This window comes from Phalaenopsis equestris, unplaced genomic scaffold (assembly GCF_001263595.1).
Source record: "Phalaenopsis equestris unplaced genomic scaffold, ASM126359v1 Scaffold000002, whole genome shotgun sequence".
NCBI lineage: Eukaryota > Viridiplantae > Streptophyta > Magnoliopsida > Asparagales > Orchidaceae > Phalaenopsis > Phalaenopsis equestris.
Window position 1 is genome coordinate 57,675,507 of NW_018164444.1, and position 65,557 is coordinate 57,741,063.

At 33.6% G+C, this 65,557-nt stretch overlaps 2 protein-coding genes across 2 annotated transcripts; both read right to left on the minus strand.

The window, feature by feature from the left end:
• Positions 1-3,590: 3,590 nt before the first annotated feature.
• Positions 3,591-9,981, minus strand: LOC110038291 (pollen-specific protein C13-like). Its single transcript, XM_020743083.1, has 2 exons — positions 9,747-9,981; positions 3,591-4,203 (listed from the first exon to the last, which is right to left on the minus strand). The coding sequence occupies exons 1-2, from the start codon at positions 9,928-9,930 to the stop codon at positions 3,890-3,892; spliced, it is 498 nt and encodes a 165-aa protein (XP_020598742.1). The 5' UTR covers positions 9,931-9,981; the 3' UTR covers positions 3,591-3,889.
• Positions 9,982-17,655: 7,674 nt separating this feature from the next.
• On the minus strand, positions 17,656-60,132 carry LOC110022692 (inositol-3-phosphate synthase-like). The gene is given in 11 exon segments (XM_020721770.1): positions 17,656-18,056; positions 18,730-18,792; positions 18,906-19,094; positions 19,172-19,348; positions 19,445-19,560; positions 19,662-19,888; positions 24,801-25,048; positions 57,547-57,616; positions 57,618-57,665; positions 59,657-59,725; positions 59,808-60,132. Coding segments are annotated over 11 exon segments (1,515 nt in total). The 5' UTR covers positions 59,996-60,132; the 3' UTR covers positions 17,656-17,936.
• Positions 60,133-65,557: the final 5,425 nt, after the last annotated feature.

Here is a 65,557-nt window from a genome sequence, read left to right on the forward strand (position 1 = left end):
ACATTATACATTTGAATTTTTGAGTGTCGAAAGTATTATATTTGTGAAAATTATGATCTCTTACGACAGGTAGGGTGGCAGCTTATCATAGATCAAAAGACCCTTGTGGACTATTGGACAATTGATATTACAATTCAACACATTAGATTGGCAAAACAATTAGAGGTTTTGAAATATTAAATGAAATATAGCACTCCAGAGTGTATATATATATATATAGTATGAAAATTCCTATAAGGATGTTGCTTTTAGTTTTCATTCTGGCATATATATATATATATATATATCAATAAAGAGTAATACGAAAAAAACAAATTAATACAATTAGCTTTCAAAAACTAATACGTCAATATGAAGAGAGCACTCCAGGGAAGCGATTAGCAAACCCTCAAGCTCGTATGTGAGACAAGAAATCGACGAACGAGTATGTGTTTAACCTTTAAATAAAAAAATAGACCTCTTATAATTAAGCAGAATAAACACTAAGTCTCATACAATTTGATTTTTTTATTATTATTATTTTTTTTTTGCATTCAACATTTCAAGAATCATTTATAAAAACTAATCAACTTTTTAATGTTAATCTCAAATTTTAGTACTAAACAAATACAAACTTATACGATTCTCGTAACTACACTAAAGATGTGTTTGGGCCTGCGGTGCAGGTTTTTTTTAGTTTCGCAAAATTACATTTTATATGTTTTTTTTCAAAAAGCCGCATTTTGTCATCAGACCTGACTGAGTGTAGTGGCTGATAGAAAGCTGCAATTTGAAGTTTCAAAAAAAAAATTATAATAACCGCTACAGCCTTTTTATTAGCAACTTATTTTGCAACAGCCTCACAGCTATTTTTTCAAACACTTGCATTTGCTCAAAACGACCCTAAGTAATGAAATTAAAGAGGAGCTAAAGGCTAATCTCACTTTGTAATTTTAAGAAAAACAATTATGCAATTATATGTATCAAGAAAATTTTATCTTCTAATTACTCGGCAATAGAAATTGTGTCTCATCTAAATTTAAATTAAACCTTTTGCTACTACTTGCGTTGGTGGCTAAACTTCAAAGTTGCTTCTAAAGTAGAATAATTGGGTGATGTATATTCAAAGGACTCAAAGACCATGATATATAATAACACTAGGATCGCCTAGACCAAAGGATCACTTGTTGATTAATAGATAGAGTTGGTTTTGTGTCCCAAAAAAAGAGAGTTGGTTTTGAGTCCCAACAAGAGTGGACAATTGAATACTATTGACCACGCTGTGAGAGAAAATGATGAGGCTTCTGTGTGAAGGTTGGAAAATAAATCAAAAGGTAAATGAAGATGTTAAGAGTCATTTTCAAAAGGGTAAATTAGATGCCATGGAGCTTTGTTGATGAAAGTAGAGGAATTGGTTATTATTAGAAGAATGATTCGTAAATGAGATATGAAAGAGCAGTTCTATTACAAATATTGACTAGAGTGGAAGAAGACCAAAAGAGAGCAAATAATATTGATAGGACCCATCTAATGAATTTTTAACAAAAATGTTTATTGGCTAATATGTATAAAATAGTTTATATAATTAAAGAGTATAAAAGCTTTAAAGGTAACAATCTTGTGGAAGGCACAAATAAGTTTAGCCTAATGAGACCCTTGGATGAAAGAGAGAAAAATATATAATATTTTGTTAACCTAACCATGAGAATGTTTGTAATGACTTTATAGAATTAAAAAAATAAAATAAATTTATATTTCTTGATGGAATCAAGGGCTCTAGGTTTGAAAACACAAGAATTTGGCAATAGAGAAAAATATAAAGAATAAATATGATGAAATCTTTATCATTGATGTCCTCAGTAGTTTGAAAAAATTCAATTATATAATCGTCGACACAAAAGTTTGCCAATAATGTGATATTATAGATTAATGAACAAAAAACTTTTAAATCAGCAATAAGATACACATATTATAAAACTTCCAAATATTCAATCAGCACCCCAAAGAGAACAGTGACTAGGGAAGGTCTCAAACTGCATATCAAGTCATTTTTCTACCACCTATGATTATAAGAAAAACAATCCGCCTAATAAAAAGCTGATAAACCTCAAGTCAACTAAATAAAAATTTAAATTACCAAATTATATAAAATGGCAATCAAATAAATGACCCATACTAATAAGTTTAGAATGTTGCATCATTAAATTATTAAGAATATGAATTTAATCCACAAAATTATTAGAATGCCGCAAATGCTTATTAGTTCTTTGCAAAGCCCAAAAAATCACCATGAAACTAAAATCACAATCTAACACAATGTGTTTATTGCTTAATGAATTTCGCTAATGTCGCTAACCCTACGGTAAGACGTCAACATGTGAGGACAACAAGATGGTAATTAGTCATGTACGGGTCCCTTCTCCATGTATGACTAATAAGGGTATAGACTCACTCAAAATATTTTCCAACATTTGGCTCTCTTCGACTAATCACTAAAGTATTATTGTTGTATCTATAAGTTTGATAAGCTTGTCGAGCTTCCCAAGCTAAAATATTCTCCGACCTTTCCACTTATACATATTTTTACACTTACTTTATATATATAAATATATTATTATATGCATTTTATACTACATTTTACTCTTGAAATATCTAATTGCTTTAAACTTTGAACCCTAGATTTATAATAAGTATCAATGTAGAGACATTTCATTAGGATAAAATGTTGAAACATAGCATCTATGAAGACACATAACTTCATATTATAAAATGTTGCAAAGTTCATCGGCAAGTTTGTCGGTAATAGGATTAAACTCAATTAAGTTGAGAATGGCCACCACCTCAAACATAATTATCCATGCAAGAATAAACTTAAGAAGTTTCTATGATAAAATTCAAAGCCTTTTTTAATATTAACATTCACTCTAAAAATAAAATTCAATTGAAACACAACCTCAATCCCTACTGTCGGCTTCTCAGCTAAAATGTTAACATTCACTCAAGCAAAAATTAACTTTCCTAACAAGAACGCTTGTAACGTTCAGATCCTAAGAAGACATTATACTAGCCCATCCATTCAAGATCTTTACTTTCTATTACTCTAATGAAGCCATTCATAGAACTTCACCTCATCTTCTCTTCAAAGGATCACCGGCAATAGCATTTCCTTTGCATTGCCGCACTAGCTAGACTGACTCAGTCTGCAACAATGGAGCGCTAGCCCCATGAGTTAGAAAGCTCGGGCGCTTGATCCATGAGTTAGAAAAGATGGATCCCTCTTAAAATTAAATATGACATTCCCAAAAAAGCCACGTCATAATCCATCATACTCGAATGATTTCTCAAAAATAACACAAGTTATTAAAATTAAGGCTTAGGCAATGCCTCTTTCATGCTGATAAATGAAAATACGTTGATCATAATCAGATAAAACAAATATCCACCATCAAATAACACACTTATTTCCCAATAATTACTCCTGAAACTCTTATTTTTCAATGATCATCTGACATAAACTCGGCAACAAACTTTATAACACAGGGTTCATAACAAGCAATGCTGAAATTAAAGTGTAACAATATGGTAATATACAACAAAAGTTTAGCTCATCGTGCCATTAAAAGAATAATTATCAAAGCATCACATGACTCAAATGTCTGAAGTAACATGAGCTTGCATATAATATATGCAGGAAGAAATCATGGCCCAACAATAGCATTACATTATTTGAAAACCTCGTAAAACCATCATGTCCTTTCAAGTTGAAAGTACTACATGAGCTACTAATGTCATAATATAGAAGTATTAGCCACCAAAGATGGCCAAGAGACCAAACAATGTTAACACCACCAACACAAGAAGAGAGAAAACATAGCACATGCTCAGAAAATTATAATCCAACTACTGCAATTTAATCATCTTGGCTATAAATCTTCATAAGCTCAGAACAGAATGCAAGGGGAGTGTCCTTCTGGAAACCCAAGGCATTGGCGAACCTGGTGTCGGATGAAATACCGTTGTTGTGGGAGAGGACGATGCGAGACTTCTCCCGGCCAGGGACCTCTGTTTTGCATTCCGTGTCGGGGCTGCTTACTAACATGGCTTCGCAGATCTCGTGTTCATGCTCATCTTCGACGAGGATGTTGAAAGTGCCGCTATTGTCGGTGACGCCATCATAGCTGCATATTTTATCACCGGCTTTGCATTCAACTTTAACCTTAGCACCTAAAAGGACAGACAAAATTGGAGAAGGTTAAACAAGTAATATTCAGAATTATAGATCGATTCAGGAAAAAATAAATCAATTTTAAGAGACGAAACAATACTGAAATTTGCCTGAGAAGTAGAAAAATCTTAAACGGGCCTTGCTAGAAGTTACAAGAGGGGATATAAAATCTAAAACCCTAACAACAATTGCCTAGAAGAGTAAAAATACAAATTGTATGCCGATTTTGGAGTATATCGAAGAAAGTATTCAGTATTGGCAAACAACGACGAAGCTTAAATGATGGATGTAAATACAAATATTTCAAAATATTAAAGAAATTTACTAAGATTAATTCCAAAAATGCTGAATGATAGTCAAGTTTACAGATTATAATAAAAAAGATTTCACAAAATAGTGGGGAATTGCACGTCAAGCTTATTATAACATTGTACAACAAAGGGATTAGAATACGGGAGAGAATATATCCCATAATTAGATATAAAAACGAAGTTCCAGAATAGGGATCAGAATCAACAATAACATCAAGCTGAGTTCATAGCTGGTTTAATGATTGGCGGACGAATGAGGTTAGATGCACTTTCAATTCTTCAATCAGCATACAAGAAAACTTGAAATATATCTCATTTCAAAGAGCATTATCAAATTTTTAAGCCATTTTGGGTTTGATTTAAACCGTTTGATTTTAAGCATGGCACCTCGGTATCAGCACAAATAATGGAGTTACAACAGGAATGGAACAATTCTAGTTCAAATCAGCAGAGAAATTGACATATAATATTAAAGAGAACGCCCAAGAGTAAGCAACCATGCATGGGCTAACCAGTGCAGTATGAATGGTTAGTTTAACTCCAGTAAAATATGGTGAGTTTCAAACAATAAGAAAAGAAAATACTTGCTCGAACCCATTTCATGTTAATCTAATATATCTTAAGAATACACATTTTCAAATGCATCATCTACGCCTATTATCTAAAGAAAGAGAGTTGATTCAGTAGTAACAGAAATTTTGAGCAATAGGTTCAAAACCCTTCTAGCCAACAATCTAAGTTTAATATCATACAGATCAAGTGATATTGAAGTATGATCGCTTTAAATATTTTGGATTCATTATAATAAAATAGAAGATGTAAAGACAAATAAAAACACTATGGTAAAGAAGAAGTGAATGAAGGCGTTTTGCACTAATAATATACGATAGAGATAGATATTTTAAAAGTTTACTATTACACAATATTTTATATGAACCCAAGGGTTTGACAGTACAAAAAAATCATAATGGCTAGTTCTAGAAGCCAAAATTTTAGAACGAATGTATGGTAAAATTTCAAAGAATATTTAGATAAGAATATAGCACATTCAAGATAAAATAATAAAAAAGTGAATTCAATTTGCTGGCAATTACAATAGAAAGAAAAAGATGCATAAAAAAGATGGGTGCACAAAACTAATGTGGAAGGATACAAAAATAAAAGTAGAATAATGATAATATGGTTAGATATTATGAAAATGTATTGCACAAAAAAACATAACACCTAGCATAATAATGATAATATGGTTAGATATTATGAAAATGTATTGCAGAAAAAAAAACATAACACCTAGCATAGCACTCAACAAAAATTAATGGATTGGCAATTCATAAAGGGGCTTACCAAGTGCATAAAATTTCTAACAACTGATACTTGAACTCCACTTTGTACTTCAAAAATTTATTTTAATGCGTCGAACAAGTGGGAGAATAATTGGAAATACAAAATATTCAAAATGCAATATAAAGTGAAAAGATTTATTTGAAATACATTTTGGTGTTTGGTTGCACATAGATGAATTTTTTTTTCTCTTTCTTGCAAAATAAAACCAATATCTGAAATATGATGGCAACAACTACAAAGATAGCCAACGAAATTGACGTCACCGGGAGGTGGCTGACAATAATCAGCGACAGCGATAGGGATTCAATGAAGACAAGTGGTGGCTGGCAATTTCCAATAGCTATGGGCAAAGGCTCACGCATACGGTGTATTTGGAATTTGTCCAAATCACAAGAATTATAAATACATTGAAGCTAAAGTAGACTTCCCAATAGCTCTCAGCAGATTACTTTGCATTTGCCTTTCTGCTAACACAACCTAAAATTTCAAATTCATATGATTTGATTTGATCTACAACAAAAAAAAAATTGCCACCAAATAGCCAACTAGTTAGGATAAAATTGTTGAAATGCTAATAGTAAAACTAAAATTTATATTGAGGCACCTCATAATTAAATTGCTTTTAAATTAAAGTTCTATCGATACAAAGACAGCAAATAAAAGTAACGTTTTAGTTAAGCTAAAATCATTGATTTCATGTTCAAGCAATGGGCAGCTAGTTCTATCGATACAAAGCAAATAAAAGAAAAGTTCTAGTTAAGCTTCATTGATTTCATGTTCAAGCAATGGGCAGCTTGTTCCCTTTAACTCAACATGCAAACTTCAAGCAACAAATATGAACATGAATGATTCAAGCAAGTGAAAAAGTACATTGTAAATTCATAATGAGTTGACATTAGCTAGTTTTTTTAAAATATACCATTAAGTAGATTTAAAATCATAAATTAAAAGAAATTAACATATATGCAACACAGATTTCCATGTATTTATATACCAAACAACCAAACTTTGATATTTTCATTTATAACACTATGGTGTCATTAATTTATGCATGAAAAGGTGTGTGATTAGCTTTTAAATAGTTAATAATAGTAATAGTTTTTATGAATTATTAAAAATTTTAGTGTTAGGCATATAAATATGAAATTTGAAGTGTTAAACATATAAATATATAAATATATAAGAATTGTGTGGTACTATGTAAATGCAGCAAAATTTAACATCTTCATATGAATATCAGACAAATTTCAGCATTAATATAAGCTTCAATCTTTTCAACGAGTTCCATGTACCATGGTGACAACATGTTCAATCTTTGTTTGTTGCATGGTCAAAGATTTCTAAAAATGACCAAAAGTAACCAAGGTTGAACGAAGAAAAAAAAATCAATTTTAAATAGCCCTCAAGTAAAATTTGACTAAATCAATCTAAATAGGTCAATTTCAACAACAATATATTCCATATTTATCATTATTCCTTCTAGCATTTTCATTGTTAGATTTATAACTCTCATATTCATCTATTTATCCATCTCCTTATGTGCATCTTCATTATTCTTTCTATCATTTTCATTATCAGAAGATGCAACGAACTATCTTTATTACAATGTTTACAATATCATAGCATCTCTTCAGTAGATTTCTACTTTTTGAACAATCATTAAAGTCTATGTAGTAATGAAAAATACCCAACAACCTTAACTGATTTCCTACTAGCTCTTTTTTCCTTTAGGACTTTCCTGTTCTGAGCTTTAACACATCATAATGTGCCACAAATATGACTTACATCTTCAGAATTATCTTGCCAAAATGATATACAATCATTTGGATCATGCTTCTATTTTTGTGTGCTTGAGATTAAATGCTTTCATAATTCTTTTTTCACTCATATATTATTAAGCAGGAAAACTCCTTCCGATAAGGCACTTAACAATAATTCTAAATTGATATCAAAATTTTTTTGCGGTAGAATCTTAAATGATATAAGAATAGTATGAAATATAACTTCGAGGATGACTTACACCAAGGATATAAATTTAGGCTGAATCTTCTTCTCCATTTAAAAATTTCATACTCTAAGAGTTGAATTTCATTAAATATAACATGCATCTAGAACATAACCTTATTTCCCAAAATACTATTGCTCTTCCCATATCACCCCATATCAAATTACAATTTAACATCTCTCCAATCAAGTATGCCAGTCTCACTATTCAATAACTTAAGGCAATGCACTAGGCTTAGCACAACATACCGGTAAAACCAAGCTAAGAGTTATGCCATGAACCATAACCATGCCTCATCTCACTCAGGAGCCTAGATGAATTCCTAACTCATCTTTAACAGTGATGCTAAATATTATATCACCAATTAAAATATACACTAAACAAGAGTGAAATTGTAAATAATTGACTAGTTCTTTTAAAATTTTGATGTTATAATAAATAAAATAAAAAATTGAAAACTATTTAAAAAACCAATTATATTGAAAAAAAAAAAGATATTGAAACAAACAAAGGTATAGATGACAAATCTTAAAAAGGAGTCCAAATCCCAATATGAACATGTCAACTTTGGTTTGGAGTTAATTCATGTAATGCACTTTAACCATACTAGCAACAGGGCTTTCAGAATTCTAGATGTTAATTTAATAATTTGATGGGTTTCCAATTACCAGAAAAGCAACTGAAACATGAATAACCTAAGGATAAATTTATTAAAAAAAAAAAGAAAAAAAACCAAGAAAAAAATTTAAACATCATGCCTGAGGTATGAATGAAATCAATTTTGAAATAAAACAATAGTATGAAATTAGTGAGAAAAGAATAGAGTGAAAAAGCAATGTCTTTCTCTGAATTTATAAGGGGTTCAGTACTTAGTAAACATTGAAGCTCTCTAACTTTCTTGGAATTTTTTAGGGTAGATCACAACGAAATGACTACGCCAGTTCATTCTTAAAAATTTGTATATATTTCTCCCTGCCAAAAAAAGGTGACCGCAAATACTTACTAACCAAAATAAGTTGAAAAACTTTCACTAAATGCATTTCCAGGTTAAAACATAAGGGCCTAGACGTTTCCATAAGAAAACACTCTTTATCAGCTCTACAAATCCATACCTGACCCTAGACCAAAAAGTCTTTTTTTTTTTCCTGTGGGCAAAGATCAGAGAACAAGTTGTGGCATTTAGGATCTCCATGTTGCAATGACATCTGTAATTTAATATGTTTTGTTTATCAATTGGGCATACATCTAACGTTATGACATGAAAAATCATGTTGTTGTATTTTAATGTAAGTAATATTGACATCACAATATAATAAACATAATATTTGACTGATAGCATCATAACGCTCACATCTACTAATAATCAGATATTATTAACAGCATTTCAATAAAATTAATCCAAAGAACCCCTTAAACTATTTGAAAAATTGCATCCGCCCATACAAGATTCCCATCTAACCTTCGGAACACAGAAGTGAAATTCAGAAATTTTATTAACCAACGTCTTGATCGCTTACACTATCGTCAGTCTTGACTAACCCTTAGAGAAACTAACTCAGATCCAAGAACTTTCAAAGAACACTAGTCAAGATCAGTATAAAAAAAGATAATCACTAGCCTAAATACTGAAAAAAACAGCAATAAAAATTTCACCTAGTCTCTAACGCACACCATCCATCCAGATCAGGAACCACAACCCAAAAACACAAAATGCCATATCCATCGGCCTGAAATGGATCCCCATCCTTCCATATGAAAGCCCTCGACCGCAAAAAGTAAAATGCACAAGCCATCAGTCCAGATCAAGAAGATTCCATGATCTGATGGCCCCGATAGCAAAGAAAACAAAACAACAAGACAAAAGTAGGGCATCATCCGTTACCTTCGATGTAGGTGGTAGCGGGGGTCTCAAACCCGGCACGACAGGTATCACAGAATACTCGCCCTTGTACCGTGAACCGGACCGCCGGTGCAGCGCGACCACCGAACACCGATGCCGGTAAGAAGCATAAAACTAAGAAGAAGATGACGAAGAAGAAGGCCAATGAGAACTTGCTACTAGCCATTGTTGCCGATCAAAATCAAAGTGCAGCAACTGTGATTGAAGAGAAGCAGAAGGCGACGCGGTTGCTTTTTAAAGATGGCAGTAATGCGCAGTGGTTGCAATATTCTCCCGGTGAGAATAAGTTTAGGCAGCGATACTTTTTGAGAGATTGAAGTGATGACATGCCTAAATTTAATTTTTGAATTATTTATAAATTTAATAATATTTTTAAATTTTTATTAATTAAATTAATTATCACCCACGAGAAGATAAAAACAAAAGGTAAGTTTCATTTATTAAAAACAGCATAAGAAATTAGGAGAAATATGTTAAAAAATAAAAGATAGGACTTTATTTGGTAAACCATGAATGATGGCACATTTATGATATGAATGTGTTGAGTTAAGATGCCATGGCATAAATTAATTTCCATAATAACTTGAGTAAAATAAAATTAGATTGACTCGATTTTAAAGTTTTGATTTATATTATTATTTTTATTTTAATATATTATACTGAGATTTGTTATTCATATTGAGTAGAAAATATGTGATCCTTTGGTAAAATCATTATTTAAAGTACTATAGAAATTTTGACTATTTAATAGAAATGTTGCATATTTGAAAACAATTGAGAGCAAGTAAATATATTATGAATTTCATATCAATGGAGCTCGTATACTAATTTTGATGAATTGCTACTATATTTTGTGTTGGAGTCTCGTGCAATGTTAAGGCGTTATCCCACACAGCTTGTTGGACGGGGTCAAGGATAACCTTCGGTACGACTTTCCCCTACTTCTTCACGAAAGAAGATAGAAAAAAAAGGAGATCTCATATCAATTGTTTGACATCAATATGGACAGCTTTTTACTACCTCTTCTTTCTTCTTTTGAGAAATCGTAGATCACCTACTTGGCAAAAATGAGGACTCCTCCTCCTTCCTCCTCTCACTAGCCTTTTTATAGGTTAAAAAGGAAGAACAAAAGTAAAAAAATATTTTGAGGAAATCTAAAATTTTAAAATATACATAATTTTAATTTTTTAAATAAGATTTAAAAGGAAAAAAAATCTCTAATATTTTTCACCTTTAGGGATTATATAATATAATTTATATAATTCAATCTCTTTCCTAAAAATTTAAATTAAAACATCTTTTATGACAAAATTACAAAATTAAATTTATCTCTCTATGTATATGTATATTCCTATTTTATGAGTGACATTACTTTTGATTGTGTTCAGAGAATTAAAATCCACGTAAACTTTTTTTTTAAAAAAAAATTTATCATAAGAATTTAGCTCACAGAATTAAAATCCACTTATATTCGCATTTCATATAATAATAATTTTGCTTACGAATCTCGAGAATTTTTTTTTAACAAGAAAGGTTCAAACTTTGATATATGAATTAATCCATAATTCATATAAAAACTATCAATGAAATTATCTGCAAATATTTTTTAAAAATATATATTTTTAAACATGTAAATAAATGTTTTTTTTCATGGTCGCTAAAATAATCTTTGTTGTCCTAAGAGATTCAAATAAAATAATGAAAATCTATACTAGATGAAACTAAGTAAACAAAAATGATAAATTTAAAAATTTATGTGCATCTAAATACAATGCTAAGTCAAATCATCGTTTTTTATAACACTATGATGTTTGATTAGTTGTTAAATAAAGTTAAAAAAAATGTATTTTGATTATTGTAATATAAATCTTATTTTTAAAAAAAAAATTAAAATAAAATTTTGAGGGATATCTTGGAACTGCCACTGCTGGTTGTGAAAGCAAGCTACAATCAATGGAGAATGGAAGATATGAATGAGGAAGGCAATTTGATATTTAAAAATCATAAGATATTAAAGTAGATAAAAAATGAGCTAAATGATAAATTCTGAATATATTACTAAATTATTTTGGGCTTTGATTATCCCATTAGACAGTCACACTTTTAAATCTCTAACTTTTCTTGTACTTAACTTAAAGTAGCCCCTAAATTTTAATAACCCAAAAAAACAAAATTATTATATATTTCTTAATTAAATTATTAATATTATTATTATCATTATGTGTTTGAGAGGAGCAAAATTACTAAAATTATTATTATCTTCTCTTCTCTATTCTCATGAATACATTCTTAATTGTTTTGTTAATTCACAAGAAAAAAGAAATACTTTTTATTTGATATATGATGATTATTTTCTTATTTTTTAAAACATTAATATAAATTTTATTAATTGTATGTCCTTTATTCCCAATATATTTAGTAAGGTTTCTAATATTCATGTCAATGCTTCTAAATTTGTTATTTATTTTTCTAAATTGTAGATACTTATATTCAGTAGCAATTTTTTCATATTAGTGGCTTTAATATAATGCTTTTGCCTTAGAATTATTTGAGAGTTATTATTAAGCCTTCTATGCTTATTGCTGTTGATTACTAATAAGCTTCAAAGTTTATTTGTGGTTGGCTAGTTGGAAGTTGGAAACTTTGTTTGTGGCTAGTAAGCTTCTATTAATAAAATATTTTGTTTAGAGTTATATTTATTATTAATTTAATTTCTACTACTTAATTACCTATTTAAGGCTTATGGAAAATAGTATCTACTATGTTTAGAATTGTTCTTCAGCATAATGGTTGTGATTAGAAGTTTTACCGCATTGCTTGGAATGTTGTTATTTTGCCTAAACATAATAATGAACTTGATTTTCCTTTCTCATGCATTATCAGTACTGTGTGTAAATCCAGAAGATTTTGTTTCGAGCCTTTTTTTATTATGATTTTTTGTTTCTTCCTAATTTCTAGTTACTTTGATATATTTCTATCTATTTCATTGAGTTATTTGTTTTTTTTTTTTTATCTAAATATGATGACTAAAATGTTGTAGAATTTATATCTCTATTACTCAGCTCGTTTTATTAGACTTTCAAGATTTATAAGGCTCTGACGTAAAAGTCTTACAGGACTCTCTTTTCTTTTCTTTTCTTCTGATGATTTGATTGTGTTTCTTTTTTTATTTGCTTAGATATATTTTTTCTATTACTAGGATGGATTATAAATGCATTATTTGTGGGATTAGAATTCCTAAGCTCATGCTGGCTCCTTGCTTTCTATTTCCCATGTATTATATTTTGTAAGTATCTTGGATTATATTTAGCTTTGATCTTGCTTTTGCTTCATCATCATTTTATGTTGGTTGTTAGAATTGTTAGGATGACATAAAGTTACTTGTCCTAGAATTGCAGGACGCTGAGTGCAAGGTTGATGGGTAAGCGAGTGAGCGTATCGCGCTGCATTGATTTAGGTATAGCTGGCGTCGGTGGAGCAGACCGCAGAGGTGGAGTGGGAAAGATCCATGAAGGTAACGTTACCACCACGCGGTTTCGGCGTGAAGGCGATGATTACGGCGCCCAGCCTGGAACGCGGGGGTGGATAGCAGTTGGGCTTATGATCACCGCCCGCAATAGCTCGAAATTCAGGCTGAGTTGGCACTGGGTTTGGTTTCCTCGTTAGTCGACTTATTAAATACGATTAAATTGACTTTTTAGGTACAATTACATGCAGGCCACCCGAAACGTACTATTTACAAATCTATCCCAAACTTCAGTCCATTTTTTTTTTCAAATTCTCAAATATCAAAATTAAACTTCGACCCATATTTTTTATTTTTGTTAAATTCACAATAATTTGATTCATTCGAAAATATCAATGTTATCATATGATGTGTATGCATATAATAAAATTAGATGGATTTTAATATATTAATATATCAATATCAAAACTAATAATTTCTTAAACAACACCTACAACTTCTCAAATTGTCCACCTTAGGAGTTCAAGGGATATTTACATAGATGCCGCCCAATATAGATGTATTTACGGATTTAACAACTAATGACTGAATGCGTGGGGAGGGACGGGGCAAGGCGGGGGCAAGTCTAGAAGCGAAGACTGTGTGGATTGAGAGTACATGCGGATCATAGTATTCGGATAGCACTGCACATCAATATCATCACAATAACAGCGTAATACTATCAATATTACTCCAACGTCACGTTAATACCACCGATCTACACTTATCTCATCGGACACATAATATTTTTTCCAAGTTTTATGGGAATTTACATATACCGCCAATTTTTTTGTATTTACATATCTAACAACTAATTACGAAAGATTTCTAGGGGCAATTACATTCATACTGCCCAATTATTATGTATTTATATATCAAAAAATCCTAAGAGCATTTGCCAATTTATATGTATTTACATATCTAACACCTAAATTTTATTTTTACATTTACACAAATCAAATTTTTGTTATCATTATTTTAAATTTTATATATTATTTATTTATTATTTAATTTTGAGTCAAAATAAGCCAAACGTTTTTGAACAAAAGTTTGTTCATATTCAACTATTTTAATTCCTTTTTTTTTTTGTTTGGTTATATAATCAATTGGGTGAGATTGATATTTTTTCATTCTCGTTCGATTGCATGACAGTTGAATAAAATAAAGAGAGCATTAGAGAAACACTATAACACTCGCCCATAATTCTTCCCATGATTGTCGACAGTAAGGAGGTGTCGTCAATATTTGAGAATTTCATTGTGATATTATACTCTTTTTGTTTTGCTCGACTTCAAAGAAGGAGGTAATTGATCATTTGAACGCTAGATTGTGGTAGATTCTTCCTCTCTTAAGCCTATAAGCTCTGAGATAAGCTTATTGTACACCAAAAATGTGTCAGCATGTATCTCGAGACAACGTAACGGTTCATATCAAAAGATATAGAAAGAGGATCAACTCCTGATGAAAATTCATAAGGTCTCACGAATTCAGCCGACCAAAGGTAATCCCAGCTGACTAATAGTGGCCCAACCAACTAAAGGGCTGACGACTGCTTGAATGTTTGCAGACCGACCGAAGGCTAGTCAGACGACCAAAGGGCAACTCAAGCCAATAAGGGACAGACATTCACGCCAACTACCAGACAAAAGTCCAATTTCTCTAACGATCTAACAAGTATCAATACAAAGCTCTCTTGATGTCTCTCATAAACGTCACCTAAAGATCATCAAAGACCAATAATCAAGCAAGTAGACCAGAAAGCATACCGGCCATCCCACTAAGATCCAACCAGCTTCCCAAAGCGAAAATCGACAAAAACCAACTCAGTCGACTTACCCAAAGTCTTGATGACCAGAAGGTATTATCATGCAAAAAAGACCAGAATACCCTTTACAGCCCTTCCAAAGGAGAGATAAAACATGTAATTTTATATTTTATTCTTCTATCTTCTATAAATAGAATGATCATATCTTGTATTAAAGACTTTTGAGCTCTTCTCTTTAGACACCTCTCATGTGGGGATTTTCTATCTCCATTTCCTTTATAACATCTACTTTCAATATAATAAATGGATTGCAGAGCCCTCGAATACCCTAGTTTGCTCTAGAGGGGCAAGTCGTTGTGCACTCTCTCTACCTCCCTACTGCTCAATTCCTTGGGCATCCCACACAGGAGAAATCTAGACTCAACACTTACATGTTTAATCACTTTCTTTTTTTATACTACATGTTTAATCACTTTCTTTTTTTATACTACATTCTTGGTAGTTATAATTTGATCTCCTTAGTTGGATATTTATTAATTCTCATGTTCTCAGTAAATTGTGATAAGAGGACAACTCACAATTAAGATGAAAAATTAGAGCTAAGATTTACAATCATGAACCACATGACTATTGTTTTGAGTCTGATTGCTTATCTTTGAAATAATTACTTAATAATTTAAATATAGATATTGGCATTTGAAACAATAGATTCAAAATAATACTACTTAAATTTACTATTTTGATGACCACATTCAAAGTAATAATAATCATACCTACAATCTGAATTGAAAAATAAAAATACTACGATAGGATGTTAGTAAAATAATAATTTTAAGTCAATGGACTATAAAGATCTACTATAGGATCTTAGAGCAATTCATTCTATTTTTATTGATTAGAAAGGTAGGGCTATTTGAATATTGCTTAGAAAAACAAATGAGTGTTAAAAGGATAAAATAAGATTTCAAAGCTCTTGCTATGAAAGAATGCTTGTGATAGTATTGGTTTTTCGTACTAAAAGAATGTTTTGAGAACAAACTAAAGAAATGTTTGTGATAGTCTAGGTTATGAGGGTACGCTAAAATAAGTAAAAAATACAATTACAAAGTTGGGTATGCCTTTTTTTTCTTGCCAAAATAAATTTTGCAACAGACTTCGACAAGAACTAAGGTAATTGTTAATGAAAAAATATATTTAACTCCAATTTTCTCATATCAAACTTCTTAGAGAGAAAAATCCAATGAATCAAGATCAATTAATTTTAACATCATTTAGGCACAAAGGCACAAGAGAAACTTTCAATTGAATTTGTGTATTTGAAAATTCTAACTTTCTATTGTCAGCAATTATCATCATCAACTATGTTGGTTAATCCAACCATTATTATTTAACTATCATCACTCGGTGTACATCACTCAAACGCCTTGACTCAACCATGATTACTTGGCCATCATTTTCTTATCAATGTTGCCCAACTAAAATTACCCAATCATTTTTATCCAATTATCTTTACCTTTCAGTGCTTCTCCACTAATCTCTACTGTATACACACAAAAACAAACCAGCCTTCTTGCACTCACCTCCCTTCCATTAAAGTAAAGCGGCAACCTTTCATAATTGAACTTAAATGACAGATTATTTTGATTAAATTAGACCCCAAAATTTGTTGACATCTTTGTTTTAATCAACATAAAACTTTGATATTTTGCATCTTCTTTATTTATCCAGGATAAATTTAAATTTAAATATTTAGCTCTGCGCTCGACTAAAATGTCCGATGTAATAATTTTAACTTTAAATATAAGATCCTATGCCACCAATAGTATGATAAGAACTCTTTTATTGAGGAAAAAAATATTACATCAGTACTACACACGTAAAAGTAGCGTGCGTAGCCAATAAAATCATGTCACGACATCCCGCACGATAGAGAAAAAAAAATAACACAGTAGCACAGGGAATATTCCCTCCTATGTTATTCATGTGTTATTGTGTGTTATTCATGTGTTATTGATGTGTTATTGTGTTGTTATAACACCAATAATATTCTCATGACATAATAAGACATGAATAACACAATAACACCTGAATAACACGGAGAATATTTCCAACAGAGAAAAAAACAACGCAGTAATACGGGAGAATATTCTTCCCAGTGTTATTCATATGTTATTGTGTTATTATAACACCAGGAATATTCCCATGACACAATAACACATAATAACACAATAACACATGAATAACACACAATAACACATGAATAACATAAGGAGAATATTCTCAATGTTACTGCATCGTTTTTTTTTTGTCGCGCGGGGTGTCGTGACGTGATATCATTGGCTACGCACGTTACTCTACGTGTACTGATGTAATATTTTTTTTTCTTTATTGAGGTGGCCATTACATACATACAACACAACGATCATATATTTACATATCTAATACGAAAAGTTTGTTAAGTGCACATATGCCACTCATATAATTAACATCACATCAATCAATTACCAACTTCATAAAAATGAATACAACTAAAGATGTTATATATATATATATATATATATATGTAAACACATAAGAATTGTGCGGTATGCTACGTAAATTTACCAAATTGTTTTTGGCGCTGAAGCTATAAATAATAAAAGGATTTAATATTAGTAGAAAAAGTCACGCATTATTGTTATAAGAGAGCTACTAGCGGCTCGCACAGGTTTCCGCACTTGAATTGAAAAACAGAATCATAAGATTTGAACACAAGTTGATTTACCATAATCACCGGGAGTCGACAACAATTACATATTATATAATAATTGGAAGAAGAAAAATGGGGTAGAGAACCAAATCTGCAATCTTATAGTTCCGCCACTCATATAGCCTTCAGTTCTCCGACCCTTTTCAGGAAGTCTCACTTGTACTCCAGAATCATATTGTTTTCTGGAGCCAGGCCAATGCAAGCCCTCAGTATGTTCTCCAGCATAGCCCTCTGTTTTGAGAGGGCGTTCACCACAGGTGTGCCGGGTGGAACCTGTTACAACATAGCAAAGCAACAACACGATGAATTTTTGGTGATCAGAAGTAGGGGTGTAACTGAGCTAAGCTGACTCATGAGCCGGCTCCGGCTCAGATCGAAAAGTGGCTCGTGAGCTGAGCTCAATGAGCTAATAAGCCAAGCGCAAGCCAACCTTGATTCGACTCGTTAGCTCATGTGCATGCTCGTTTAAAAAACAATTAGGGAAATTTATGCACATAGCACACATTTCTCATTTATTTACATATCTAACACCTAAATTTACATATTTACATAAATAGAACTTAGGGTGTTTTAAACCTATGTATGAAAAGGTGTATTTCACTTCTAAAAAGTGGAAATGGTGCTGTTTTTTTATGTGATATTAAGGATTTGAGTGTTTTATGTGTAAATATGAAAGTTTGGGTGTTGAGATATGTTAATAAATGAGAATTGTGTGCTATGAAATAATTAATATAAAATATACTCAAATATATATTAAAAACCATAATTTTTTTAAAATTATTAATAGTGTTTAAAAACAATATATTGTATTTTATATTAAGTATCTTTTCTTTCTCCTAATTATTCATTCTATTTGTAATTTTATTATAACACTAATTCGAATTAATATTGTCATATGTCTTTCATAATAAAGAAGCCCAGTCCTAGAATTAACAATAAAACGTACAAGAGGAGCTTTAGTCAGGTAGCTCAGTATGGTTGCCACAGGATGGAAGGAATGGAACTTTCCCTGCAAAACCAAATTGCAAAATACACCTTTAGCTCTTAAACATTTCAGCATTCATTAGCTACATTACAGATTAAAAGTAGAAGAATATGTTCAAATTAAGAGATTTCACAAACCTCCCCCTCAGCCTTGAACTGAATTCTGGAGCTAAGCTCAGCCAGGAGCACCAAATCAAGAATTATAGGTGCAGCAAGTAGTGAGTCCTCGCAGGTGTTGTGAATAACGATCGTGTTTTTCCCACCCATGAAGATCTCGGAGGTATACTCGTCCATCGCCCTTTTGCTATCCCCAACATAAGGCACATACTGAGACAAGTCCACAAAATAATTAGGTATTGAAGCTTGAATACAACTACTTTGAAAAGGCTACTACTTCCAAGTACCTTTATGACAACGACATGGTCGGGATGCTCCCCTGGTTGATAGAGGATTTCGTTGCTCGTAACCATATCATCGACGACATTGCTCTTCGAGATCTCTTTTGAACGAAATGTTTGTGGTGCAGAGAGGTTCATGCCATCGTTGTTACCAAGATGGTTGTAGCTAACAATGGAGGTTGGCTGGTTGAAGAGAAACATATTTTATGTTAAATATTTTACATAAAAGATTTCTTTATTTTATATAGCATGGGATAAATATAGGATTAGTGCTTTCACCTTGATCCCTGCACCGACAAGAAAATCAACGAGGACGGATTTCATCTTTGTTTGCCCGCTCTTGAAGTCATCTCCTCCAATAAGACTGTTCCTCTGAATGGCAAAATCAATAAGTCCTGGAGAGAAATGAAAAGAAAGAACAAAATTAGATGTTATCAAATCCTTTCTCACGATACAGAAATGACCAATAAGCATCGAAAATTGTTTGCGTAATTACCAGGCACGAAGGTGTTTTGTGGGCTTCCATTGATGAATGGAATGTTCTCCATGACGCAGGCAACAGCATACAAGGTGGATGGGGAGATCTCAGTCTCATTTCTTTCCAATGATGCAAGGAGATTCTCAGTGGTGTCATTGAGGCCAACCATCACATTGCTGTACCTCTCAGTGTTTGCAGTCCAAAGAACAACGACTTTATCGACATTGTTCTTATCCTTGAACTCCCTAACACAAAACATTTGGCAGAAACCTTCATTAATATCGTGAATTTATCTGGACTGATCTATGCACAAACTATTAGATATATAACATCAATTAAATCTTATTATTTCTTATTTTTTTATTTTATTATGTTCTATTCCTTTCCTATTTACTTAATTTTGTTTTAGTTCTTTCCTTTTGTAATTAAGTTTAAATAGCCCATGTTGCTCAAGTCACAAATTTGACATGATATCAGAGTCGGGTTCTATCCTAGTCGTTGGCTCTTCTAGTAGGGTTTTACTACTGCCGGTTCCACCTTCAACAATTCTCCACAGAGCCTTTCTCCCGCGAGCTTGAACCTTGGATCGAATTAGGATACTTCCACGTTGCAATATCACTATCTGAACCTGCGAGCTTGCCGTCGATCACAGGTTCTGCAGCATTACAGTCAGGGCACCAACTAAGGTCTGTAGTGGGATACTCGTTGGCGAGAAAAAGAAGCAACTTTATCTCCGAGAGGATCGGCTTAAAATTCTAAAAAACGTGTCGTGAATCCTATCTCCCTTGAAATCCCGTCTCCCATGAGGAAGCTCCTTTCCTGCACATTCTTGCAACTTTCCTGTAGGAAAAACAGCTTTTTACTATTTTCTGCAGCTTTCCTGTCCCGCAGTGCAGCTTTTTGCAGCAATCCAACAGGATCTTTCCCGGCCAGCTGTCCTCCACCTGCAGCAGTCGAACTTTCATGCAGCTTTCATGCACAGCCTTACTGCAGCTATCCGTGAGCCGAATCCATCAATGTGTTGGATTCACAGCCACACTTCTTTCCGTTCAGCCGGAATCATCTCGAGTTCTGCTCAACCCTCATGTACTGTCGCTCCACTTGTATTTAGTGTCACAAACCCAACTACACTCGAGACAAGTGTTGGAAACTCCACGATAAGCCGGCTCACAAACCATCGGCCAAATCCTCTACTAGCAAGGGTTTCACAGTGATCGTCGAGCCTACCACGGATGAACCGAATCATACCTAAAACATCCCATAATCCTCTAAATCCCTGAAAAGCCAGATGAAGCAATTGATCAGCTTATTAGAGCCCATCAAGTTTCTACAGATGCGTTGACCTCCCACGTCCGAAAGATACTCTTCCCATGGCTTTCACGATTTATTCTTTCTCTAGTCCATGGATCACATGATTAAATGCTCACAAGTTTTTTCGACCTACTATCCGTGCTCGGGAAAGATACCGTCAAAATTTTCGATGGCTCTTGTAGTTTCATTGTTGGTAAATGGTCGGTTATACTGATAACTGATCTAACTCTGAAGTCTGTTTTACATGTTCTACAGTGGTAATGTAATTTGTTATCTGTCACCAAGTTAACAAATGATAATGATTGCATTGCTAATCTCTCTTATCATATTTGTGTTTTTCAGGATCGTCGTTCAGAGAGGATGAAAAGAATTGTTAAGAGGGTAGCTAGAGTACAACTTTCAAGAAAATAACATGGAAAATCTAGACATCTCTCACGTTTAGATCATCCTAGTTTCCAATATTCAAAAAAATTTCATGTTTTGATGTTTTCTAAAAGCCCTTCTAATTTCTATAATGAGACATGTCAGTTAACCAAACATCATTGGGTCCATTTTACTCATCCCATACTTACACTCCTTCCGAACCTTTCTCCCTCATTCACAGAGACCTAAAGTGACTTTCTCGCACTCCCAGCTACACCAATAAAAGGTAGGTCATAACTTTGATTGAGGATTACAATTGAATGACATGAGTCTACATTTTAAAAGACAAATCGGAAGTTGATGTCACCTTCCAAAACGTCAACACCTTCATTTTAACTCAATTCAAATCTACTATTCAGCTCCTTCAGACTGACAATAATCATAATTTTTTTAATTCTATTTTGGGTGAATTCTCTCCACCATAGCTCTCGTACGGATACTCAATAAAATGGAGGGAAAACGAGAGAAAAAACTGCCACCTCCACGACGTTGCTCACTCAATCCAATGTTCTGAAATATTTTTGGAACAAAGTCATTCTCACTGTCACCTATCTCATTAATAAAGTCTCGTCTAAAATTCACAAGTTCTGAACCTCCTTAGTCGTTCTAATGTCATGCTTCCCAACTAATAGGAGCTTCTCCACATTATACCCCAAGATTTTTTGATGCACTGTCTTTGTTTGGAACACTGCCCCCAATAAGAGAAAATTTAATCTCAGATCCATAAAATGTATCTTCCTTGGGTACTCCGCCACTCAAAAGGAGTATCGGTGTCTTGACTCTACCACAAACAAAATCTATCTGAGTGTTGATATATCATTCTTTGAAAGTGTTCCCTATTTTCTGAGCTAAGCACCAAGTGAGGGTGAGCTTGGGTTCTTAGACATTATCCCTTATCCTACTCCTATGGATGTTTCCCCCATTGTTCCCTCCACTGAATAGTCCCCTGTCCCGGTGAGTGCTATCCCGATGAGTGCACCATCTCCTCCCACTATTTGTGTCTACACTTGACGCACTCGTTATAATACTCATACTCTAGAACCCACTACCTCCTTACAGGACCTTGACTCCACTTTGGGTGACATCCTCAGCACGACCCCTCCTTTAAATGAGGTGAACTCTTCGAGTAAGTTATGCAATCAGATATGCTCCCTCTATTCTATGATAAAATATGTCTCTTTTCGCAATTTATCACCGACCTACAAAGCATTTACCACTGCCCTGACGGATTAACAGATCTCAACTACTATTGAGGTTGCTCTTACTAATCAAGCCTAGAAAATGACAATAATGGAGGAAATAAGCGCCCTTCAGGGGAACCATACATGTGACCTCGTTGATCTTCCTCAGGGTAAGAAAGCGATGGGGTGCCAATGAATTTTCAACACCAAGTTTAACTCTGATCGATCATTTGAACGCAACAAGACATTATTGGTTACCAAAGGGTACTCACAAACTTACGGAGTTGACTATAAGAAGACATTTGCTCCAGTGGCCAAGTTAAACACTATTTGGGTCATGTTGTTCCTTGCAGGAACAACATGAATGTCAAGAATGCGTTGACTTGTCTCTCCCAGGGTGCGAAAGTGCAGGCTGCGGAAGTCTCTCTATGGGCTAAATCAGTCTCCCAAGGTCTGGTTTGACAAGTTCACAAAGATAGTCATGGGTCATGGCTTTACTCAGGATCAATTGGACCACACTCTTCCTCCGACATTCCTTCAAAGGCAAGATAGCTATCCTTATTGTCTATATTGACGATATTCTTCTTACAGGCAATGATCTCCCAGTATTAGAGTTCTTAAAAGACATTCTTGCTAAGTCCTTTGACATGAAGGATTTGAGATCTCTAAGGAACTTCTTAGGCATGAAAGTGGCTCGATCAACTTGGAGCATTTGCCTATCACTATGCAAATATGTGATTGACCTTTTAAAAGAGTACAACCTTCTGTGCAAACCGGTGGTTGTCCCAATGGATTCCAATTAAAAATTATCTGACATTCTTAATATTGTATATGTCAACAAAACTTACTACCAGCGCCTTGTGCGAAAACTCATCTATCTTGCCCATACTCGCCCAGACATATGTCACACAATTGATATAGTCAGTTAATTAATGCATGATCCCTTTGAGCACCATCTCCAAGCTGTCCACCGGATTCTCCACTATTTAAAAGGTACACCGGGCTTAGGTTTAATTTTTCTCTCGTCACACCTCTCAGTCTATTGTTGTTTATATAGATGTTGTTGGGTCGGGTCGATTCATGTCGTCATTCCACCTCGGAGTATTCATCATTTGCATGGGAAAGTTTGGTCACATGGAAATATAAAAAACAGTTTTTGGCTGCTCAGAACAGTGCAGAAGCTGAATTCTGGTCCATGACCTTGGGGATTTATGAAGCCCTCTAATTATGCATCTTGCTCTATGGCCAACCTCCATCCAGCTGCAACTATTACGTGATAATAAAACCGCCACATTGCTCACAATCTAGTTCAACATGATCGTACCAAACATGTGGAGATTAACAAACGCTCCATTAAGAAAAACATTGTCTCCAAGGAAATTTGTGCGTCTTTTGTACCCTCCAGTGGTCTACTAGCGGAAATCCCCATCAAGAATCTTCCTCGACCTTTGTTCGATTACTTCAATCCAAGTTGAACATGATTGACATCTATGCTTCAACTTGAGGGGGAGTCTTAGATTTATAACGATAATTAAATTCCTAGACGTTAATATTTATTATTTATTGCTTATTAGTTCATTATTTCTTTTTTTTTTTTTACTTTTTTCTTTCTTATTCCTTTCCTATTTATTTTATTCTGTTTTATTTCTTTACTTTGTTGAGCCTATTGTAATTGGGATTAAATACCCTTATTCTATCAATAAAATCATGTTGCTCAAGTCACAAATTTGCACAAACTATATTGCATTCTCTCATCTAGTTTGGGGCATTATAAAGTATAGCTAAGAAATCATGATGATCATATTAATCACACGGGGTGTTTTATTTGCCATGATTTGTATGCATCATTTGAGAAAAATTCCAACATTTATTTACACCAAAGTTTCATCATATAAAATTTATTAGATCTATCATTTGATTGGCTATAGCTAAAAATCAAAATTAAGTCTGAACTCCACAAACTCCCTCAGACTCCCTTCAAATGTAACTGATTTTAATTTCAATACAAGTAAAAGAAATGAAATATTAGTTCCTCCACCTAAATCTCTAATTACAACCAAAACGTTTCATTTACTTTGTTGGGACATTTGCTTGAACAAACAACCTCATGCTCATAATCAAAAGGTTGGCTGGTATAATGACAAGTAAACTTAGAAGGATTTAACCAGCAACAGTCAGATTAACAAATAATCAATGAGAACACTGGAGAGCACGCAAAAGATAGTGAATAAAAACAATATACCTAATATCCTTAATAACTTGTTGGACTTGCTCACTCTTGGTTCCTTTGATGACATTGTTGGCACGGGAATCTTGATTGGCGGCGATGAAATCTGGATCGTAGATACCAGGAAGAGGAACCATGGATTCCATGTAAGGCCTAAGTTGCTTCTGAAGATCAATGTCCAAGACCCTGGCTCTAGTCATCGAATCTGCTAGGTTAAGGTTGCTTATGTCCCATCCTCCAAACACAATTTCATCTGGGTTCACCTAAATCAATAAAAAAAATCAAATTATTTATTTAGACAACAATCTATCATCCCAAATACTGAATCACATTCCACTTATGTAACGGTTTGATTGGTAAAAAAAGTGTTAAAATTAGAACAAATACAGAAATAAGTAGAATGTCAATTTTTTGTCCCAAGATTTCAATCTTAAGTTTCATAGTTCTTGGATTTCTCTACAAGCCACTTTGGTTCTTATTTGCTTAGTTAGTTGAGCTTTTAAAGATATGACTTATCTTCAGTTTTGTTACTCGGTTGAGATTTTGCAGTTAGGTGCAGTTTGGGATCAAATTAAATTTTTATTTCCTATTTTAATTTTATAATATTTTTTTTATTTTTTGTTTTGAAACAAAACATGTTGGACATATTTAATTAATTATGCTTGTTTTAAAAACACTCAAAACATCTAAAAATTATTTTGAGTGTTTTAAAATTCATGTTAATTTATTTTTATAAACAAAAAATAAAATTGTATAAAATCGCAATAAATAAATATGTTTTTAAAAATAAAAGTAAAAACAAAAAACAAAATTGATCTCAAATAAGCCCTTAAATATTCATGTTTGATATTATATAAATACTTTGAAATAGCTAAGTTACATGAGCAAGATATTCCAGCAGTATTGCTTTTCAAGTTCTTAAGAACTTTATGCTTGAGAGTTCTAGGCAGTTTTTACATTTGATCGTTTTTTTAATACTTGGTAAGGGCGGTTTTTTGGCCTAAGTAGAAAGATCTTCAGAGTTGGCTGAAGCCCGTTGAAAAGACCTATGTAAACGATATAAGGTGTACATGTATAAAATCAAGCGAGTAATGTAATAATTAGGCATAAAATAAAATATCCACACACATGCTATATTAGACAATTAAATCACTAAACGCCAAGACTAAACAAACAATTGCCAAAAGATATGAAAGGTTATATAAAGATATATGCTAAATGTAAGAGTAAATACAATTTCGAGCACAAATAATTAAATTTACTTGATCAAAATGGCTTATGAGCATGTAAGGCATGACTCACCACATAAGCAATTAAACTAACGAACTGTAAAATTATGTAAATTTTGGTTAAAGAGTAATGACAATGCTATTATTATGTGATTTTCCACCCATTTTACTTACGTTTATCGCTAAGCAAAGTTTTGCTCAGGATTCCACTAAAATCCTCCATTTTTAAAATAAGTCAGTCTCCTTCATGGTGGATAGGTAGAGTACTCTACACAACGTTTTCCTACTACAAACGAGCACAACGATAAAGCCTATCCCTACGGACTAGGCAAACATAAATCCTATATACAAATAATTTTACCTCAAAAATTCTTTCAATATTTTGGTGGTATATAATTCTAGCACTAAAATATCAAGAGCACACAATCTTTCATATTCATTGTATAAAATACAATGCAAACTATATTATTACTCATGGAAAGAAATTGGCTTTAAAAAATATTATATAAAATAAACACCTGATTTCTTCTTTAGAGACACCTTAAAATGTTCTTACAATAAAATCAAAAGAACTGTCATAATCTTCTTAGCTTTCATCTCATTTTATGAAGTATTTATAAAGTGTTGAATGCATATGAAATACTATAAAAAAATTCAAGAAAGCCAAAAAAATTCTAAAAATCATACAAAAATGAGCTCCAATGGCTACTTATATTTCTCCAATAAACATTCGTATGAACCTTCATCAAGTAAATTTTCACAAAAATAGCTTTAATTTGGTGATACTAATAGCAAGTCAATGGTCTCGAGTCTATGTAACTAGGACAGCTTTCATCCATAAGCTTTTACAGTGCATTTCTACATACAAAACAAGAAAGCTCTCATCTGTTTTTTGGAATGCTTCATAATGATTTGCATTTAACAATTAAATATAATCTACAATAATCTCTACTAATGCTACATACAAAACAAAAAGGCCTTCATCTCTTTTAACCTAATCCTTTAGAATGCTTCCTTATATTTTGCATTTCAAGCTTGGATGTTACTGTACAATGATTGCTACTCAGTTTTGTACTTCATAAGACCATTAATATCTCTTAACATATGTTTTTTTATCATCAAAATTAAATAGACCTTTGATGCACACGTAATGCAAACAAACTAAGTGTGAGGGTTAAGAGTAGAACTCCCTAAACACATGTAAGTTGTGAAATAGAGAAAATTTTAAGAGAGAGGCAATCAATTAAAAATAAATTACATTACGAAATAAGAGATATCGCATAGATAAATAAAAGTTGTTAAAAATATTAGGATTGCAAAATCAAGAATGAAGGAGCCACAAGTTGAAGTAGTAAAGAAGGGAAAAAATATGCCATTAATTCATCTGTTTAATATGGAAAGAGAAGTGCTACAAATTTACGTGCTTAACAAGAAAAAAAAAATTGTAACTGATTTCTCTATCCTATTACCGAACAAGATTAAAAATTTTGGATAACAAATTTAATTTTCAAATTCTTTAAATTATTTCTAATTAATTTTGAATGTAAAAAAGTGAAAAAATAAGTTTTCTAGCCATTTCTCTTCTATATGGTATCAGACTAATGTTAGAGTTCCCTTCCAACCATTAAGTTCACATATCTATAATTTTTTTTTCCTCTTCATGTCTGGCTTTATAGCTTCCCTTCCAAAGAATCAGCATCACGAGTAGCGAAAATCATACTAAAGAAAAATTCTAGATGGGACAAACCTTGTATCTATAGAATGATGAAGATATTTCTTAAAGGAAAGAGAAAAATTTCATCGTTTTAATGATCCTTGCTAAACTCAGAATGATCCAAAATTTGTAATATGGGATAAAACATATTTTAAAACTATGTTACAATTATGGAACACAATGATACATGAAATCAACAAATAATATTTAGTCCTAACACCAACAAAGAACGCTTCAAAAGCTGTCAAGCAGATTGAAGATGTCGCCCTCATGTATGATATTAAGACAAAGCTCTTGACAAAAGTAACATTTCTATCATTGAATGCCTCAATGCAGTGAAAGTCCATTGGCTAGAACTTGACTACAACCATGATCTCAAAATAGGTATAGTAATGATGTAATGGCTCTCAAATAATTTATATAAAGAGATTGCGTGTCTGAGTTTATAGCAAAACACAATAATGAATTCAACTAAATTTGTATTTAAACCTTAATCAAACAAAACCCAATATCCATAAATAAAGACTTCTCACTCAAATATATAGGAAGAAAAAAGATGGCAATACTTGATGCTCTCAAATCTTAAACATAAATCATAAAAACCACATAACCCCAATATAAGATACTTATTGCCACCGAATCTTCAAAAAAGATGCCTAATTGCCTTTTCCCAAAACTAGCCTATGTGCAATTATGCCAAAAAAAAAGAGTATATTAAAGAGGAATATGGAAAATTTCATAAAAAACCTTGAAGTTGCGATGGAAAATAAAAAGACTAAAAAGGATAGCTTGCTTTGATGAACTAGAATGACTCAATTTAGAAGAATTTGAGAAGCTAAAAACTTCCTCAATTTTCTCGGAAAAGACATCTGGCTCAAAATAGTAAAAACTCAAACTCTTTTACTTTTAATTCTTTAACTATCAAATAGTTCTACTAAAATATAACTAATAGATTTATAATAAATTTTGCCAGCATCTTTTTAAACCGGAAAACCTTGTTCAAGCAATAAGAAAATAAAATTAGTTGATGGCTCCCTAATCACTCTTACATGTCAAGGAAAAATTTTTATTTTTCCTACCTTTACTATCAAAAATATGCCGCATACTTCTAACCCAGTAACAAATCTTCTCTCAATTCTTAAACTCAAACTCTTTTAATTTTAATTCATTAACTATCAAATAGTTCTACAAAAATATAACTAATAAATTTATAATAAATTTTGCCAGCATCTTTTTAAACCGGAAAACCTTGTTCAAGCAATAAGAAAATAAAATTAGTTGATGGCTCCCTAATAACTCTTACATGTCAAGGAAAAATTTTTATTTTTCCTACCTTTACTATCAACAATATGCCGCATACTTCTAACCCAGTAACAAATCTAAACTCGTGAAGCATCACAACTACAATGTAACATCTTTTACTAATCATTATTTATTTTAGGACTTTGCTATGCAAAGGATAATTGGGCAAGTTAGAGAAAATGATCGACTATACCTGCTTGAATAATATAACCACTTATCTCACTCCATTTCAATTATAAATAAGAATATCATTTGGAATTATCATTATAGACTAGGGTGTCTCTCTTTTGAAATCATTCGATAAATTTTTTTTTTCTTTTTATAAAAACTGATTGAAAACTTTCATTGAGAGTTATTTAAAGTTACTAATCATCATAGAATTTCATTTCAAGAAAGTGAACTATGAAATCCTTGACTATTTTCATGATATTTGAAGACATTTAAAACCCTTTACTATTTCTGCAGCTAAAGTATTTGTCACATTTTTTGATAATTATATTTGAATAACAAAATTTATCTTATCAAATAAAAATCTAATATCATTAATATTATTCCAATGATTATGTCAATGATAAAAATCAATTAGTGACAATTTCACAAAAAGTTAGGACTAATAATATCTCAAATTATTATGAAAAAATTATATATTATTTCTTAAAAAAGATAATATGCCTATAGAACTATGAAATTATTATTATTATTTTGAACCTTAAAAAAACACGCCTTTAAAAGTGCGGCAGGGTAGAGAAGTTTTGTTCAACCTAGATATACATTTTTCTTTCCTGCAAAGATATATCTAATGGATGCCACTCATATATGTCTTTAGAACTATTGAAATTTTTGTTATTATTTCAAACATTTACAGAAGATCCCAAAGACCCATATAAACCTTTAAAAGTGTGGCATGATGGAAAGGTTTTTCAACCAAGGTGTTGCATGCTCTACTCATACACATTTAGTAGTGTGATAGAAGACTCGTTTCTAGCAAAAATTCCTTGTGTATGGCCATAAATTCTTTTAGTAATATGGAGAGTTGTTCTTCTTATTAGATCTCTCTAGAGAATCTTTAAGAATTCCAAACTTGGACAAAACATCAAATGACATTAATGATAAAATAAACAAATTGGTGAACAAAACAAGTAAAACATAGGTATGCATAATGGATGCCGCACTAATATATGGCTTTAGAACAATGAAATTCTTTTTATTATTTCAAATCATTACAAAAGATCTCAAAGACCCATACAAGGCTTTCTAAGTGTGGCAGCTGGTGCATTTTCCTTCCTACAATAGCTATAGCTAATGAATGCAACTCATATGTCTTCAGAACTATAAAATTATTATTATTATTTTGAACGTTTAAAAAGATCCATACACGCCTTTAAATGTGTGGCAAAGTGGAGAGATTTTGTTCAGACTAGGTATTGCATTTTTCCCTCCTATAAAGCTAATAGCTAATGAATGTCAGTCCTATATGCCTTTAGAAATATAGAAATTTTGTTCTTATTGCAAAACTTCACAAAATATCCCAAAGATCCATATATACCTTCAAAAGTGTGAAAGAGTGGAGAGGTTTTGTTCAGCCTATGAGTTGCATGCTCCATTCTAGTCGTGTGATAGATGACTCATCTCTAGCCAAAATCCCTTGAGTATGGCCATACATTCCTTTAGTAATAAGAAAAGCTAACATGCTATTCTTATGAGATCTCTCGTGAGAGTAACTAGTAAGCTACATCAAAGTTTCTTATGAATTCAAAACTCGGGCAAAAAATCAAATGACTTGAGTGAAAACAAACAAATAGGTGAACAAAACAAGGAAAAATACACAGGTATGCCTAGTGGATGCCACTCATCTAAGCCTTCAGAACTATGAAAATTTTGTTATTATTTCGAAATGTACAAAAGAATTCAAAAACCAATACACGTCTTTAAAAGTGTGGCAGGGTTATGAGGTTTTGTTCAGCCTAGGTGTTGCAACTAATCATACACAGTTAATACTGTGATGGAAAACTCATCTCTAGCAAAAAACCCTTGTGCATGGTCATACATTCTTATAGAAATATAGTGAATGAACATGATAATCTTCTCATTAGATCTCCCATGAGAGTAACTTTTAAGCTTAGCAAAATTTCTTGTGAATTCCAAACTTGGGTAAAACATCGAATGGCATAGACAAGGACAAGAGCATAAGTAGTAGGAGAACAAAACAAGAACACACAATTATGCATAAAGTCAAAAAGACACAAGACATATAAGCCATAAAGAAATACACTTAATGCAACCTCATCATCACTGAAAAACAAAAACTTTTATAGGATCAAGGTTTAAATGAGGTTGAGTGAGACACCCCCTCTCCTTCCAATCTCAAGGTTTCATAATGTTTTAAATGACATGCAAACAGGCCTATTTATAAGGAATGGACATGTCATTGTTTGGGCATGCACTCACAATCTAAGATAGTGGCTAATAACCCCAAGTGCATGTGCTCATTCGTGTCATATGTCCGAATGTATCCATCGTTGGACTAAAAAGACCAAAGCTATAGTCAATGGATGCCCGCTCATATATGCATTTGGATTCATAGAATTTTTGTTATTATTTCAAACCTTTACAAAATATCCCAAAAGGCCCATACATGCCTTTAAAAGTGTGGCAGAGTGGGGAGTTTTTGTTTGACCTAGGTGTTGCATGCTCTATTCATACACATATATTAGCGTGATAGAAGACTTGTCTCTAGCCATAATCTCTTGTTCATGGCTAAACATTCTTTTAGTAATATAGTAGTCAGCATGGTATTCTGATCTCTCGTGAAAATGACTTGTAATCTCAGCTGAAATTTCTTACGATTTCCAAACTTTGGGCAAAACATCAAATGACATGGACAAGGACGTGCACATAAATAAACAAGTAGGCAAACAAAACAACTGAGAACACAAAGTTACACATAAACTAATAAAGACGCAAAACATATAAACCATAAAGAAATACACCTATGTGACCTTCTCAACATCACTGAAAGACAAACTTTTATCAGATCAAGTTGTAAATGAGATTGAATGAGATTCCCTCCTCCCTCATCCCTCCTCCCTCAAGGCTTCATAATGTTTTAAATGGCATGTGAAAAACTCTACTTATAAAGAACAGAAAAGCTATTGTTTGGGCATGCACATACTGCTTAAGATAATGTCTAACAACCTAGTAAATATCTACTCATACATGTCATATGTGCGAACAAGCATGTACCGCAATTCATTTTAGGTGATTGAAGCCCATGTTAAGTTGAAACTACATGATTGTGATTTGAGCATGTCGGACAACTTTTAGAAATTTGAAAATATGAAAATAATTTTTGAAATTTAATTTGATATAAGAGGTATATAGTTTAAGTTTTGAAAGTAGTATGTTTTAATTTTTGAAGAATGAGACCAAATAGATCTCATTCGTCCAATAGTTCGCATAATCGTGTCTGATACCACGAATACTACACCTTCCCGAAAGATAAGTGCAGACCTCTGCGATAGACCCAACCCTGCAAACTAAGATATTTGTGACATTCGTTTGGTTTGCAAACTTTTTATGTATGATCGACAAGTTCCCCTATCTAATACAAAGATTAAATAGGGTTTATTTTATATGGGTTCCAAGTTCCCTACAGAAGCAAACCCTTATAGTTAATTACATCTCAAATGACTGGAGTCACTTGAGAAAACTCTCGATAATGATCAGAGGTATTAGTCTTCAAGATTCTAAAGTTTAGGTTTTCACTATAGGACATGGAAAAACAAGTGAGAGTGGCTCAAATAGGAACAGTTATTTCAGGAGTTCAAAAAAAAAGAAAAGGTAGGGGATGTCATAGATCCTGAGGAGAACCCTCAGTGACTTCTCAAACTATCCTACTGTGTGGCTGCATTTTTAAAGATGATGTTATTCAATTGTTCAATTCTGCCAATTTTATTATTTACGACTTACACATAATACTCGATTTTGCAAATAGCCCGCAGAGATAAGAGGGTTTACGTCGTGTCATACGACAACCTCGGAATCTAGGTCGGGTTAGGACTTACGCTGCACAACAAGATTGTACAAGAGCCTAAAAAAAGAGTAATGATTTACGTTGTGCTGAAATACTACACCTTCCCGAAAGATAAGTGCAGACCTCTGCGATAGACCCAACCCTGCAAACTAAGATATTTGTGACATTCGTTTGGTTTGCAAACTTTTTATGTATGATCGACAAGTTCCCCTATCTAATACAAAGATTAAATAGGGTTTATTTTATATGGGTTCCAAGTTCCCTACAGAAGCAAACCCTTATAGTTAATTACATCTCAAATGACTGGAGTCACTTGAGAAAACTCTCGATAATGATCAGAGGTATTAGTCTTCAAGATTCTAAAGTTTAGGTTTTCACTATAGGACATGGAAAAACAAGTGAGAGTGGCACAAATAGGAACAGTTATTTCAGGAGTTCAAAAAAAAAGAAAAGGTAGGGGATGTCATAGATCCTGAGGAGAACCCTCAGTGACTTCTCAAACTATCCTACTGTGTGGCTGCATTTTTAAAGATGATGTTATTCAATTGTTCAATTCTGCCAATTTTATTATTTACGACTTACACATAATACTCGATTTTGCAAATAGCCCGCAGAGATAAGAGGGTTTACGTCGTGTCATACGACAACCTCGGAATCTAGGTCGGGTTAGGACTTACGCTGCACAACAAGATTGTACAAGAGCCTAAAAAAAGAGTAATGATTTACGTTGTGCTGAGCAAACTACCTCGAAGTCCTATGGGTTGTTATTATACTAGTAATGGATAATGCTAAAGATCTTCTTGCTGCTTGGCCTGAATTCATCGCCGTGCTGCCCACAAAGTTGGCTTTAAGCTCCTGTCGTCATAACAGCTCCAGGGTTTAAGTGTTTGAGATTGATGATTTGTGTTTCCCAGTTTTCGTGTCAAAAGTTGGTTTTGCTTTTTTTTCGGTTTTGATTTCAGTGCTGGTTTTGCATGCAGAATAATCAAATTGCAGGTAAATAAAAAGTACTTGAAATGTAAAATGCAGTAAAGTAAAATATTGTAGATAAACTGTAAAAGCGGTAAAAGCGTACATAGATAAACTGTAAAAGCGTACATGAGCATCTGCTACTGTTGCGTTATTAATGTTGCGAGCATAGTATGATTTGCAGGAGATTTAAATAAACTTGCAAGAAAATTAAATAAGACGAGAAAACTTAGCACAAAAATCAGAAAAAAGAGTCGTAGAAATCACAGCAAACGAAACACTTAGCCACATATGAAAGACCAGGACTGAGTGTAAGACATTGGTAAAAGTGAGGGCTTCGAGCCGGACTGTGTGCTTCCCGATCTTGAACAAGAGCTACCAGCCCGACAATCTACAGAAGGAAGTCCTTAACCTCAATCCAAGTGACTAGCCGTGAGTGACTAGCCGTGGACCTCAAATTTTCATAGAAAAATTCTTTGAATTTTCATGCAAAAATTGTTGTTTAAGTCTTTTTTATGCAGAGTTCTTTTAATCATGCAAAAGAAATTTTTATTTTATTTTTGTAAATATTTTGTAAAGCTGTGTAGTCCACAGATTAGTCACTCTAATCGTGCTAGAACTACTGACAACCTAAGAATGTCGGGGGCAACGATTCCACCAGGAATCGGTGAATAGTATCATGGATCATTCCCTCTCCCTTGTTGAAGATCCTTGAGGTGGGAGATACTATTCTAATAATCTCACTTCATATCTCTCGTTTAAACACACATAATCAATGTCGTCATCGCCCTCCCCACTTAGACCCTAGAGTTATCTTAGTCCGATGATCCATATGTGGCATTAACAAATTTTCTCAATTGCCAGAATAATTTGAGTGTAATATTCAATCTCAAATCCCGATGCAATCCCGGTGCACTGACGGTGCACTGAGTTTCACTGTAGGTTAAGTCATTGCGGGAATTTCACTGTTGATTTAATTAAGGAAGCATGAACTATGCTTCGGTGCATCCTGATGTCTAATATCTTAATCAATTTGTGAATCAGGCTCAAGTGTCTAGTTTCATGATTCATTAAAAAAAAACTAGGTGGATGAACGCTCACCTAGGGTGTGTTCCTAAAATCTAGGAAGCCTATGCTAAGAATTAGGTGAATGGACTGTCACCTAGGGTGTGCTCCTAAAATCTAGGAAGTCTATGCTGAGAATTAGGTGGGTGGGCTCTCACCTGGGGTGTGCTCCTAAAATCTAGGAAGCTTATGCTGAGAATTAGGTGGATGGACTCTCTCACCTAGGGTGTGCTCCTAAAAGCTAGGAAGACTATGCTTTAACTTGTGCTTAAAGTGATTCAAGGTATTTCATCCTCAATTAAGTGTTTTCCAACTAATTTTCAAATATTTCTAAGTGTCTTCCAAATAATTAAATAAGAAAATCCCACTTTTCGACTTAACCATGGTACAAAAATAACAAAATAAACGAAAATAGAAGGTTGACCCACTTCCAAAACTAACAAATCCAAAGGAAAAATAGCAAGTGAATCAACCTAAAAACACTTGAATTCTTTCAACAATTGTAATTAAAGTGGCTCCAGAAGAGTGTTTAAATTTGTCCCAAGACAATGCTTTGATCGACCCAAAAGTCCTCCAATTCAGTAGAAAAAAGAGAGGTCCAAAAGTCACCAAATAAACTCAGAAAAGTGTGGGACCAAAAGTCATGAGATTGAATCAAGCAACACAACCCCTAAGCCGCTAGACGGACCAAAGAAGTGCAACACCATAAGCCTTCGAACAATGCTTATACGAGCTTGAACAGCCCCAAACAACAGCCTACAACACTTCAAACATTAATTTCAGCACTTGTAAGCTACTTACAACAGTCCAAACATTAAGTCCAGTACTTATAAGCTACCTACAACAGTTTTAAGTACTAAACAACATTTTTTTTACCACCGAACAGCATTTGTTCATCACCAAACAATACTTTAAAGCTTTGAACAGCACTCCTAGTAATTTTCGAATACTTTCCAGCAAATTTCAAGTATTTTCCAGTACTTTTAACTCTCCAAACAGCAAAGCAAAACTCCTCGAAACGGTCAAAAAAAAAATTAAGAGTCCCCAAATCCCTCTCCAAAACAACGAATAAAGCAGTCCCAAATGATATTTTTACCTTTCTTATAATAACAAGTAACCGGCCTATGAAATCGGCATATAAATCAACCTGAGGAATAGCGTTTAATTAAACATAAAAAAAACAGTAATTAAATCATCTCCAAATCAGCAATAATACATGACAAAAAGCTGCTCTTAGAAACTTCTAAATCATAACGTATCAAGCCAAAATAGCATCGACGTCGAACCACAACGGCAAAGCTAGGAAGCCAAGACAACTCTTCAACTAAGCATACATGTGCAATAGACATTGAGGTGAGTATATAAGAGAAATTAATAGGTCAAAACTATGGCATGCCAAAAATATCAATTGTTCTTAACCATCATCACATGATGCTTTGTATCATGGAGTAAAGCAAACTTCTAAAAATTGGTTACATTGATTTTCCAGAAATCCACACAGAAGCAAAACAGGTGAGGAGATTAGCAGAACAACAACTGGATAGACATTAATGAGAGCATGCAAATGATAATTGAAACGAGTGATTTAGGGGAAGAATCGGACCTTTCAGTGAGAACAGCGGCTAAAAAAAAAAAAAAGGAAGGAAGAAATGCAGGAATTTGACTCTGTTCACCTCGATCTCGTCACTGCCGGCGACCGCGATGTGAAGCCAAGCTGGGAAAAACCGAGTGGGAGAAAAACTTTAGTGCAGAGTTGCTGTCGGGAGAAAGAGGGAGGCGCGACTTTCAGTGCAGGGGAATAGCGGGTCGATCGCATGCAAGCAGGAAGTCTGGAGGCGGGATTGAGCGTGGTAGAGGGAGGCGAGCGAGTCTCGGTTGCGAAAGTGTGGACGAGTCGAGCGGCTGGTAATCAAGAGGGAGTAAGCGGGAGAGGCGCTTCGATCGCGAGCGGGAGAGGCGCTTCTTCGGTCTAGTTTTCGGTGTCGAGGGGATGAGTTGAGCGAGAGGAAGTAGGCGAATGCGGGAGATGGTCGCGCGAGAAGGTGAGGCGAGCGAAGCTTCGGTACAGGGAGTATGCGAACTTCGGTGCAGGGAATGCAGGGAATGGGCGAGCGACTTCGGTTCGGAGAGGAGTGCGGGGGTTCTGTTCGCAGAGAGGAGAGCTTCGGCCCAAGAAGAGGAGACGAGGAAGAGAGGAGACGTGATATGCGTCTTCGGTGCGGGAGATGGGATCAGGCAAAGAACAGGTTTCTTCGGCGCAGGGAGGAGGCGAGCAGGCGAGTGCGGGAGAGGGTCGCGCTAGAAGGTGAGGCGTGTGAGCTAGAGGCGAGTAGGCGAGTGAGGGAGATGGCGATTAAGAGAGGGGTTTCGGTGCAGAGGAGAATGGACGAGCGGGAGAAGAAGAGGGGACCGAATGCCAGGAAGGAGCTAAGCGGGATCTTGTATTCGAGGAATTCCAAAAAGTCCGTTATGTGATAATGGGCGGGTAATTGATGAATTTCCAATGGGGGAGTCGTTTTATTTGGCATATAATAACTCCTAATTTACTTTCATTAAAACTGGATTAAATATTTCATTTGAAAATTGAAAATCGAAATTCAAATTACTTAACTCTTGTTCAGGCTCGAGTCCAGCCTGAATCGAATCCGAGTTGAACATGAGTTGAGTTCGGACCCGCATCCTACTAAAGAAAAAAAAACATCGATTTCCGTGTCAATTATGTGCGCGTAAACGATAAACCATAACAATGCGGGTGTCCTTTTTAGCTAAAGTTGACGTTCCGGACGCGTCGGCGGGGTCCGTTTCGTCAAACGGGGTCATCCGGATGAGTCGATTCAAGTCAAAGCCGTGTGTGGTGCAGTGAGTGCGTGAATTGCGGCGTTCACGAGTAATCGAGTCACAAAGGGTTCGCCTAAGGCTGTTTGATCCTATAGAAACTCATTTTCGAACCCTCTACATGTTGGTTCTTTGCCATTGCAACTAGAAATTGAGTGCTTGGAACCACTCATGCGAATTATTTACAAAAATGAGTCAAGAAGTGGCTTGAAGTTCTTACGGGAGGTGGGCTCCATTGCTAGTCCGCTAGGATGGTCAATAAGAACTCCTAAAGCTAGATCCTAGGTTCTAGGAGCAGGAGACTAAGACCTCACTAAAAATGAGGTCAACAGAGCATAGTCATTTCAGCTTTAGACATGATGAGTCGTCTTTTGATTAGGCTTTTGCCTTATTGGCATAGGGTTGTCACATTTCATCCACAACTATTCAATCAAAAGCATGGTACTCATTGAGATAGACTACAATATCTAAAATAAGGCACAAAGTCTTATCCAAAAAAAAAAAAAGATAGAAAAATTTTTAAAATAAAAAAAGATTAAAAATATAAATAGCAAAAAGACAATCAAGAAAAGTTCCATAAAAATATGCAAAAAATTCAAGAGAAATATAAAAAAATAACTTCTAACAATTTAAAGAAAATTGCAAGAACTCTATTCAATACACCAAACTTTTCTGGGATTTTCAAAATGCATAATCTCTTTTTTCTTGAATAGGAAAATATATAATTACCAAAAATTCTTAAAAGTATGATTAATATGTTTTATAAAGAGCGCATAAAATTTTTCCGCATCTGATTCTTTGTCTAATGGAGGTGGTGTTGACACAATACAAAATAAGCTAAACCACAAAATGAGAAATTTAGGGTATATTTAAAACAAATTTTCAACTCATTTGCTTTTCAAACTGACACCCCGATTATGTTTGGTGACTGCTTTTTGAATTTTTTTAATGAGAGACTATTTTTTGCGATCAACACTATTAAAATATGACAACGGTAAGAAATTTAACACCAAGCTTTTTTGGAAAATTAAATATTTATAATAACCACATGAGCTTTCCAAAATATATAAACAACTTTACAATCACATTTATAAAAATTAACAGTTGCCCCAAACAGGCCTTTAATCAAAATAAAAACTTCGTCAAGGGCCCATACCACTATAATCAATCTCAATCGATCAAGCAATACATGTTTAGTTCGTCTTTGGTCATCCAAACACACGACAAAGGCTGCTGACATAACATTTGCAAGAAAAAAATTAAGATTATGATGAAGTTCATTAATAATTTAGTAAATTTTTTTATAGCAAAAAAATTATGTACCAACATGTCAAATGCCCACAACTCGAGAAGTAAAATAAATCAAGACTTCGGGATTTCATGCTGTAGATTGAGATAGCAAAGCCAACTCTCCAAGCTAAGAATTCTAGTTGTACCAAATGTGATATTTATTTTAGCTCTTATGCTGATCCAACGTAATTATGGTGATCAAATTATTAAAAGGTGTGAATGCTTTGGATATCTCTAGTCTATTATTGAAAGTGGTTGGTTGAACTTCGGGTCTATTGTGTGATAGAAAAGTACCGCTTAGACAGAAAGGAAAATTTTATAAGAAGGTGGTGAGACCTGCAATGCACTATGACACTGAATGTTGGCCTTTAAAAGAGAAGCATACAACTAAGTTAAGGGTTGCTGAGATGAGAATGATTGGGGGGATGAGTGGTTTTACACTTAGAAACAAAATGCGAAATGAAAATATCAGTGATAGGGTTGGTGTAGCTCCAGTGAAAAATAAAATTAGAGAGAGTCGTCTTAGATGGTTTGGTCACATTAAACATCGACCATCTTATGATCCGATTAGAAGAATAGATGTTTTATATTCGACTTATGTTAAGAAAGGCTGAGGTAGACCTAGGATGACTTGGGCATACTGTGTAAAAAATGATCTTAATCTATTAGGATTAAATGAAAATATGACACTAAATAAGAAGCAATGGAAAAAAAGGATTCATGTAGCAGACCCCACTTAGTGGGATAAACATTTTGTTGTTGTTGATCCAATGTCTGCGCTCATTATTATTTCAAATAAAAAAATAAAATCTAGAAGCAGCAAAAAAATTCTAAAAAGGGCCTTAGGGAATTTTAAACTTCAATAATGAGCACTTGTATAAAAAAAATTATAAAAAATTGTCTATTTACAAGATAATTGTCCCCAATTTTAAGGATAAATACATAAATGGCTCGACCATGGGATGGTCATAATTATCATAAAAATCAAAATAGAATTGTTTCACTAACTCCATATTACCCTCAAACTCAAACGATGCATTTTTCAAGGTTTATCTTTCTAATAATGGGAATAATAATAATTTATCCTAGTTAGTATCATAGATCCTTTTTCAAAATTAGTAAAAAAGTGTCATGATATTTTTCTTTTCAACTAAAATTGCGTAGCAATGAATTGAATTTCTACAAAGGCTTGAATTTATTGAAGTGATCCTTTATGGGCTAAAATTCGTGAGAAAGGAAGAAATGGTATTAGGATGATTTAGAAGAGGGGTAGAATCAGACAAGACCAATTTGATCTAGAGCATATAAGTAAAATTAAGAAATTTAAAGCGTGTGATAAAGCGTACTTAAGGCTAATAAATCACACGAAAATATTAGGGAATTAATTAAGGATGAGTTCTGAAATTTATGATATCTATTAAGCTTTGATCTCAAAACCTTATGGTTAGAGAATAAGCATAAAATCTAATGCAGCAAAAAAACTCTAAAAAGAACGCACTTGTATAAAAAAATTATAAAAAACTATCTATTTACAAGATAATTATCCCCATATTTAAGGATAAATACATAAATGGCTCGACCTTGGGGTGGTCATAATTATCATAAAAATCATAATAGAATGATTTCACTAACTCCATATTACCCTCAAACTCAAATGATCCATTTTTCAAGGTTTATTTTCTAATAATGGGAATAATAACAATTTACCCTAGTTAGTATCATAGATCCTTTTTCAAAATTAGTAAAAAAGTGTCATGATAAGAACAAATTAGCCTCAACTAAAATTTGTGTAGCAATGAATTGAATTTCTACAAAGGCTTGAATTTATTGTAGAAGTGATCATTTATGGGCTAAAATTCATTAGAAAGGAAGAAATGGAATTAGGATGATTTAGAAGGGGGGTGGGATCAGACAATACCAATTAGATCTAGAGCATATAAGTAAAATTAAAAAATTTAAAGTGTGTGATAAAGTGTACTTAAGGCTATTAAATCACTTGGAAATATTAGGGAATTATTTAAAGATGTTTTCTGAAATTTATGATAAATATCTATTAAGCTCTGATCTCAAAACCTTATGATTAGAGAATAAGCACCAATCACTAGGTCAAACGGGCTGCAAAATCACGTGCTTCTTGTGCTATACATCAATCTATAAGATGGCTCTATGAGAAATATAATTAGAGTTACTATCATCATCATTAAAGCACTTCATAGTACAACAAGTAACAGGCATCTTGGCCCAGGTCCCTCTATATTAGTTGCTTGCTTCCCGAAATTGTAAGTGCTTCAAAGACAAATCTCACTGAGATGGATCTTTCATAGTATCCAATACTAACTCACTACAAATCCACCTTTGCTACAAGTAATAAAAAGTAGAAAAATTAAAAAAATGGAAAGCCACTTCATACCCATAGCATCCACTCAAGCACCTTCCAACTCTAAATTGCAAAGGATGAAAAACTCGAAGTTTATCTAGAGTTCACAAAGAACCAATAACATATGAGCATGTCACAACAATTGATAGAAAAAAAAACTAATGTCAACAAGCACATGGCACACTGATTAAGCCTAATTATGATGACGCCATTATATTGCAATTACAAGTTAGTGTAGAAACCCTCTATTAATTAAGGTCTCAATGGCCATCCCTTTAGCAAGATAACCCTCCACTTTAGCCTATCAAGTCCCATAGAGTAAAGCAAATCATAGTTGTCAATGCGGATCATCTAGTTAGGATTGGTCAACTATCATCATTTGCTAAATAGCTAGGGCCAATGATAAACCCAAGATGATGAAAACATTAGATCAAGACCAGGACCAGGTTTCTCATACTTCCCTAACACCCCCTCATATCTCATAAGCAACACCTTTTCGCCCCCAAATGATCACGGTAGAACAAACTATGTGGTAAGTCATTGCAACGATCCTCTATAGAGCATGTGTATTAGTCTTAATCTAATTTTTTAAATGATTGAGAAATAATTAACCAAAAGGACATGCACCCATGTGATACCTCAAACCAAGAAAAATATGATTCTCAAATGATGACAAACTATATGGGTGGGGCATTATCTGCTAACTAATATACCTATTAGAAGATTATCATGGAAAGTCAAATAAAACAATGTGAATTTTTAAAGCCCACGGATCATCATCAGAAGCGCCACATTTGAATTTCATGTTTATTTAGAGATTTTGGAGAGCACTTTTAGTCCTTTATCTAGTTCAATTTGGTATATAAAAAAACAGTTAATAAAGATAAAAACCTTTTATAATAAAAAATCAATATGAGAAACCTCACCCATTGATGACCCCACCTTTAGTTGAGCTAGTTTGAGGACAAAGTCAACTTGATAATGCAAAGACTCCAATTGCCTATCCAAAAACATGTTGAAGGGAATATCATTAGCGTATTTGTGGCAATAGACCAATATTTTGATGAATGAATTGATAGGAATAGTTGTGGGAAGGATCATAAAACGAGCATCAATGTTTGAACATTTTATATAGATGAACTCCACTTGGGAGGAGCATTAGAGACTAATAACATCATCTTCCAACCATCGAAGCCTCTCCAACAGTCGATAAGCATCGAAAACCTGCTGCAACCGCTAGCCAACCTGCAGGCCCTCATTGGCTCTGGCTCCAGTTCATATTTTCCTCCAGAATTCTACATGCCGCCTACCGACTCCCTATAAGCATCTCCCTGCATAATCGATATTTCCTACGATCTTCCCTTCCTTTCCCTGCAAGAGTCCCCCTATAGAAACTCTGTCCCAAGCAGATCTCCCCTTGGAACTTCAGAGCTCTTATTGACAACAATCTCTTGTTGGATCAGATCTCCAACCGCCTGTCCCAAAAAGATCTCCTATCGGATCAAATTTTCTAAAACTAGGTATCTTCCGTTGGATCAAATCCCTGCGATAGCTAGATCAAATCGCTAACCATCCCTACAGAAACTCCCTCTGAAGACCTAACTGGACCTTCCCGAGTAGACAAAGGAGCTGCAAGAAGCCTGCCAACCTTCCAATCATTTGTCCTTCAAGCAAGTAGCATAATCAGCTAGGAATTTTTTCCAAACTTAAAAGTGCATAGGGCTTATGACCAAGTAAGGCATAAAGATGTCTAGCTCTACTCTGGAGGTCAGTTGTGAATCAAAGACCATAAAGTTTGTTCAAATAGCCACCTCATTTTATCAAAAATCATCAACTCAATTAACGTAATTTTCTTCAATTGTCTCAATATGTGTTTATGTATATGTGTGAGAAAGGAAAAGAGAAACATCTTACGAGAGAGGGCACATTCAGCTCACTATTCCTAGCCATTGCTCATGAAAGATCCAGGATCATCATGCCTTGGTATTGATCAACAAAGGTTGAAGAGAATTTCTTGTTTTATATAACACATAAAATTTGGGAAGCAACACGTATAACCTATTCCAGTACTGAAAATAATATAGAATGTTTGAGATTGAGACAAAATTGCATGAGCTCTGACAAGAAAAGTTGAGTGTAACTCAATTCTTCAACACACTTACAAAGTATTTGTTACAATTAGATATGTATGATACTCGTGTATGGAAGTGCCTCAAGATGCTATGATGTACAAAACAATAGTGGATCTAAAGAAGATGATGATCAAGTTCGTAATGGGTCTAAATAAGAACTTAGATGAGACGAGAAAAAATCATTGAAATGAAGCCTCTCTCTACCACTCGAGAAGCCTTTATTGAAGTTAGAAGAGAAGGAAAAAAACTCATGATGGCAAGAAGTATGGATTCATCTAGCACTAAGGCTCAGCCTTATACATACACAACTCCTCTCATAAGTTTAAGCCAAAGAAAAATCCTCCCCTGTGTAAACATTGCAAAAAACTTGGTCACACAAAAGACAAGTGTTGGAAACTGCATGGGAAACCTGCAAAAAAGGAGCCTAGACAAGGGAGGAAGTACCAAGACAGCAAGGTCCATGCCGCTACTTCTGAAGGGTTGGCCATCCTTAGTCTCTTCGCCAAAAAAAAAGAGGAGATATTGAAGAAACTTCTTTCTAGCACAACTAAGCGGACTATCAGCTTGATAATAAACCACTGTATCATGTCTTCCTCATATCTTGCTCACAAAGGAAGATTTCAACATTGAATAATAGACTCGGGTGTTTTTTATCACATTTTTGGAGACATTCATGATCTCACAAACTACCATAAGTTCATTGATCCCAATATTTTTTATATGTAAGGATTTATGAAATTGACACTGCTACTTGAAGATTTTAATCCCCGGTAGTGGTAACAAAAGCTTGATCCCAAGCAAATTAAGATTTTAATTATATTTGTAGGGATTCTACACAAGTATACGTATCGTTATTAAGTAATATAGAGCTTTCTGATTAAGCCCCGAATATCGATCTCACAGCGGCTTTCAAGAGAAGTTCTAGTTAGAATAACACGCCCTAGCTTGTAAGGACGATAAAGGTTTGGTTTTGATTATATCCTACAATTATCACTACAATACTACTTCTAATCCTAAACTAAAATACTTAGTGAAAATCAAAAAGTAGGGTTTAATATATTAAAAATACTCTTTCTCATACACTGAAATTAGTGACATGTGTAAAAGTAAAACTAGTGAGAGAAATTGTGATAAATATAAGCAATTATATTTTTTACCCTTACTAGAGATGCTATAAAAAACATTGGTTAATCTAAAGTTTGAATAATTCTGAAGACGGGCTAGACAGGGAAGATACTAGCTCTCACTCTAGAGTTTCCTCTTATCCCTCCACCTGGAGGCTAACATCTCACATCAAAACCTAAAATAATAGACCAAATTAGGGGTTTTAGCCTATCACTCTAAAGTTCTCTAATTCTACATCAATTAAAGATTATTTCTCTATTTATTTGCACTCAACCATATGAATGATATTTTCATCCATATAATCTCATATGATTCTACCATAGTTGATTGAGACAATACCATCCCGAATCTTACATGTTCTCACAACCGATACAACCATGCAAGTTGATCAAGTTTACATGTAAATGATGAATAAAGTAAAATCATCACAATATATTCTCACTCTACTCAAAATCATCACAATATATTCCTCAATTTCTCAATTTTATATCCTACACATGCATACTAATTTAGTATAAGAAAGAAGAGTAAAGAAAACTACTCACAACACATGGAGAAACAACAAGAACTTTTCATTGAATAAGACTTTGAAAACATACAAACAAAATACTAAATTCAAATCTAAATACAATGAAGATGTTTATCTCTGATGATTTTTGATGGAAATCAAACTCTCTTTGTATAGCAAAAGCAATCTCCTTACAATTCTCTCTAAGAACAAAGTGAAAAGAAAAGAAGAAATTCTCACACTCCCTCTCTCTCACCTTGTCGCCCCAATTGGGGCTCACGCCCAAACCTTCTTCTCCTCTTCTAATTAATTCAAGAGTTCAAGAGTTGTTTTAAAAACATTTCCAAGACTTTTTTTTATAATTTCCCAAGGGATTCTTAAGTGTCTCTTCAAAACTGTCCAGATTCAATGAATCTTCCAAATGGTGTCTGAAGTGTCTCTTCAAAACTCCTAACCGCCCAAAATCCTTCTAGAAAGTCTCTTTTCTCATTTCCAATGAATTCCCCAAGAGATGCATGAAGCAACGCTTTAAAAATAGTCCAAATTTGATGTATATTGCTTCAAAAATAGTTCAAATTCGATGTATATTCTAGAAGATATGTTGAAAATCGTCTTTGGCATCTAAGCGTCGTTTTTGGGCGCCTAAGCGCCCCCCTCTTTGTCTAGTGGCGCCTAAGCGCCATATTTGGGCGCTTAAGCGTCGGGTACAGGCACTTAAGTGTCTGGTTTAGGTCCCCATGGCTCCGGTGTGCCCCAATTTGCTTCGGTTTGCTCTGTTTTGATCCATTTTTGTTCATTTTGTTTCAATCACTCCAAATTCTTCAATTTGATGTACCTACAGCAATTTGATGTACCTACAGAATTTGATGTACCTACAGCCAAAAACACAAGAAAATATACCTTTAAAGTGCAATATCATTATAAAATAAAGCATTAAAAATAATACATTCTTAGGTGTATCATTCACCACCTCCAAATTTATAAAACTTGTTGATGAATCTCACTCCAAAATTGTTGGGAAAGAAAAAGTGAAAATCTCCAAAGATATTTAGCTTTCTTCTAAGCTATATGTTTTCCAATAAGATTGCATTTACATCCTATTGGCAAGCCTATTCATGACTTGAATTGTGTTAATAAATTATATTCTAACCCTTGCGAATTTCAGGTAGAAGAATTGGGGCAGGTGGTTGACAGTGTTGAATCGCATCAATGTTTATACCTGCTCAAGAAAAGCTATTTTCTTAACACATAAATGTCTTCTCTACCATCCTCACACATGCTCTTGAATTTGTTGTTTGAATCTGTTGAGAGTCGTGTTATATGATAACATTGTCGTCTAGGTTATTCCAACTTTCATTGTGTTGCAAAATTATACAATCTCTTTTTTAATAAAAGCAAAAGTTTTAACGGTGTAAAGCCTATAAATTGGCTCAACATACTCGTCGTGTCTATCCTCTATCTCAACACAAACTATCACATCATTTTTCAATTATCCACAATGATAGTTGAGGACCTTTAAAATTGAAATTCATCAATGAAGCTAGATGATTTGTCTTCCTTATTGATTGTCACATTTGAACCAGTTGAATATTCCTCGTGAAATAAAAATATGAAATCGTACAAATCTTTCAATCCTTTCATAACATGATTAACACTCAGTTCCAATGCAAAATTTAAATTCTCAAAACTAAAAATGGAAAGTAATACTTCAACTCTATCTTTGGACCCTACTTTATAAAGAATGGTATAGTCCATGTGAGTTATTGTGTTGGACCCCACAACGAAATAGGATAGCTAAGACGAAGAATCGACATATGCTCAAAGTATAAAGGCCTTTAATGCTTTTCTAACAATGTCCCAAACATTTTATAGGTAGATGTCGTGCTCACAGCAACCAACCTCATTAATAGAATGTCAAGCAGGATCCTTGGATTCAAATCCCCTATTGATGTTGCACTAGAAAAATATTCAGATTTGGTGACTATCTTCTCATTTCAAAATTCAGATTGATGTTACCCTCATCTCAATCTTCTCATCCAAACTTTGTCTAAAAATATTTGGTTGTCTCCTCTGTTCACATTCACCAACCAAATCACACAAAGTTTGACCCAAAATCCATCAAATATATCTTCCTTAGTTAAACTTCTAGCAAAAAGGGGTATAAGTGTCATTCTCCTACTACAAAAATATATTATAACTCAATGGATGGGACTTTTTTTGAAACCAAACCCTACTATCACAAATCTAATAATCATGGGAAGAGTCTGAACGATTATCAGACTTGAGACCTATTCTGGATGCCCGCACTGATCTAAAGTCATCACAACCAATTCTATTTCACTCTAACCACCTTGCCTCCTAAGTTCCACCACATTAGAACATCTAACCTGAGATTGACAACAATGAAATTCCCAAAGAACTTCGTGTGTATACCAAGAGAAAGAAATCCACTTAGCAATATAAATATAATATGCAACCACAAAACTGTTCTCAACCAAACTTGAATTCACATCTCTGAAGTTTCAAGGGAGATGGAATATGGTAGAAAAGTTTGGGGAAAGTTGCACAAATTATCCCTATCCATGGGTATGTTGCCTATGTGAACTTATCATCATCTTATAAAATTTGTGTATCTAATCTTCATAGTATGCAAATACGCAAATCTATACATAAAGCACTACAAAGTCCAGAATGAAAAAGGTAGTTGAAGAGATCCAAACACTTGACCTAAATGGCACAAGAACATTTACAAAACTTCATTCAACTAAAGGACCTATTGAGTGTCAATGAGTGTTCAATGTCAAGTACAAAGTAAGTGAGAACATTAAGAGATTCAAGGTTGGGTTGATGGCCAAAGGATTCACTTGGCCTTATGGGATAGACCATCAAAAGAACTTTGCATTAGTGGCCAAATTAAACACTTTAAGAGTAACAAAGAGTGGGAATTGCATCAACTTGATATTAAGAATATATTTTTGAATAGAGAACTTGAAGAAGAAATGAATATAGAGATCTCACAAAGAGTGGGAAATGACTCAAATAAACATCTGGTTTGTAAATTAAGAAAGTCAATTTATTGCCTCAAACAATATCCACGGGGTTATTTTGAAAAGCTTTTCACTTACTCTATCGATATTATGAGCCAACATATGAACAATTCAAATGAAAAACATCTAAAGATGTTTTACAGAATATTGAAGCTTCTTAAGAAGCCCTAGGATAGAGGGTTATCATTTAAGAAATTAAACAACAGGAATGTAGAGGTTTACACTGATGCTAGTTGGGCAAGAGAACTCACGGACAAAAAATCCACTTCTGGGTATTGTTCCTATGTATGGGAAAATCTTGTCACATGGAAGAGCAAAACCAAATAGTGATCTCTAAAAGTACTTCATAATCCGAGCATTGGGACTTGCTTTAGGAATCTGTGAAAGAATGTGGATCCAAAGGATACTAAATGAGTTGGGATACTCCAAGATCAATCACATAAATATTGTCATTAACATAACAAAGAATCCTATGCATCATGATAGAACCAAATACATTGAGATTAATAGATATTTTATCTCTGAGAGTCAAAGTGGGCATTATTCACTTAATCTACATTCTAACTCATCAAGTTGTTGATGTCTTCACTAAAGCTCTACCACCAGGAACCTTCACTGATTTGAATACCAAGCTGGGTCTCTACAATATCTATAACCCAGCTTGAAGGAGAGTGGAATTCTCAATTTCCTAATATAGCTTTATTCTCCTTTATTCTTTTTCTTATTATTGTAAATGTAATTCCTTCTTTAGTTGTTTTTTCTTTGGTAAGTTATAATAGGCAAAATTAAATTTGCCCTGATCATTTCTTACGTAATAAGTAGAGTGTATTTTGAGTATTGAGAAATAAGATCATATGATTTTCGCAACCTTTCTATAAATTGGAATAATGAAAATAAAGCCAATCACTCAAGAAATACTAAGTACTTGCCGGTGCTAATTATGGTAATGAGCCTCTAATGTGTGCATTTTGACATTTGTTCAATTAGATCAGTTGCTACATTCTCTAGTTTAGAGAATGTACTTCAAGGCTACTTCAATCATACATTTTAATTATTCTTATGAAGCTCAACAGCTTCAACAAGAGGTTTAAGTACTCACTCTTACTTTTACCTATGTTCATAACCTCAATTTCATTTAGGTCGGATCTATGCTTTAATAGTAAATTATGTTCCAACCTGACAACGCATGTGGTAAGCATTATAGTACATTGAATCAAGGTTATGGAAGGTTCTCCATGCATGTTGTGGATCTCTATGAGAGAGTTGCTCATGATCTTGAAAGAAAAGGGACCTCCACAACAACTATTGTATCCATAATTTTTACTATAGTGAGGATTGAATTCTATTAAAGAATTATTACAATATGGTTTATCCATTGCAATGGCTTGGCCAGGCTAACATTAGGATTTATTACAAGCTAAAAAAAGGTAAACCAATAAGGTTTAGGTCCCTCATCCAATAAGATTTTGGTCTTTATAGTAATAAAGAATAAGCTAGAAGACATAAACAAATCTGATTGATACCCCGCCTTAAAAGATATTCTCCATGTTGAACTTGCTTTGTTGATATTGATTTTTTTAAATACCCTCGGCCCTTCCATGTGGCTCTCTTCCAACCTTGGTGTCCTCCGACAAGAAGAAAGAAAAAAGTAAGGAGAAGAGAAGGATAACTATAGAAAGAGGGAGAAAAGAGTCAACTAGAAAGAGATGGGGACAACATAAAAAAAGATGACAATGTGACAACATATGGATGTCATTGCAATGACGAAAAATGAGTACGTCTCTCACCACTTATACAAAGCAAATTTAAACAATAAACATTTTAAATGTAAGAGATAAGTTAAAATTTTCTCCTAAAAAATGCAGGTCATACTTCACAAATAGCATCATGATCACCAAAAAATGAGAGAACCATCATTTCATCACATTGAACCTTGGCCAACCCATCCATGAAAAGGCGATCTTTGAATTTGAACCTTTAGCTCTTCATCTCCTAATATATTTAAAGTTTCATATGTTACCTACTTCTAACTTGATGCACTCAAATGCACAATTTCACAAATTTTGAGCAAATTATTAATGTTGGATCCTCCCGATTATTGAATTTAGTTTGATGGATCGTTGAGGTCACCGGAGAAACCCTTCAATATCTTTTAGCTCTTCATGAAAAGGCGGTCTTTGAATTTGAACCTTTAGCTCTTCATCTCCTTAAATATTTAAAGTTTCATATGTTTCCTACTTCTAACATGATGCGCTCCCATGCACAATTTCTCAAATTTGGAGCAAATTATTAAAGTTGGATCCTCCCAATTATTGGATTGTAGTTTGAAACATCACGGAGATCACCCGAGAAACCCTTCAAAGGCTAAAAGTGTGGCCACCACAATATTCTTTCAATAACTTCCTCCATAAACTCAACAAGATGCTTTGAATCTTGTCTAAGGTGATAACGTTTATACTTATATAGCCCCCAGTTCAGTCAAAAAAAGTAAATTGGACCTTTACTAGATTTATTTGAATCAGCTCAAGATTTATGTTTTGAGTAAAAAGTTGTGCTTGAAAGATGAGAAATTTAAGTCCACAACAAAAATAGATGAAAATGCAAATTCTAGAGAAAATTTATGAAGTTAGAAATTGATAAGATGGAAATCATCAGAAATAAAAAAGACGAGTGTAATTAACTGTAATTCTTCCTCTCCATGTGCTCCTATAGATGTTGCCTTTCTGAATCCATTGCATGAGCTAAAACTAAAGCAGCAAAAGAGAATGTGTTGACGACTGAACTCATTGGAATTCCTATAGAAAATTAAAGTAGAAAATCCAAAGAAATAAAATAGCTAATATAAAGCATATTTGAATTATCTTATTGCTATTATTTCTTTAAGTAAATTTCGATATGAGGCACTAGAACCACACTAATTAGAATGCTTCAAAATGCTATTGCCTGCTTGAGTAAAGCTATTTGGTTTTGGTAACGTGTGGCTTGAACAAATGGAAGACCAAATTTAGTTTTATATGGTTTTTATTCATTGTGAAACTTAAGCTTTGTGGATCTTAAAAGTTGATAGGAAAAATATTTTTATATGTTATTGTAAAAGGGGCACTTATTTATCATAGACAAGCACATGTTAAGCGGAAGGAGTTAATTAAATAAAAATAACAATTTTATAAATTCAAGCAATTTTTCATGTTTATCATCACTATTTATGTTTGGCAAAAGTTTTCAGAAAAGAGAAGTTGAAGCAAAGATCAAGAATTTCAAAAATGTCGCAGCGATATATCTCAGCATCGCATCATTAATTTATCAAGACTAAAAGATCATGACCGATAGTAAGGCGCCCTAGCACCACAAATTTGGAATATTGTGACACCAGAAGAAGCTATTTAAAACAAAAAAGACAGAGAGTTGGATACCATCGAAATATTCAATATCGCCTCAGCGCGACGACCCGAACCACATACTTTTAAAATAATTTTGGAATGGAATTAAATAGTTATGTTGGTGATTTTATTGAGTTATGACTGTGGAGTCAAAAGAAGTAAAGTGTCCCTTAAATGATGGCTAAGAATTAGTAGGGGAAGCCCTGTTCTGTGTAAAAGTGTATGATTAAATGTGTTAGTGTGAAGAGCACAAAGAAGAGGAAAGTTTAGAAAATTTAAATATAATTATTTCTTTCCAATCTTATTATTTAGTGGATTCTTAAAAAACAGTTAGAACATATGTGATTTTTTACTCGAAAGTATAAACTATATTAGGTAAACTCTGGATTTATGGTTTAGTTATATCATTCCTATACTATTTTTTGTTAATATATGTGATCAATGAAAATGTGCTCAATTTACTTCTAATCTTCAATTAATTCGTACAGTGATCATAGGCATACTTAAAATTTAGTGTGAGTTAAAAATATCAAAAAAATCAGAGACATAAAAATAAATAAATTAAAATTTTCCTGAATAATTTATGCATACTTAGAACCTGAAATTGATAAAGAAATGATTTTATTGCAATCATTTTTTTCCCGTTTATATAAACATATAATGAATTTAAGATATTGATTATGTTCTCCGAGTTATTGACACCTACTAGAGAATATGATTATTTTTTAAGGGCGGCAATTTAATATATTTAAAACATAAAACCATAATATTTTCTCCAATCATAAAAAAAAGTTATTTTCATTTTTTGATTTAATTTTTACTTAAATTTAAATTAATTGAATTGTTGGATAAAATTTAGATGATATTAAATTAGTTGATAGCTAAGCAATTTTTAAAGTTTGATTCTCATAAGATCAATCTTTGACTCACTTTTATATTACTTGAATGGCTAGTATACTTGCACAAGATATAGTCCAGTCACACATACAAGGCCTGAGAGAAACCCAATAAAACGTGATACATTTATTACAAATAAATTCCTTTACAAATGTTGACACAAACACTCCCTTAAGCATGTGTGTATGTATGCGTGCGCGCGTGTGTGTGTCAATACTCCGCTCATTACATAGTTTCAAAATTTGAAGTAGACCCAAAGCATTGGTAAATATATCTACTAGCAATAATAACCTAGAAATATAATGCATGGCAATTCTCATTAATGCATTTTAATCCAAATGAAATGAGAGTCAACAAAATGTGTTTGGTTTCCAGATGTAATAGAGATAAGTTAAATATAGATGTAAGAATGAATGAAAGTTTAATACCATGTACTGCTAAGAAATCATATTTTCCTAAAGGCACTTAACCTACATCATTTCACAATTGTATTGTGTCATGGCTTTATATTTTATCTCAATGCTTGATCCAAACACCATCATTTGTTTCTGACTATCACACTAAACCAATTAACCTTAAACATACATATGCAAAACTCATGTAAATTTTATATCAACTAATCCAATACAATGAATGCAGTTTAAAACCATGGATTGTACTGCCAAGAAATCAAATTTTCCTAAAGGCACTTAAACTACATCATTTCACAATTCTATTGTGTCATGGCTTTATATTTTATCTCAATGCTTGATCCAACCACCATCATTTATTTCTGACCATCACACTAAACAAATTAATCTTAAGCCTATATATGCGATACTCATGTAAATTTTATATCAACCAATCCAATACAATCTACATTAAGAAAAGCATCCATATTTACATTTTTATTCATGGTGTATAGCAATCATCCCTAGGACCTTCTAGATATACCTTAAGATGTACAAAACTTCTTTCCAATATTTCTATTCGGAGGTTTACATGTGTGAACTTACAAAGCTCACAACAACAAAGACATATGATTAATGATAATAAAATAGATCAATTTATCAACCAACACATGATAAAAGGAATCCTAAAATTTCTTCAGTGTTCAAGAGCAATCTTCTGAGTGCCTATGAATTTGTTCGCAAAGATCAATCTCAGCCACAAAAAGGGTGGCTCTTTTTATTTTTAAGATGAAAAAGCTACTTTTGTACTATAGTTATATTATATTCCTAAAAAGTGTTCAGGATGGCCTAGAAGTTCAATCAACAAGCATTATTGTTGCTTTTTTGCTTCAATATTCATTTTTAATCACTCCTATAAATAGAAAGTCATCTACATAAACTATCAAGATAACAGAGTGAGATATGATGTATTTGACAAAAATTAAATGACTTATTATTTTATTGTGAAGGCTAATCTCAGCAAAAACTTTACAAACTTGTCAAAACAAGCCTGAAGTATTCGTTAAAGCCCGCCAATAGCATTGTTAAGCTCACAAACTATGGTCACCTCATGAACAATTCACCGTAGTGATTGCTCCAAATAAATAGCTTCAGTGAAATGTCCATGAAAACTAATTACTAACAACATTCTTTTGCAATAATGACCAACCTTGATAGATGGGAACAAACAAAAGAATCTGAACTGAATTGAGCCTAACTGGGAATAATGTGTCCAAGTAGTCGATCACAAAAAATTTGAGTAAAATTTGGTAAGCAAACGCACATTGTATCTATCTACATAGCCGTTAAAATGAAATCTAATAGTGTAAATCAATCAACATGGAAATGGCTAAATGTAGGAGGGAAAATTAGGTCCCATAAATGCTACTTTAGCAAGGAAGACATTTTGATATGCATAATCTATTTCCATTTAAGATCCAATAAAGTGTCCTAGTAATGTCCTACAAATACAAATTGATGATAATGACAAGGCAAACTAATTAAAGATCCAAGAAAAGATTATCAAAGGACATATAGAGTTAAACAAGATGATTAATACATTATCATTTATCTTCTCCATTAGTAATGCGTCAATGAAAATTAGAAAATTGTCTAAGAGGTAAATGCTCAACTAATTAAGGAGAATTATCCTCTCAACTAATTAATGAAAAGAAAAATGGTTGTGCAAGGACTCAGGAATGATAACATAAATTGAAAAATATATGCATCTCGTAATTGATTCATAATAATGATGGCGTTTTTTGGAAATGAGATTATGCCAGAAAGATACATTGAATATCTTGAGTAGAGTTTACATCAATATGAAAGAATACACAAAAGATGCATAAACGAAAAACTCTAGTTTGTATAAAAAGGTTACTGCCTTGAATAGGGAACTAGGAGGGTGACATCATCAAGAATGATGAATATATAGATTAAAAATGTTGCATGCAATCAAACCATGTTACCCAAAAATTGATGAAGAGCATTCAAATCAAATATTAAGGACAGGATACATCAAGTATTTGGTGATGCTTGAGTTTAACAACTTCAATCTATTGAGATGCTTATAGACATGAAAGTTGATGCATGATTCAATTGCCAACATCAAATGAGCAAAAGTTGAAGTGCATGCATTTCAGAATATTATAGATACAAAAGGTATTAATCATTACTGAAAATTGAAATTTTATTTACCAATAGACGTTCGTAAGAGACAAGAATTCAAACATGTACAGTAGCAAATACCCATGTAACTTGAGACTGATCATCAACAAACGTTACCAAGTGCCTAAACCTGGGTAAGAACAAAGACTAAGGCCCCAAACATCAAAAAGAGCTAAATTAGATCAAACACTAATAGACCTTGACATAAAGAAAAAACACCTAGTGATGCTTATCAAGTTCACAAGCAACACATTCATACATGGATAGAGAGAACATAATAATAACAAAATCTCAAAATTCTAATAGTGAAGAATGTCTCAAATGAAAAGCATTAATATAGAGTAATAATGAAAGAGAAGGCAAAAGATATCTTGTTCAGTAAGTATAAAATTCACTAATTTCAACGCCTCAACCAAACTTCTTCGCACTAGAATCCTAAAAAGCACAGCAAGAGATCTAAAAGGTTGCACAACCATTAGGCTTTGAGTTAAACTATAAATGGATAGTAAATTAATAGAAAATTTGGAAACATAGCACATTTTGGAGGGATAATACATTGCAAAGAGAGCCAAATCATTCCCCCATACATAAAATAATAACCATTAGCAATAATGATGAGTGGTAAAGAAGGCATAGAAGCAGTTGTTGTACATATGAGAAATGGTATGTGAACAAACAGAGAGGTCAATGAAAGTTGAACCAAGCAATCATAACCTTCCTAAAAGAAAGGAGACAAACCCCAAAAGAGATAGTTAGAGTGGAAGCACAATCAAAAATCACAAAGGGTTCAAAAAAATGTTTTGCAATGAAGAGATGAAATCATGGTGTTATAGAGAGAACAACTTAAGAGTAAAAAATATATATACATGGACTTGCTACTTTCCTTGAAATAGTTGGAGAGAAGAAAATCACATATTACCATGGTCACCTCTTGAATCGTGACAATTAAGGCAATAGAAGATTTGAGACTATATTACATCCAGGCAAAAATAATGTAATTAAATGCTTTCTATTTGAAAATTTTAATGGTGTAATTGTAAACCAAAGCGTTTCTTTGTGAGAACTGATAGAGTAGTAAAAAAGCCTCTCCCTTAAAAACTAGTTTGCACCATTATATTCAATTGTGGTACTGAAGGCAGAAGAGGGTTTTGGATCATTGAGAGGAGATTGAGAAGCCATGAAAGAGCGGAAGAATATAGAGTCAACTCAAATTACTGGTGAATGAATAATGAGTGCTAAAAGAGATGATCATGCATTTAAGTAATGGGTAAATAGCAACAACAAAAAGGTTGTGATGATGAAAAACAATGAGCTAACAAGGCAAAAGTAGTGGTGGTAGGGCCATGCAGGAAATCGAGTGAGCAATCGTATAAGCGTAAGTTAGCAAGAAGTGTTGTTATTGTTGTTGAACAAGCGAGTAAGAGAGTTTTCAAGCACAAGATCGTGGTCACTTGTTGGATTGTACGTGAGGTCACATCCACAATCAAGTTCAAGCACTGGGCGCACATTGCAGTCACATGCAAGTCCAAATATCAAGGAAGGGCAAGGTGGGGTAGCCTATGAGGTCCGCTTTCATGGAATGAGAAAAAAGAAAAAGGGAAAGTGCAGTGCCTGAGGTTATTAACCTCTCTCTGTACTATGTTGAGAGAATAATTTTTTCATGTATTATTTTGTTGAAGGATATCTTATTTATAATAGGGAAATGAATATAACTTTACAAGGGCACTGAACTAAATATGGCCTACTTACTATTAATGCTAACATAAGTGATAAGACCATCCATTTTTCTTTTTAGTTTTGTTTAAATTGGCTTTCAATGCCTTCGTTAATACCAAAACAGAAACATATTTCAACAAATTTAGTCATAAAAAGTAAGAGCAAAGCAAAATTACAATCTATTATTAAATCCTACATGTCTGAATTACTTATATTTGGGTGCATTCATTTTTCATTGCTACTAGAGCCAACAAATACAAGGAGAACACGACATCCTCTTCCATCACATCCAACTTAATATTACAGTCAAAAAAAAAAATCATAATGTATAATATATATTAGAATACATCCTCAAAGTTTCCAAAAAAAAATATTCATAAAAAACAGATTAGATGCAATCTCAAAATACAAGAATTACAGTTGTAATAAATTAGACAGACCTTGAAAAGCACCATGTGACTATTACAAGAAAGCAAGTTTTTTATAAAGTTCAGTGCGCAGTATTAATTAGGATATGGACAAGAAGAATAGGCATGGGAGAATACCATAGGAAGCAAGCTCTTGAAAGGAGCATAAATCTCCTCCCCGTTGTAAGAGCCAATCCTAATGGTGGAGGAAATAGTTGGTCTGCTGAACATTATCCTTCGTGGCCCATGAGATCCCCCTGTTTTCCACCATTCATTCCAAAATTCAAAATAAAATAAAATAAAATAAAAAACGCACAACAGCTATGATAGGTATGCTTGAAGTAAAACTGAGATCAAACCATTAAATCTGGCACCAATTCGAATCTAGCAGAGCACCAAAACAAAAGTAAAAAGAAATATAAAATAAACACTGCACTGAAAAAAAGCATGATCAAATCTAATCCAACTATATAGCATTATTTTTTTACTTAAATTTAGGAAACATAAAATCATAGCTTGTGTTGCAATGGTTTGGTTTAGTCCAGGTTAACTCAGTTTTATCAGGTATATTTTTGTAAAATATTTCAGTAAAGATAAGCTTTATTTCCAATAAATAGCAAGATACATATCACGTGTGAGATAATTTGATCTAAGCTAACTTATCTGTTTTAAAACATGTAAGAAACTTTTAAGAAAAATATCAAACATAAACCAAGTCAAAATGTACAACTTTATTATTTAGGAGTTGTTTGGGTACAAGTAGGATTTAGTAAATCAAAATTTCTAAAATCTCAAAGGTTAAATATTGAAAATTTTTTTGGTATGATAAATGTAAATCCAAGTAAACTATTTAGCTATTTGTTTCTAAATTTAATTGTTCATTTACATGGATAACTTTATTATATTTACTTTGCTTAAATCAAGATTAAGTAGATTATTTAAATTAAAAATAGATATGATATCAATTAAGATAACAAGTTATTAATTAAATAATGTTAAATTGCTTGTACAATAATTTTAAATAATCAAATACTTTATCAATTTTATTTTTAATTAAATTATAAATAACTGAGATTAATATCCTATTTAATTATTGCTTAACAGTTTATAAAGTAATTAAATGCAATAAATTCTATCTGATCAAAGTAAATCACAGATAAGATTAATATTTTTAAATTAATATATTTTTAATTATTTAGATTAATCAACAAGATTAATTGATATATTTAATTAAAAATTTTAATTTAACTAATTTACTTGATGTATTTTTCATGTTAAGAAACCTACGTCTTTTTCCCCCGACTCCCAAGTCCCGTCCCGTTCCCCAAATTCCCTAAACGACCCAAAAAGTCGAGACGGTGCTCCGTAGAGTAACGTGCGTAGTCAATGAAATCACGCCACGACACCCCACGCGACAGGAAAAAAAACGGCGCGGTAACACTAGGAATATTCTCCCCCGTGTTATTCATGTGTTATTGCGTGTTATTCATGTGTTATTGTGTCCTGGAAATATTTCTGGTGCTATAATAACACAATAACACATCAATAACACATGAATAACACACAATAACACATGAATAACATGGGGGTAATATTCTCCCTTGCTATCGCGCCGTTTTTTTCTCTGTCGGAAATATTCTCCCATGTTATTCATGTGTTATTGTGTGTTATTGTGTGTTATTCATGTGTTATTGTGTCCTGAGAATATGTGTCCTGAGAATATTCTTGGTGTTATTATAACACCAAGAATATTCTCAGGACACAATAACACATGAATAACACACAATAACACATGAATAACACGGAGGAGAATATTCCCCGTGTTACCACGCCGTTTTTTTTGTTGTGTGGGGTGTCTTGGTATGATTTCATTGGCTACGCACGTTACTCTACGTGTGTATTACTGATGTAATATTTTTTTCGGTGAGATGGCATTGACAGGAGTAGCTGGAGAAGGTTTCAAAGTGAGCAGTGGCGTATGAAGAAGAAGAGCAATTTGTGAAAATGACAGACATTGTTAAATCAGAACTATGTAGAATTTACTATATGCGGGATAAGAGGCAAAACGGAGGAGAAAAAAAGGTTCAAAAGTTCGTAGAATTTGAAATGGTCTTTCAAAATCTTTTGGCAAGATTTACGCCAAATCCCTAATAAATACCAGGTAAATCCTGCTACCCAACAGTATCTTAATATTTACATAATCATAGTAACAGTAAATCAAAGAAAAAATAGGCGATAAAATACTTACTCTCTATTAGCAATAACCGCAGCAGTGAGGGTGGATCCATTGTTCCCTCCCCAACCCACAAGCATCACACTATAACAAAAACCAAATAAGATATTGAATCCCAAGAAATGGAATGCGAAAACCTAAAATGGATGGTAGGGATAGGGTTTACCCGAGCTTGGGAACAAGGGTATCGGTCTTGAACTCGTATTGGACGGTCTTAGGCTTCACGATCCAGGCATAGGATCCATTCCGGCTCTCGTGCACTAATTCCGTGGTTTCATAGTTGTAAATGGAGTGGATCTCTTGCTCTCCATACTTCACATTAGGGCTCTCGACCTTGAAGGTTTCGACGAACATTTTCGCCCTTGTTTCTCTCTCTCTCTAAAGTTCCGAAGAAGGTGATGGAAAAGAGGTTAGAAGCGAAGAAAAGGGTGACTTTACCTCGTCTTCGCTCTTACAGCTCGGCTCTTTATCTACTGCAACTTGCCTCATGACAGACTATACTCTCTATTTATAGAGATTGTACAGCGTTGTTCGTCATAGCGAGTGTCCAGTTACAGTGCCAACAAACCTCGCACGTGCGACTAAGCGTGCCGACAGTTTTCTGGTGTCCCCCCTCTGCCGAGTCACATTAATAATATATTATACGGGCCTGTCAATGAACAAAGCCGACGTTAAGGGACTGCTCAAACTCGAGTTTATATTTTTTGTTATCACTATATAACTTCGGTTCATTTATATTTCTTACCATAATAATAATAATAATAATTAAATTATCATCAGATATATTGTCTAATATTATGGAGCTATTTAATTTCTAATCAAATATTATCGAACATTTTTTAAAACATTTTAAAAATTATTATAAATAAATATTATTATTTAATTATTCGAGACAAAACATACCGAATACTAACAAACATATTATTTTTTTGTGTTTGGGTGGTAAATTAATCGAGCTCAAAAAAATTATTTGTATTCGGCTCTCTATCTTAACAAATGAAACAAACACGAGCTCTTTAACAATCTGAACACGAGTTATTCAAGAACGACAAATTATTTTTTACAGCCTTAGATACGACACTCGCAAATTTTCATTATAAGACACAAATCTTGAGGCGTGACGCAAATCTTAAGACAGTTTATTGAGTAAAGAACATTCAAAGTTTAATTAAAAATCACCTAGAACTTTGATTTTAGCGAACTTATAATCAAGCTGACCGGCTTGACCTGGCTAATGCAATGACAACAGCATTGACTAGAACCAAGTCAGTTCAAGCTCAAATAGAGTATTTAAACTATTTTTAAAAGCTTATGACGCCCAATTGAAAAAATCAAATAATTATAGATCTGAAAATCTTATAGTCAGATCGGGTGTCTCGATAAGATGACTCCAATGAGCCCAAAATGATTTAATTCTCACATCATTAAGGCGCTCAAATATCCGCAGAACGTCGTCCAATTAAAGGAATTTATATGGGTCGTTGATTGGAGTGATCTAGATTCTTTCCTTATTTGTCGGGATGTCCCTCTTATACTCTATAAATAGAGTCATATCCTCTTCTTGAAAGGGGACTAAAACATGAACTTGGAGGAGGATCAAAGAGAGAATGAGATGAAGTCGAATGTTCTGCATTGAAGATCCGTTGAATGCTTCCTGCTTCTGCCGTCGTTAACTACCGCTCGTTGGCCACTGTCGACCGCACCCTAAACGATATGGAATAACGAGGCAGCTTGATGAACCATGACCAATGTTGTTGAGTAATGAATCACTTTGTTGGATAACAACTAGCATTGCAGAGTAACGAAGCACTGTCATGACCAACACTGCTGAGTGGCGAAGCACTTTGTGAAGTAGCTACCGACGTAACACACAGTGAAGCATATTATGGAGTAGCACGTCATCATGAACACCATGTAACAACACACTTCGAAGACAGTGTATCAAATTTCCCACAATCGCAATTCCTCCTGATAATCGTGCAACAAGTCCTGTATGTGAATATTGTAACTGTGTGATTTTTTCCCGCCTATGAGACAAGGGTATGTACATATACTCAACAAACTATAATGATTATTTTTGAATAGTTTGGGTGCAATAGTTTTTCCCCTTTTGAGGTTTTCACATAAAACTTATGGCGTCTCTAATAGCTACCTTTATTCTCTAAATGTGTTGGATTTTTGTGGAGCGCTAAGAAGTAAAATAATTACTCTGCCACCTTGAATCTTCTATTACACAATAGTTTGGCACCATCGACGGAAAAAATCAATCCAACCATCGAATGACTTCACAAAGGAATATCCTACTCCAACACTCATCATTCAGGGGGCAATCACGAAACCAAGAACGCCAAGCCTTTATCGCTTCTCATCATATAAGGCATTAACCTGCTTGCAAAGGAGCTTAAGGTCCCTCTTTGGAAGTTCGAGTGAGCGGGATGGAAGGGTCACAATATAAGATCCTTCAGCTCCTACACGAAGCACAACATTTGATGCTCGTACAACCAATTCAATAGCAGATGAGAAGTACCCTTCTTGAGCACACTCGTATTGGGCTACCTCCTCCCAATGGAACCCTTCCTCTGTAGAATGCTGACATCCTTGATACTGTGAGCCCCACTAATCAGTTCTGCATAACTAAACTGATTAGTAACCCTCTGTTGCTCACTGGAAACTTGGCTCAGTCGCATCTTGTTATCGCTTCTAAAAAGTTGATCCATGATGAGCTACAACACCTAGTTTGAGAAAAGTTCTCTCAAGGGAATAGAAATTACTTCCTCTCTTTTCATAATTTTTAAAACTCTTCACCCTTAGCCTAGGTGGTGATCTAACTAAGAGAATCCCCTTCGAAATGCGCAGTAGGGTAACTCTAACTTTTTTCATCAAGTGTCCCATCCAGAATGTGTGATGGGAAGGCTCCATCTTTTCTTCAAGAAGAATTCCCTCTGGAATACTCTGTAGGTCCAACTTTAATACACGAAGAATCCCATCAAAAATGCGCAACAAGGAGACTCAAAGTTTTCTTCATGAAGAATCTTCTTCGTAATGATTGAATGGGAGACTCCAAATTTTCTTCATGAAGAATACCCTCAGAAATGCGAGGCAGAAAAATTTTAACCTTTCTCCTCAAGGAATCTCCTCCAAGGTGTGTGACAGAGAGACTGCTACTTTTTTTAATGAATAATTCACTCCAAAATTCACAGTCGAGAGACCACAATCTTTCTTCTCAAAGAATCCCATTCAAAATGTGTGGTGAGAAGACTCTATTTTTTCTTCTCAAAGAATCCCTTCTAGAATGCAAATGGGAAAACTCCAAACATTTTTCATGAAGAATCCCCTTCGAAATGCTTGATGGGAGGACTGCATCTTTTCTTCATGAAGAATGCCCTCCCAAATGTCCAGAGAGTACACTCTAACTTTTATTCACAAAGAATACCATCCAGAATGCACGATGAGGAGGTTTCAATTTTTTGTCACGAAGAATCCCCTTCAGAATATGGGGTGGGGAGACTCCAACTTTTCACTTGAAGATCCTCCTATGGAGTTCGCGATAGGGAAACTCTAACTTTTCTCTTTGAAGAATCTGCTTTGGAATGCATGGCAGTGAGACTCAACTTTTCTTCATGAAGAATCTCTCCTGGAATGTGTAATGGGGAGGCTATGACCTTCTCCACATAATCCTCTCTAAAATGTTATATGGGGACACTCCAATTTTTTCTCAGCTTTTGGCCAATTTTGTGAGCTTACAGGGGCCAAAGACCTGCATTGTGACTTCTCAAAAGAGTTTCAGTATGAAACTTTTTATCCAACACCACAAGCAAAATGATTAATACGTATGATTCATCAATTTTAAGCTTCAATCCATAATAGAAGAGACAATCCCATAAAGCGCTTATAATTCTGAGCAAAATCAAATAAAAAAAAGAGATACATATTAATTTTGACTTTAAAAAAATGTAAGCGAGGGAATGACCAATCAAAGATCTCAAACATAAAACATACTAAGGGGGTGTTTGGTAGGATATTTTTAAGAGCATTTAAATTAGATTTAACCTAAATCCAGCCAAACATAATAAATAAGTTATATAAATCTATCATTAAGTTAAATTCAATGTTTGCTTCTTCCGTTTATTAAATCCGGATTTACTAAATCTATTTATAAGTTGAATTTAATGGATTTAGTGCAGGAAAAAGATATTTTAAAAAATTTATGTCAAACACATCAAATAGATTTAACGTTAATTGAACTAAACATCATTTTGGATTTCATACTATTTACATTTAATAAATTTGGATTTACCGGATTTAGTAAATCCTATTAAACTTAAACCCTACTTGTAGCCAAACAAATCCTAAGTTTACATGATTTAGTGTGATTCATCTATGCTACGACACCAAGATTATTTATGTGAAAAAACCTCGTAAGCCTAGTTATAATAATACACTATAAGTGTCTAAGTATAAAATTACATATTTTTCTCATAACTAAGAAAGTAGAGTTGTAATTTTAAACCACATACAACACTTGTTCATATGCAATATATAGAAATTTTTAAGATTCCAAAAAGAATCGTCTGATTCTAAATACGGCGGTCGTAAGTGATCACCGAAACTTGTCGCTAGATCTCCGATACGAACTTATATGCTATGGTTGTATTTCATATATAATGTTAGCAATTAGAGGTTACTGTAGGCGGCAAGCAGAAGCGACCGATGATGGTCGATGGTGGTCTACAAAAGCTAGATATTATCATCAAATCTTCAATATGGTGTTGCATGTTACGACCTTAACTGAGTTTCATCGTTACCAATTATTGGTCACCAACAGTAGCGAGTAGGGGCGACAAACGATGATCAATAACTACGGATGCCGAAATTTATCGTCGGGCATTCAATCCAGAGCATGCTCACGAATTTTTTATCTTCTCCCCCTCCCTTCAAGTTAAGAGAGGGTCTAGTTGTGGCCACTTGGGGAGATAGATTTTGGTCATCCGCGAATAACTTTTCCAACCCTCTGATCCATCAACTCATATTGATTCATCTTGATTATATGAAATTTTTTAATGATTTAAGGGCCTTAATGACTTAAAAATTAAGGGAGCTTAGGGTCATTGGATTCATTTCATCGAGCCGCCCGATTTGAGCATAAATATGTCAATTTCGATATTCAATTGACCATCCAAAACCTTTAATAGTGTTTTAATTACTTGATTTGTGCTTGATTAGATTCAGATTAAACAAATTTCGGTATCATCAAGATCATCTTGTCAAGACAACCAATTTGACTATATTCTTTTTGAAATTGAGGGTCCTTCGTGTCATTGAATTTAAATTTGGAATGTTTCTTTCTCAAAAATGTCTCAAGATTCATGTTAGATGATAAAAATTTCTTGATGAAGCATCATAAATAAAGAAAAATATTACTCTATTTATATTAACGATTGTGAAAAATCACAACCACATTGTTGACCTCACTTTTGGTTCAGGTCTAGAAAACTTATTTATTAGCCTAGGTCTAGCCATAGGACTTTCCTATTGACTAGTCTTAGAAAATTAGAAAAGGTACCCCCACCATTAGAAATTCAAAACTCTTTTTTTTACTCAACTTGAAATTCCACATAATGATCTTAACCTCTAGCATTTAGTAGGTAAGATCATTATAAGAGAATTCAAGAAGAGTCCCTATAGGATTACTTGGCTTTAGGATTGACCCTGGGTGTTGACTTGAAACTATGGTACACCATATCTTCACAATACATTAATCCATGGTTCATTTAGAATGGATATCTATCCAATTCTATGTGAAATGCCTAACTTGGTCTTTTGCCCCTATGCACCTCCAAATTACCTAACTGCCCTTGGGACCCAAATTTGGCCAAAATTCCCAAATTTTGCCAAAATACCCAAAATTGATCAAAA

Excerpts from the sequence above, each read along its gene's own strand:
- LOC110038291 (XM_020743083.1), bottom strand. The coding sequence starts at position 9,930 with ATGGCTAGTAGCAAGTTCTCATTGGCCTTCTTCTTCGTCATCTTCTTC. Across the intron at positions 4,204-9,746 it reads CGCTACCACCTACATCGAAG|GTGCTAAGGTTAAAGTTGAA; the intron begins GTAACGGATGAT and ends CTGTCCTTTTAG.